This window comes from Vigna angularis, chromosome 7 (assembly GCF_016808095.1).
Source record: "Vigna angularis cultivar LongXiaoDou No.4 chromosome 7, ASM1680809v1, whole genome shotgun sequence".
In the NCBI taxonomy this organism is placed as follows: domain Eukaryota; kingdom Viridiplantae; phylum Streptophyta; class Magnoliopsida; order Fabales; family Fabaceae; genus Vigna; species Vigna angularis.
The window spans coordinates 29728177-29800265 of NC_068976.1; the positions used below are offsets into that span (position 1 = coordinate 29728177).

A 72089-nucleotide genomic window follows, 5' to 3' on the forward strand; every position below is an offset into this window, starting at 1 on the left:
TATATATATGTGTGTTTTTTTTACATTTAATATCTATAATTTTTAACATTATATTATGTTTTAACTTACCAACATGTTTGACTCAAATAACTTGAATAAAGTATTTAATTTATTAGATAAATAATATAAAAATATTATTAAATACTTAAAATATAAAAGAAAAGTTATTTGTTAAAGATTTGAAATTTATTTAGTTCTTTCATCATTATAAAGTTAGTATATAATAATAATAATGTATTATTTACTATTAATATTATTATGTTTATAATTTTGTATTTGCATCTAACTTTTAAGTTTATAAAATGGAAGTGTTAGAAGCACTAATATTGAAGTTTCCTGAATTTTATATTTTGCAATATATCAAGTTTAAATATAAGTCATATGAATGCTCCATTAATGCAGAGAGAGAAAGAGAAAGATTGTTGAGGATAATGTGGAGGTGTAGGGTATTTTTGGAATAAAAGAAAATAGTGGGGAGGTGTAGAGTATTTTTGGAATAAAAAAAAATAGTGGAGAGGTACAGAAGCACTTGGGGTGGTGGAGGGAGCAACACCCGAGAATGTGTTGTTGATTGAATTGAGCTGCAGACGCTCTTATTAGGTCGCTGGCCCAATAAGAATGTGACATAATCATGATCATGTGACTAGTGAATGATTACTGCACCACCACCTCATTGAGACCCTTCCGTGTTGTATACTGTGTGTGTCCCTCGGGCATGTGTCTCGGATAGTCACATATATGGCACTCTACGATAAGTACAAGACACTAACTTTCTGCATCTACACAATTATAAAAGATTTAAAATTTTATTATGTAAGTTTTTATTTCAACTTTATACTATTAATATTTATACTATTAATATATCAACCAAGAATTTGCATATATTTGTGTATTGGTGTTGTCTTTGTTGTACAGAAAAAGCTTCTAAAAGGAGTGTGTAGCCTCATTTTTAGGATTGTGTTTTGTTTTGATTAAGAGAGTAAAACTACATAAAATGAGTCTTGTATTATGTAAATCTTGACACTTGATAGTAGTGGATTTCCTTTCAATTCAGGTGTTTGGAAGAAAACCAGATGTAAATTCTTGAAGTGTTGAACCAGTATAAATCTTTTGTTGTTTTCTTTCATTAACTTGTTTATTATTATTCACAGCGGATTAAGCAAGGAGATATAAGATGAATAAACATATAACATAAAATAAGTCAAGGTTTAAAGTATCAAATATAAGAAGTTTGGAATCTTAAAACCGAATGATGAATTTTAATCGATTAGATCTTGATCTTAATCGATTTTTTGCTACAGAGTAATGTTGATTTTCCATCTTAGCTTAGTCAGCAAACTGTATTCCTAGATAACCCTTCAGGCTTATCTAGATCAAGCAACTTAGTATTTATGCAGTACAATAATCTTTATCAGAGTTAAAGTATGATTATGCAATGATGAGAATGTAATAATAATATGTTCAATTGCATACATACAAACTGATTAATCGATTTATCAATCAGACCAGGTTATCAATCACAAATTTAATCCATACATATTGATTTAAACCAAAATATAACTTTCAATTTAAATAGGAAAATATTACAACTGGTTAAAAACCAACAGATATGGCATATCATGCCAATCATTACAAAGCAAACACAAAACGATAATCCAAAACAGAGACAAAACAAACACATACTCCATATTAAGACACTAAGACCCTATTCTGAGTTAGACGTCTCTAACAACTTCTCATATGCACTATCAAATTCGTCTTCGGAGGAACCACCAAAAGCATTGATCATCAATGTATAGTCCATTTTTCTGTGTAGTTCAAAGAGGGATTGACGAAGTTTTGATATCTTGTTATCATGTCTTTCGAATTAGTCGACAACAAACTTCACAAAGTCTGTTTGAGGTCTGAACCGATGACTTGATGTATCAACATTAATGGGTTCATCTTCCTCAGTTTCAAGATTATACTCATCTTTGTAGGACCAACCATATACATTCCTTCTAAGTCCTATGTGATCTAGAAACAACTTCTCAATCACATTCCTTTTAGTGCAACCAATAGTTATTTCATTTGTGACATCCACACCATGAAACCTTAAGACTTGACTGATGAAAATAGTGTATGGAAGATGATATTCATTCTATCTTGAGATTTTTAACATGTGGTCACCTATTACAGAAGTCCAATTTGTTTGTATCTTGATCCTCAAAGCATGCAGTAGATAAACATCTTTCGTTGTTAATAGTGTTTGATCTTCACCTCTTGGAAGTAGAATCCAAGTAATGACAGATGCGCATAACCCTTCATCTTTACTCAGATAATCAATGCAAAATGAATCATAATCTTTTACCATATTTGGATTCCTTAAGTAGTCATTGTAGATGTTCACTTTGTTGAGACCAGGTATACCAAGATGTGACTTCAAGCCTCCTGATTGAAATCCAACAACTATTCCCCATATGGCCTCATCAATATTAATGGTTACACCCTTTACTCTGGACACAAGCAAATTTCTCTCTACCTTCAAGTTTGTGTAGAATACTTTTACCAAATTTGGATAATAATCCCCATCAAATTCTACAAATTTGGTTAGCCTAGAGTAGAATAGCCATTCTTGAAACAAAAATCCTTCAGTGCAAAAGAAAAAGTTGTTCATACACTTGTGTCGGATGACCTCTTTGAAACCCCATTCACATATGAAGTTAGTACGTTGATCATCATCTCTGAACCATCCAAATGGGTTTGCTTCTCTTATCACGAGAGCAGGATGTATTCCCCGTCGAGAAGATGAAGAGGCTATGACAGGTGTTGAAGTGTTTAAAGAGGTCATAACACAGATAATGGTTTTGTGTCGTGCAATATGAAGGCAAAACAATGTATACAAGATTTTCAAACATAACACATATAAGGGCGCGCAATGATATTCTTAGTATTAAGCCCATTTAAAAATTAAAACAATGGAAGCACATATAAGAGAATTTTTAATCGATTTCATTACTATTAGAATCGATTCCGTGTTTAATAGAATTTCACTCAAAATAGAGAAACACAAATAAGTCCTAATCGATTCCATTATTAACATAACCGATTAAAATTCGTAAAAATAGTTTTTCATACAATCACATGAATCAAATAGTCAATCAATGAGCAAGCACGCAACATGCATTCAAATACAACAATTCATGATGCATGGATGTATGAAAATGACTATTTTCGTTACCACATTGAGATACTCAAGAAATTATGATTTATTCCACTATAGTCCATCCTTGAACACTACTATGCTTCAGCAGCAACTTACTTTCCTGCAAAATAGTTGAACGGTTTTGAAGCAGGTACCCAACAAACTTGGGTCCTTTGTGGTTAGTTACAGTAGGTTGTTCCTTTGGAATCCACTTATATTTCCCTTTAGGAACTCCAACCTTTCTGTAGTAGCAGTTCTTGATAGTGTGCCCAATAGTATTGCAATAAAAACAAGCATTTGTAATAGGTTTACTTAGATCAATAAATTTCTTATGGTTAACTCAATTGCTCTTAGCTTTGTAACCTATGCCTTGTTTATTTATTGCTCTACCCTGAGATCTTAACACAACATCTAGATTATCTCTTCCTAAAGTAAAATTTGATAGAGTGCTTGTTAAGTAATCGATTTTCTCCATATGTACAGGGCAATTTTCACATTTCTTCTCTACAATCTTAACTTCATTTTTAACAGTTCTAGCAGATTGTAAAGTAGCTTATAATTCCCTTTTAAGCTTTTCATTATCTTCTCTACAAGGTTATCAATGGGATATTCATAATCTCTTCTTTTTGAATTTAATCGTACCTTGTACTGAAGTTTCATGGCTTCAGCATGTATCTCTTGAAAGGCATCCAACAACATACTATATTTCACTTCTAAAGGCTCATTTTCAAAGTCACTATCGTTGTCTTCTGAGTGCACGAATTCGGCCATGAAACACAGATTGGACTCTTCTTCCACACTGTAATCATCACTAGATGTATCGTCATCACTATCGCTATCTTCTGAGTGCACGAATCCGACCATGAAACACAGATTTGACTCTTCTTCCACACTATCATCATCACTAGATGTATCGTCATCAATGTTTTCCTAGACTATATAAGTTTTTCTCTGCTTACTCCTTCTCTTGTCCTGTGGATACTTGGTGCCAGCCTTCTGCTTGTTTTTCAACTCTGGACATTCCGGCTTTATATGATTATCCTTGCCGCATTCATAGCATATCACAGTGTTGTTCTTTGAGTTCTTCTTTCCTCCTTTAGAATAACCTGCATTGTTAGTTGCAGTAATTCTATTTCTCATGAATTTAGAAAACTTCCTTACCATCATGTTCATGATTTCCTTTTCTAGTATTTATGCATCAGACTCAGTCTTAGATTCTGCTTTCTTGGAGGATCTTTTTCTTGTAGCCTTGAGGGCAATCAATTGCTTTTGCTCAATCTCCTCTTCTTCCCTCAATCTACTAAGCTCTTTCTCATGTTCCCTAAGCTTACTAAATAAGGTTGCCATATTCATGTTAGTCAAATCTTTAGATTCAGATATAGCAGTTACCTTAGGCTGCCAGCTTCTGTTCAGGCTTTTCAAGATTTTGATATTGATCTCTTCTTTCTCAAATCCGTTGCTTAGAGCCGTCAAATGGTTGACAATGTGTGTGAACCTTTTCTGCACATCAAAGATGGTTTCTCTGGCTTTCATCCCGAACATTTTGTACTCTTGTACCAAAGAATTCTTTCTGGCACACTTTACTTCAGTAGTTCCCTCGTGTGTCACTTCAAGAACCTCCCACATTTCCTTTGCTTTCTTACATTGAGAGACCCTGAAAAACTCATCCTATACTGTGCTATTCGGTTTTCCTCTTGAGTCCACTCAGAAAAAATTTGCAAATTTTTTTTTCCATTTATAATGTGAGTGGGTTCAAATGGACCATTGAGTGTTGCATCCCATACACCTTTATCTACTGATTCAAGAAAAATTTGCATTCTTATTTTCCAGAAAGTATGAAATGTAATAGTATGCGTATTTGAATACAAATAATATGTAATAGATTAAATGCAGAGAGTTAGCGAGAAGAAGATTCAAACTCTGAGTTTTTATATTGGTTCGACCAAGCCTACATCCAGTGTCCTTCCGATCAACCTTAGACCGAAAGCCAATTACACTATAAGATCTGAGTTTTTACAAAACGTTTTTATAGTGACCTCACTTGTCAAAATGTAAGCAACCTCTCTAACTCACTAATCTAAAATAGCCAATTACAACAGACTAGCAGTAAGAACAATCCTCTCCTGCAGTCAACCCCTTTGAGATCCCCCTCAAAGTCAAGAACCACATGTTCTTCTTCATGTATACACCATAGTGAAACAACAACACTAAATTGTTTGCAAGAGCTTCCTGATCCAGCAGTATGCACCTCTGTTGTGCAGAATGATCAAACAATTTGAATCAATCAATCCAACTTCTCAAGCAACCTTCAAGATTTGAACACCAACAATTCTTGGTTCTTGGAGCGTTTTCCTCTTCTGTAAAACTTTAAAGCGTTTATCTGAAACATATACCAAAGTGTTAAAATCAATTGTCTTATAGAAATTCAAATCATGCGTCTATATATAGTTTTACTCAAATCAGAAGAGTCTTAATCGATTATGCTATTAATCTAATCGATTTCATCTCACAGTTATAACAGATTAATAATAGTCAAACTCATTAATTGAATGCACAATTAATGTAATTGATTTGCATTTAATGCTTGACCAACATATTTAAAAATATGACCATTGTGACTGTTATATAATGCAATGAAACAATTTTCAAATCTTTAACAAACTTATTTGAATACAATATGCATGTAATCGATTAAGTTTTAACACTTAGAATATTTTTGAAAACTTTTCTTCTCAAAATCCATCACAACACACTTAAAATTGTTTTTGAGCAAATACACGAGTTTTAATCGATTTAACCACTAATGTAATTGATTTAAAACTTGTTGTTTTGTCACAGTTTGAAGTTAAAGTTGTCTGATGACTTTAATTGATTATCACACCATTGTAATCGATTAAGTCATACATATATGCTTGGTGCATGTGGTTTTTCCATTTCAAAACTCATTATGCATACACATATATAATCATATTTCCAACACAGTAGTATGCAATAATCAACATGATATGTTCACAGTATGCTTGTAAAAATCTCATAGTAAGCATATAAGCACATAACACATATAACACAATGCATATACATGTGTTTTTATTAACTATGTGTTGCCATCATCAAAAACAGATATGACAGAGATTGTGGGTTCAGCTAAACCTGTGTTCCCCCTGTCAACAATCTCAACAATCTTGCTAAATATTTGAAGTGTTAAAAGATTCATTGAAAACAACGTTTTACACCATTTATTTTTAAAGAAAGTTAAAAAAAGTTCTCAAAACAATTCACCCTTCCCCCTTTTGGTTGAGATATATTATCTCACAATTTAACATCAGAGATGGTTAGTCAAGTATTAATTGTTTAAAATGATCTGGTATGGATAATATATCTCAAACATTTGCTGAAGGGGCATCCATAAACAGACCACCTCTGTTTGTTGGAGAAATTACCTGTTTTGGAAAATTAAAATGAAATATTTCTTAGAATCAGTGGACAAAGGTGTATGGGATGATGTAGTTAATGGATCCTTTCAACCTACAAAGACTGAGAAAGGAAAAACTATGCCTAAGGAGTTTGCACAATGGACTCCTAATGAAAACAAAAGAGCACATTATGATGTGAGGGCCAAAAATATAATATCTTCTACATTAACCCTTGATGAATTATGTTGAGATTGTTGATAGGAAAAACACTAGTTTAGCTGAACCTACAATCTCAAAGCTTCTAGTTTTTAATGATGACAACATAATTAATAACACATGTGATGTTTATGTGTTACATGTTCAATTGCTTACATGCTACTTGTTTTTAATCAATGTATAAATCTGTTTAAAGCTTGGAGAAATAATTGTGTTGATACATTGCATTTCACTGTGCTAAATAATTGATTTTATTAGTGAATGCATGTCTGATGTTTTATAGAAAGAAAACCTCAAGCACTTAAGTTGAACTTTTTATTGTGTGGCAAAACAACAGTTTTAAGTCGACTTCATTATGGGTGAATCGATTAAAACTCGTGGCTTTGCACAAACATGCTAAAAGTGTGTTGTGAGGATTTTCAAAGAAGAAGATTTTCAAAACTTTGTTTAACTGTGTTACATAGTCGATTATATGCAACTTGCATTCGACTAACTCTGTTACAGCTTTGAAATTATGTTAATGCTTGTGTTAAATGTTACAACGAGTATATTTTTATATTTGTTGACTAAGCATTTATTATGATTTAATTGCATTAATTGCACATTCAATTAACTGCATTAATTGCTCCTAACTGCTTTGACTGAACTGTTACATTCGATTGCGTTAGTAGCTAAGTCGATTAAAATGCGTTTGAATTGTGAAAATCTATAAATTGACGCGAACTTGATCTTTGTAAGAACTTTTGTGATTCTAACAGTTTTGTGATATTTTGCAGAGAGTGCATTCTTATAGAGAAAGGGAAAGAGCTCCAAGAAACAGGAAGTGACCGTGGTGATAATGTACTTGTGGATTCTTGAAGAGCAAGTTAACTGCACTTACAAAGGTTGATCATAATCTGCACAATTGGGTGTTACTGAAAGATCAGAGGCTACAATCTTGTAAAGATTGGTTTGAAGTTTCCCTGTTGTGATTACAAGAAGAAGAGCGTGTTGCGTTCTTGACTTTGAGGGTTGGACTGCAGGAGAGGGGATTCTTGCTGCTAGTCTATTTTGTATATGCCTATATTTTGATTAGAGGGTTAAAGAGGTGTTTTATATTTTTGACGAGAGGTCGCTATAAAAAACTTGTTGTAAAAACCTTGATCATTATAGTGCATTGGCTTCCTGTGGTTGGAAGGACACTGGATGTAAGCTTGGCCGAACTAGTATAAAAACTCATTATTTGATCTTTCTATCCCTAAAATTTTTATTCAGTCGACTGCATACTGCATTAAATCGATTACATTCCGCTGCATAAACAAATCTTTTTCCTTGAGTTTCAAGAAAGCTTTTAAAGGCATCCACTTTGCGAAAAAGATTTAAAGAAAACTCTGTTTTTACATTTCACCAATTCACCCCTCTCTTTGTGTGAGAAATCAAGCCATTCTATTTTCAACAAATTATATAGAGTTTTTGTGTGTGAATTAGCTAAGAAAATGTTGGATGTTCTTGAAGTCACACATAAAGGTATTGATGAAGTTACAAGGGTTAGAAAGAACACTTTGATTCAAGAATATGAAATGTTCAAGATGAAAGATGGAGATAGCATATATGATGTGCATAAAACAGTTACTCATATAGTCAATCATCAACTAGCTCTTGGAAAAACCTTTGACAAAGAGGAACTGAACATCTTGAAAAGCCTAAACATAACATGGTTTCCTAAAGTCACTGCAATATTAGAATTTGGAGATCTCACCACAATGAACATGACTACTGATAGGCTGTCGTTGAAGCTATCAAATTAATACTACTTTTCAAGGAAACTTCAGTATTGCCAAGTAGTATTCAAGAAGGTAGATAGGGCTAAAGTAACCCTGAGTCGTCTCCCAATGAACACAGAATTGCTTTTGAATATTTGACTCTTACGAATGTTATGCAATGCTTATGAATAAAAGTAATGTTTGGAGAATGTTTAAAGAACAAATAAGAAACTTAAAAACAGTTACGATGAAATAAGCTAATTCCACTGCTTTTCCAAGGTAGATTCGTCATCGGTTATTCACGGATAATTGTTCAATTGATTATTGTTTAAGTTTCAAATTAATTAAAGTACATTCTTAATTAATTTGAGGGCGATCATGCATTTAACCAAAGTAAATTCTCAATCAAATGAAAAACCTTTCTAGATTATTCACAATAAATGCAACCAAAGTACATTCTCAATCAAATTGTATTGTGTTTAATGATGTCTATTCTTAAATCTCCTAACCAAATTAAAAGCTAATCAATCAAAGTAAATTCTCAATTGATTATAGTTGAAATTATTACTAAACAATCAAAGTACATTCTCAATTGATAGTAAAAACCATTTAATCATATGAAAGTTCCTAAATTAAATCAAAGTAGATTCTCAATTTAAACCTAGAAACCCTAAAACTCATATAATCAATATGCATGTAGATTCAAACACATTATGATGCAAAAATCTTTGCTTTTAACAAGATAGAGAGATGAAAGACATAGAGAGAGAACAACTTAAATTAATAATCAAAATAAACAATTTCATTAACTGAACGTAACCTCAGAATCCATCATGGAATTACAGCAGAATAGCCCTAGATGCTTAGCTCTCCATGAATGGAGTTGAATACAAGATGAAAATAAGAGAGAGAGAAGTATGAGAGAATGAATGAATTAAGTGAAATCCTTGGGTCTCTTTATATAGGGCTTGATTGGGCTTGCACTCTAAGTATTCAGTTGACAAAATATTTTATCTTATATCTTCCAAATAACTAAAAGATTTAGATAATTATAACATTATTTGGAAGATATTTTCTGTTGATATTCCCAAATTAAATTAATTCAACAACTGAATTTTATGTTTTAGCTTTTTCTGACTTTTCAAAATTGCACAAATACCCTGAAATTGTCTCTATCTGCACTTTAGCCCCTTCAGAATTCTCCAAAATTGCACCAGAACCCCTGTTGACCAGCTTTGACCAGAGAAAGGAAGCGCCCAATGAATGCCCGCCACGTGTCAATCTCCTTCTCCACCCAAAATTAGGGTTTCAGCAAATTGGGGAAAAGGGCTTCGCCCTCCGCCTCTGCCTGCGCCGCGAATCGAAGAGTAGCGCGTTGAGGGTTTCGCTGTTTGGATTTTCTGAGTGCAGGTGGTGGCCTTTTTGGATGCTGGCTTGGAGGAGATGCTCGCGGACGATGGAAGCGTTGTGTTGGTGTTGATGGTTGCGTCAATGGAGGAGATAGCAGCGAATAGGTCTCGCGATGGTGGTGATGACGAGACCGAGGCGGTGCTGTGGAGATGGTGAGAAGCGTGAATCGTGGTGTGTTGAGGAGGATGGAACTCGTGGTAGAGCGGCGGCTAGGGATCCGCGATTTCTGTGGAGATGCGAAGACGAACTCGCGATTCTGGTAGAGCGAGGAAGATGGTGATGTGCGTTGTCGCGACGAGGATGAGGATGGTGGCCTCTCGCGGATGGCGGCTTCGCAATGAAGAAGGAGATGACGGCGAGGGAGAAACTGCCATGGTTGAGGCGCTGTGGTGGCCAGATTAGGGGGTTTCGAAGGCGGCGGCCATTTTGCGAATGGAGGAGGAGCTCGCGGGTTTGATGGCGGCGACCTTGGTGGTTGACGGCGGCACGGTAGTGGCGGCAGCTGTTGATGATGAGGGCGGCGACGGATCTCGCGAGGAAGATGAACGGTGGCCGTGGAGGTTGCGGTAGCGGCGGACGGTTTCATGGTGGCGGCTAGGGTTCGCTGGATTAGGGTTTCTGTGTTAGAGAAGACAATGCTGACGTGGCAAGAGGCATGAGGTGGCATGTTCTGGTTGGTTTATGTGGTGTGCAAAGGATTAATGACGTGGGAGCTTCTCAATGGTCAGATCTGTGTCTGGAGGATTTGGACACGTGGCAGAATCTGGTGAATGCTGATTTAGGAGGGGTAGGAATAGGAAACTTAGGGAGGTGTAGTAGAAAAGGCTTAGTGTTTGAGCTTGGTCTTTGGCCTGTTTCAGAAATAGGAGTGTATGTAGGAATTTTAGGGGATGCAAGGGTAAAGTCTGCCTGTTTGGCCCATCTGCATATTAGTTTTCCAAATAAAACCTGATTTTGGGCCTTGAATTGCCATTTGAACCAATAGAACTTATAATTTCAGCTGCACAAATAAACATAAGAATTTTCAAGAATAATTTATGCAATTAAAATCACTTTTTAAGCCCCTTTTAATTCCAAACAATATATCAAATCATCACAAATCCTCTTTAAATCAATCATTCAAGCACAATTATCCCATAAAAAATTTGAATTTTAAAGCATAAATGTGGGCATAAATATGCACTCATCAACTACCTTGTTTGGAAAGTTGAGAGAACATGAGTTGGATCTAGGAAGACTTAAAGAAGAAGAAGAAGAAGAAGGAGAGAAAAACACACCATTGCTTTGAGATTCGCTACCAAAACTGCTGCAAAATACAGCTCAAGGAAAACTGATTTTGGAGATGATCAAGTTGAAAACTCTAGTAGTGAAGCTCTAAATCTGATAGTAAAAAGGTTTTCAAAACTTTTGAAGTATAAAAATAAATTTAACAATGATTTCATAGGGAACCAAAGGTTATTTAGAAAAGAAGATAAGTTTATTGCCCCTACCTTCTTTGAATGTGGAAAAATACCACACATCAAGCTAGAGTTTTTTGTACTCAAAATGAAACAGAAATTAAGAGAAAAATGATGACAACAGACGTAAAAAAAGAAAGAAAGCATATATTACATTAAAGGATGATGCATTCAACTCCTTTAGTGAATCTAGAGAGAGCCTTGACGAGGAAACAAATTTTTGCTTGATGGTTGGATCTGCATCATCTAAAGTAGTGTAAGTAGTTTTGAAACAGAAAGCATTGAGAATAAGTACTGTGAACTACTTGATGCATTTCAAGAATTACGTGAGGAAGCTAGGAAACACTAGTACTCAAACAATAAATATAAAAGTGAAAGCAAGTGGTTGGAAAATAGAATAGAAGTGGATTGTGCAGGAATATGTCTCACATTTTGTGTACCTCTCTAGATTTTGTTAGGAGAAGACACGCTCGTCTATAATAGGAACCATGGATGATAAAACAAGCTCGTCTATAAGAATCCTAGTTTTGAAATTTAACTAAACAACATATTAATGTTTAATTAAACGAAGAAGTTCCATACAAGAATACTAAAACTCATAGGATAGAAAACCACGAAGAAGTTCCTCAAAAGAACTTATAGAAAAGAAATCCTTAAGTTAGAAAAGGAAACAATGAAGTTCCATAGAAGATTAGGAAAACTCATAGATTGAAAACCCTAAGTTAGAAAGAATATTAAAAGCTAGGATAGAAAACCTTAAGTTAGAAAAAACAGGTAACCACACAATAGAAAGCCTCATAGAATAGAAGAATAGAAAACAAACCCTAAACGATAGAATAGAAAACCCGAAAATTGGAAAGAACATGCATCCACACAACGTACCTTAAAACACTAAGAAGAAAAGAAATAGACGTTCCTCTGAAAAAAGTATAACACACCGAAAATAAAGAGAAAGTCAAACTAGGCTATCAAATTAAGAGAATAGGACAAAAAGGAAATTAAAACACTAACTGAATACAACATAGGAGAAATAGGATTAGACGAGCTAAAGAAAACAAAACAGGCCAAACCTTAGGAAAACACTTAGGATTTTAGGAAACAGAAAAACAACTAAGTTAAAACACTCAGTCGCAATGCTAAACGACTATCAAGTCAGAAGTGTCTAAGAGAGTTGAAGCTAAATGCGTAAAGCTTATCATACCTAACGGATATTCGATTTAGCTCTCGGGAAAACAAAACATGTCAAGACGATGTCATTGACAAAACACACTAAAAGATTAAAACTTAAAACATCAGAGAAAACACAAACAAAGATAAACACTGTTTATCTAAAAAGGCAAAATTACAAGAAACGTTTACTCTGTCTAAATGATACTACAAGATAAAACATTACTTCGTCAGACGATGAAGTCTTTAATCAAAGCTTGGTATCTTTAGAGGAAAAGCCTTATTGTCAAACGCTACCTCAACGGTAGAAAATCAAAAAACACTTTGTTGTTCTAAACAAGCATTAAATGACATTAAATGCTTAGCGTTCAAAAATAACAAAAGTGATATTTGATGAGTAGTCTACACAATCAGATCAGTAGTAGGTGTCAGTAACAAAAAAGACATTCATGGAATGTTCGCATCTTAGGAAATTGTGACACAATACCACACTTAGAACAAAACATGAAGACAATAGGTAAAACATCAACCAAGAAGAAGTATCTCATAGACTAAACGATATCAGTCAAACATACAAACAAAACAGTAGAAAAGAATAAAATTTTGTACCAACGATGAAAGCTTTTGAAAACACCAAACAAATATTCTCTATAGCCTTCATCCTAAACATCTCGTACTCCTGGATTAGAGAATTTTTTCTAGCTCTTTTTACCTCATCGGTCCCTTCATGAGTCACTTCTACGACTACCCACATTTCCTTTGCGCTTTTGCACGTTGATACCCTGAAAAACTCATCAATGGTAAGTGTAGAAGAAATAAAATTTCTAGCTTTTATATCATACTGAGCCCTTCAATTTTCCTGTTGATTCCACTCAGAAAAGTTTTTCAAAACAGGTTTTCCATCAACAAATTTTGTAGGCTTAAAAGGACCATTAATCACAGCATCCCATACGCCCTTATCTACAGATTTAAGAAAGATTCTCATTCTTATTTTCCAGAAAGGATAATTTTCTCCGCAAACAGAGGAGGTCTATTTGTAGAAGCACCTTCACCGAAGGTTTGAGAAACAGAGGCCATCAGGATCAATTAATCGATTTCACAGAAAATGTAATCAATTATTTTTTGAAAATCAACTCTGGTGCCAATTGTAAGAAAAGATATGGCTAGATTCTCTTACCAAGAGGGGGTGGTGAATTGGTGATCAATAAAAACAATTACTTTTTCAATCTTTTCACAAACTAAGAATGATCTTTAATCTATCTTGAAATCCAAGCAATAAAGCGCATGCAATGAAAGTAAAAGAGATAAGGAAAGAAATACAAACACATGGTTTATATTGGTTCGGCCCCAATGCCTACATCCAGTGTCCTTTCAATCAACCTGAGATTGAAAGCCAATTGCATTATAAAGATTTGAGTTTTCACAACAAGGCTTTACAAAGACCACCTCTCAAAAATAACCACCTCTCAAACTCACTAATCTAATATAGCCAACAACAAAACCCTGCAGCAAGAACAATCCTCTTTTCAAAGTACAAAGAACTCCTCGCTCTTCTTCCTGGCCGCACGCACAGGGTTTATACTGGTTCGACCTCAATGCCCACATCAAGTGTCCTTTCAATCAACATGAGATTGAAAGCCAATTGCACTATAAAGATCTAAGTTTTTACAACAAGGCTTTACAGAGACCACCTCTCAAATATAACCACCTCTCTAACTCACTAATCTAATATAGCCAACAACAAAACCCTGCAGCAAGAACAATCCTCTTTTGCAGTCACCCTTTGAGACACCTCTCAAAGTACAAAGAACTCCTCGCTCTTCTTCCTGGCCACACACACAAGGAATAACACAATTCAAGATTGCTAAAAAAGAAATTTGTTCAGTCATGAGTACACCTCAGTAGTGCAGTAGTTGATCAGCAGTGAAAAGCCAAATATGTTATTCAAGAAACCTTCAAGATAATCAACTTTTGTGTATCTTGTTTCTTGGAGTGCCTCAGCACACCTGTAACTCTTTTCTCAATTCACAAAATATCAGATATGAAAGTTTAAAATGATCAATTCTCTTTAGAGTAGTGTGCAATGCGTCAATTTATAGTATTCTCATAACAGACACAATCTAATCGAATACTATAATAATTTAATTTGTTACATTAGTAACAGAGTTACACCTGAAAAGCATTCAAACAAATTTAACATATTAAACACTTAATGTAATCAATTTACCATATCATGTAAGTCAAAACATATAAAAATATGATCGTTGAGACAGTTAAGACTTATCAACAAAGAATTTTCAAAGTATAACAAACTTAATTGATTACATAAAATGTGTAATCGATTAAGTATAACACTTAGGCATTTTGAAAACATTTTCACTTCAAAACTCATCACAACACATTTCAAAAATATGTTTGCAAAGACACGAGTTTTAATCGATTTTACACTTAATGTAATCGGTTAAAACTTGTTGTTTTGCCACAGTTTAAAACATAAGCTATCTGATGAACTTAGTTGATTACAACATCACTGTAATCGATTATTTCATACAGAGTTGCTTTGTGCTTGTTGTTTTATCACAGAAAATCATTTAGTATGCATACAGTAGATATAAACCCAATTATGATCATAAAAGTATGCAGACCAAACAACATATCATCATATGTATCAATCATAAAGAAACATTTACATACCAACATATATATCAATCACAAATACACATTTTTGTTGTTGTTATGAAAACATATATGTGTTGTTATAATCAATGTGTAGTCATCATAAAAAACCAAACACATTAGGGATTGAGTTTAACACTTATATTGCTACCCCTATCAACAACTTTGATCATGGCCTTAGGAAATTGAAATGGACTAACCTTGTATGGTAGCTTCGTTTCAGCCAGTAGGATTACCATTACAAGTGCACAGACTACCAATAGTTCAACATTCATACCTAATCTGGATGAGTCTTGTCTAGGTTATGGCATGTATAGGATGATTGGATTGTTATGGATTATTTTTGAATTAATGTTTGAATTTGTTAATAATATATATGAATTGTTTTGTTTATCTAGCTTACTTTCCTTGTTTGTGTTTTGTTGTATGTTCTTCTACTACTTTTTTTTTTTGCTATGATCATCTAATGGGTGTGAGCAGATGGCGATGAGATGTCTGTGGAGCAGGCCCTAGAGAATGTACCAGCAGATGCCTAGTTTTTAGTTTATGTGGATGTATATAGCTTTTGGTTTAGACTTTGGGTTGTATATAAAATTTATATTATGGTTATCATGGTGACTGTATTAACTTTATATTTCTTGTTTGTAGATTGTTCTTGCTTTATTGATTTTGTGATTACTCTATTATAGTATTTATACTATATTTGGGATGTTACATAAATCATGTGTTATTTTCTTTCATTCATCTTGCTTATTATCTTGCTAAATTTTTAAAGTGCTAAAAGATTAATTGAAAACTGCCTTATACACTAGAAATTTGTTTAAAGAAAGTTAAAAAGAGTTCTCAAACCAATTCACCTCCCCTTTTGGTTGAGATATATTGTCTCACAATTTAACACCTTAATCATCTTTGTTTCAATTAATATTGAAGGAGTGGAAGATGGTTGCATTAGCATGTCCTCTTTCAACAAAATTTATTTTTCATCTCTTTCTTTTCTCTCAATATACTCTTATTCCCTCTTCTATTTTGTCTCCCTTTCTATTTTCTTTTTCTCTTTATTATGTATTCTTTCATCATTATTTTTCTCGTTTTGTTCTTTCTCTCTTCGTACTTGCTCTAGACAACAAGAAATGATTTGAACATAAAAATATGATATGACCAAATAGAAAATATGAAGAAAAAACTCAAAAAAACCTAAGCACATGTAAACATGTTATCCAACACATTTAGGAAAATTTAGAAGCACAAAACAGTAGCCAAACCTACCAAAAACGTTGATGACAACATTCTGACAACTCTAACATTTGCTGACTATTTTGCTCATAACTTTTGTTCACAGAACTCCAAATGAGATGAATCTTTTTTTTTGTTGGAAACTAGACTCAAAGGACTTTCATTTGACTACAGACATGTGTCGGACAAGCTGATAGGATGGCTGAGATAGACCATGCTGTTTGGGATGGATAGAATGACGATATAGTTGATACGGATCGGGATGACCGAGATGGTTGGGCTGGTTGGGCTTTTCAAGATGGACAGGCTGACGAGATGATCAAGATGTATGTGTTGGCTGTATTGACACGATGACCAAGTTGAACATGATGGAGAGGTTGATGTGATGACCGGGATGACCAAAATTTATTGGAATATACTGAATACCAGAATGGATCGAACTGACAAGATTAAAGAGATGAACCAGACTGATAAATTGATTGAATTGATGCATGATGGTCAAGATAATTGAATTGGTTAGGCTAATCAAACTTACGAAACAACCACTATAGTAAACTAAACAGACTTAAAAATATTAAACCTATTTATACAAATATATTATATTAAAAAATAAATAAAAGAAAAACCCTTGCGTACGTAACACGAGTCAAGCGACTAGTTTTTCTCTAACAAATAACGATATAGGAATCAATGAGCGAGGTGTTTGGTAAGTTCGCCTTTTTTCTTTCGAACATGAAAATTTAGTTTCTTTGAAGTTTTAATCACGGTGAGGGGTTGCTCTCGTAAAATGTGATGGTTGGTTACTAAGATATTATGAATTTAGAGTAATCTTCACAATCGGCAATATTTTTCTCTGAAAGATCGTGGAAATCCACGCATGATAACGTAGTGGATGTAACTTGTAAGAATTTTTAGTTCAAATTCACTTTTTTCTCCTTTTAGTTTCTGAACATTGAAAATTTAGTTTTTACAAAGTTTTAATTACAAATATGATTTTCCATTTTACAAAAATATGTTTTATTTGACTATTAATATAAATTAAAATTTAATAGAATAAAAGTTGCACACTGGAAATATCATAATTAATTTAAATAAATTACAGACAATTCTCTTACCATTTGCAGCGTTAGAAAGGTCAAGAAGTTTGTTTGTTTTTCTTTTTTCGTTTTTCATTTAAAGGAGTACTTACGAGTGAGTTATCCGGCCATGAAGATGGCAATTTAGGTCAAGTATTTTTTTTTTTATTTGGATTCTTTTTAGGCCAAAAGATTAACATGACCCTCCTGGCAAAAAACTATATGTTACGTAAAAATAATATATATGTTACGTAAAAATATTGAACCAATAAATAGTGAACTAGTAAAAAAACAATATATATATGTTACGTAAAAATATTGTAGAAAAAATGTGTTAAAATGTTTTTTCTTGAGTAAACGGATGTCAATTCGTTTATACCTTTTTTTTCCACATACCTATCTTCTTCATACCTATCTTCTTCTTCTTTTTCCAGATGTCAATTATATATATCAAAATAATTATGAAGAGGGTGAACATTGAAATGGAGAGCCACCTCCAAACCTTCAGAGTTTAGAAGTACGAAAGTTCGTGGAAATTTCCACGTAACATATACGAATCAATGAGGGTGTAATTTAGCTTTATAAATTCTTTCATCATAGTGGGGATTTCTCTCATCGAAGGCTTTGTTACCAAAATAGGCAAAAATATATCATATATTACGAGAATAGGCAAATTCAATTAAAAATACTAAAATGGGGAAGTCGCGGGGGGCCAAAACGACTTCAAATGAAGAAGTCGTGCCCCCCTGCACGACTTCACACTGTGCATTTGACCAGTGGTGAAGTCGTGTACCCGAAAAACGACTTCTGGGTTCTGTAATTGATTAAAAGATAGTGGTAATCGATTACACAGTGTTGAAATCGTGACTCCCCTGCACGACTTCAGTGTAGTAGGCAAAAATGCTACTGGTAATCGATTACGACACTTCTGTAATCGATTACCAGTGTTTTAAGTGTGTAAGAACCACCCTGGTAAGCGATTACAAGCTTGTTGTAATCGATTACCAGTGTGTTTTGGTTGGTTTTTGAAAATTATTTTGCAGTTTACATATTTTATGTATTGTTTGTGTTATACGAGAAAAGAAATTGTGGTTATTATTTAATGAATGGAGACAAATTTGAAGAAAAGAGAAAAAAAATATTAATAAGAAATATTAATAGTAATATATTAATAATCGATTTGATTACAATTGGGTAAGATTAAGAAATAACTAATGACGAAATGGACAATTTCCCCTATTCACCTTCGTTGCGGCAGTAAAAGCATTTTTTTTTGGCTTATCTGGATTGGATTGATCCATTTCATTATGAATCCTATTTGTAGATGGTCTTCCGGATGCCTTGCGTCGCATTTTAGGATCTGGTATGAAGTTTGGACCTGTATACGCAGACCAATAATCTTGATTTTGGATTGGGTGAAATTGTACTTCATATGCCTTGAAAATGTTGTTAAGACTGTACACTGGATCGATTACTTAGGTTAGTGGGATATGCGAAAATGCACAAACAACAATGACATGATACATGGGAGACGAGTAGCCTGGAAGTGACCACAATCATACCACCATTCATTTAGGCTGACCTTATAGGAAAGTGGAACATGGCGGTATTGGTGAGGTGTTGAAATTTCCTGAACATCAAATTCAGAATTTTCACGGTTATAACGATGAACATGACAAAATGCGGATTGTTGTTGATTTTTCCTAATGATGTCGACGATTTGTTCAGGAAATTGGTGGCCTGCTTTTAGCATATAGTTTGCCTTTAATCCTCGTTCAACAAACCATGATTGTGTGCTCTCAAATGTTGTTCTGATGAGAGCACATATTGGTAATGAACGTGCTCCCTTTAAAATGGAGTTGGTGCACTCAGCAAGATTCGTGGTCATATATCCATATCTTCTCCCTCCATCAAAAGCCTGAGACCATTTTTTAATGGGATTTTATCTATCCAATCAACTTGTTGTGGGTATTGGTTTCTTAGTGCAGTAAGTTTTGCCGTGACAGTTGGTTGCTTGACCTCGTAAGCTGTAATGACGTAATAAATAAATAAATAAAGTTTAGAATAATGTTACAAAATTATAAAAGTAAAAGTGTATTAAAAATGTTTGTAGTAGTACCTAAATTGATGAATTGTTTTTGGAGGTCATGATTTTTGAATTTGTTGTTGAAGTTGGATGCTAGATGACGTATGCAATAAACAAAGTTCAAACCATCTTATTCCCAACCAACTTCTTTTGATCTTAAGGCCGATAGGATACCCTTTCCTCTGTCAGTGATGATGCAAATATTTTGTTGAGGGGAAACATGTTCTCGAAGTAGTTGAAAGAACCATATCATGGCCTCCTTTGTCTCACCTTCTACAATGGCAAAGGCCAATGGAAAAAGATTTCTATTGCCATCTTGAGCTATGGCAGTGAGCAAAGTTCCATGATATTTACCCGTTAGAAATGTACCATCAACTTGGAGAATGGGTTTACAGTATTTGAATCCTTGTATGCAAGGACCGAAAGACCAGAAAACTCTTTCCATAATATAGCAATTATTGTCGGGTTGTCCATCAATCTGCACTAGAGAACCAGTGCATTGTAAAATTGTACCTGGGTTTGCATCCTTCACGGCATGTAACCACCTCGGCATGTGGTTATAAGAGTCTTCCCAGTCTCCAAACTCCATAGCAAGAGCCTTTTGTTTAGCGATCCAAGCTTTTGTGTATGACACAGAATATCTGAATCGAGCTTTAATATCTGCAATCAAACTCTTGATTGGAATGGATGGGTTTGTCCGGACTGAATTTGATATGATCGCGGCAATGTGAGTACTATCAAGATTTGTATGATCTTGAGATAGTATGGTTAAGAAACACGAATGTTGTCCGTCGATATTCTTGATCTCCCAATATTTATGGACTTTGCTATAAGTTGCCCTCAAATGCCATTGACAACCGTTGTGGTATTCCACACAACGAATAACATAAATGTTGGGCTTCGATTCAACACCGATGTATTTGTAACCGTTGGTGATGTGATAATGTTTGATTGCAGCAATAGTTTCCTCCTTTGACTGGAACTGCATACGTTCATTCAACTCTGGAATGACATGTTCAGATGATTGTGTGATGTGGTCGTCATCATTGTTGTCATCTTGAAGTATGTTATCTAATTCGTCATCGGTACTGAATTCATCAACATTATCTAATATCAAAGGTTGTTCGTCAATGATTTGCGATGATGAAGATGGTGCAAAGTTCCCCGATGCCATCAGGAAATAGATGTGTGGGAGAAAAAATAAGATTGGAGTAGAATGAGATTTGTTGGTAGTGGAATTTGGATGAGAAGATGAATTGCTGAAAGATTCATATATATAATGAAATTTCAAGTGTGAAGGTTACTTTGTGCATTGTACGTGTTACGGTTTGAAGTAGGGAAGTACTTGGCAATATAGCAGTGTCATATATGTATAGGGTTGCATGCATTCAGTAACTTATAAGCTATGTATAGGATTACATTTATTTGATTCCGTATAAAGTAATAGGCAGTGGTATGATATATCATTTAATTTTCATGACACGTTTTTTGTATTAGTTATAGATGTTGAGAGACATTGTTTTTTTTGTTAAGAAATAAATAATTTACTATTTAGATGTATGAAAATAATTTAGTATTTCAATAATGTCAAATTTGTAAAAATAAAATTTTTGAAATATGATTTAAATTTAAAAAAAATGGAACAAGTGAAGTCGTGCAGGAGTACACGACTTCACCTAATGAAGTCGTGCAGGGGGTACACAACTTTACCTAATGAAGTCGTGCAGGGGGTACACAACTTCACCTGATGAAGTCGTGTAGGGGTACATGACTTCACCCAATGAAGTCATGTACCCTCCCCACAACTTCACTTTTCCCATTTTAATTTTTATTTACATCCTTTTTTTATTTACAAAAATTAGTTTTTAACTTTAAAAAATGCTTAAAAATTCAGAAATAATATTAGAAACTTAAATACATTTAATTTAAAAAAATATATTTTGGGCCATGTATATGGTCTTATAATAATTATAATGATAATAACGTAGTGTTTGGATTATTAATTGAAGTATTGCATATGTACTTCACCTTAGGCTTTGACCTTTGGTCTTAGGTGTGCTATTCATTATGCATGCTTTCCTATTCATTATACATGCCTATCTTCATCTCTGCAGATTTAAAGATTCCTTCACGTTGCACTATTCATTTGGATTTCGAACTGTGCATCCCATCTTGTCAACCACGTGAAGTTGTTCGTATGGGCATCAATGCTTCGTCAATAAATTGGTGGAGGGAACCTTACTACCATTGTATTCTGATTTCGAATTGTTTGTGCCATCACAAACCACTTAACCTTACTACCATTGGTTTTACATCCCAGTTTCAAACAAAATATTCGAAATGGCTTCTGCACGTCAACTTCCCGTTGATATGTCCCTTCTACGTCTTCAAGACAAACACATTGTGAAGGCAATTTGGGAAGGCAATGAACGAGTTATTTACCCTCGAAGACATGCAATCTGGATATCAAACCATGTTAACGAACTTGATGAAAGAATCATGAATCTTCTACAGGCAGCAGGGTTTACCTATATTTTGAAAGCGTCAAATATGGACATAAATCACCAGCTAGTGACTGCTTTGGTTGAGAGGTGGAGAATTGAGACTCATACTTTCCACTTCCCTCTTGGTGAAAGTACTATAACATTGGAAGACGTTGCATTGCAACTGGGGCTTCCAATTGAAGGTCATGCTGTCACTGGCATCACTAGTGGTCCTCTAACATGTTTTTGTCAACAACTACTAGAAGATGTTCCTCCTGAGAACAGTGTCAGAGGCAACAAAGTTAAGTTGTTTTGGCTGAATAACACATTTCGCCATTTGTCTCATGATGCCACATATCAGGTTATTCAACAATACGCTAGAGCGTATATGTTGATGATAATTGGCAGCATCATGATGCCAGATACATCTGCAAGCATGGTGCATTTGATGTATCTACCCCTTTTGGCTAACTTGCAGAACGTGTCAAAGTATAGCTGGGCATCCGCAATGCTTTTCTGCTTGTATCGTGCCCTTGATCATGGGACTAGGGCTGACCAAGACAATATCGGAGGGTGCATGATCTTGTTACAATGCTGGGCATGGGAAAGAATAACATGTATTTCCCCACAAATACTTGAAGTCACATAGGAAGATATTTCTTCTGGTGCAGTTTTTCCCTTGGCGAAAAGATGGTGTCGAACAACACAGTCAATATTCCATGACACGACAACTGTACAACAATTTCGTCAAAAGTTAGACAACCTATCACCTAGACAGGTATTTTTGACCTCTGACATATGTTAGTGTATTTATTTTGCACTAAATGTGGCTTAATTTGTTTTTAATCAAAAACTTCAATATGTCAGTTTATATGGACACCGTACATACGTGATCACATTTGCAAATCATTCCAATCGAAGTGCCCCCTACTTGCCGGGCAGTTGTGCCTTTGATATGTTTCTCTGTTGTAGAATACCAACAATCAGATTGTGTGATGCGTCAATTTGGATTTCGACAAAATGTCCCCCATCCACCAATGAATCTAAATGAGGAACATAAATAGGATATGAGAGGACGCGCAGATTGGAATTAGCAAGAACACCATGAACAATGGATTGCATTATGGAATGACCGTAATAATCGTGTATTTAACGGTATTCCATTCCAAAAAAATGGTCACTTGCGCGATGAATCCGAGTACATGCAATAGGATATAACTCATACAATCCGCGATATTTCTCCCATAGAAGATTCAACCGACGAAGAGGTACAACAATATCCCCATCTTTTAAATTATGAAAGCCTTATTATCTTGTGATCCTCAATCAAACATTGCATTAAGCAGTATGACATGGAGCACGAACAACAGTTCCAACCGCCATCTGCATACCGTGCATCACCACCATATCATGACCTACAAAGGTCTTCTTCTGACCATCTCAACTATCAACATCCATCTCCGTATTCAAGGTTCGAACAACACATCCCATCGACATCAACATATCCTCAGGTTGAGACCTCTTATTTCGCCTTTCCACTGACAACACCGTTCAGTGGAGGTCCATCATCTTTTAGTGGAGGTCCTTCCAATTATTTTGGAACCTCGACAATGACTCCACCATCTTCATACCAACACGCTTCTTCGTCACAAAACATGTATCGACCGACCATTGATTTCCAATACCTTCAATAGTCCATTGAAAGTCATCCCAGTGATGAAGACCAACACACGCATAGTCCCGCAACACAACAACAACAAAGGCGAGGCCAACGACAACGACGAAGACCAACATGTGGGACTGGAGGACATAGATAGATTCCGATTCAATTTATTTATAATTATGTACTTTCTCTATATTTTCTTAATTAATCACAAATATTTATGTCATAAGAAACTTTTATCCTTTTCATTTCTTATTGCACATCATGTAAAAACAAATATATATATATATATATATATATATATATATATATATATATATATATATATATATATATATAAATCAATTTTAATATATAATGCATTGAATTAAAACTAAACCAACAAATAAATCAAATTCTGAACCAACAGACACTGTTAATCGATTACAGTTTATACTGTAATCGATTACCAGATACACCCTTTAAGCGATTACAGGTTTTGCTATAATCCATTACCAGAGTGGCTGGTAATCGATTACGGGGTTTCTTTAATCGATTACTAGATCTGGTAATCGATTACAGAAACCCCGTAATCGATTACCAGCCAAACCCTACCCTATAAATTCAACTTTTTCTCTCTCCTCACGAACACACACCCATTCTCACTCTATCTGCAACGCCTCCCCACGGTTTCAGCAGCTCTTCAACCTCAAAAATCACTTCCTCTTCCACTAGTTTCACTTCTAAACAACATTTTTTCACTCTCCTTTCAATTCTCTTCAAATGGCGGAATCTTCAAAGAGGCAAAGAGTTAGGGGCTCATCTTCTACAGCTGCGGGACGTCGCCACCGTCAACCTTCACCCCCTGAAAGCTCACCCTCACCACCACCGTCACCGACTCCAGCAAACCAAAATCTTCAATTTTCCACTCCTGCACTAGCTGAAAGGTATTTCTCACTTTTTAATGACCATCAAATCATTGACCCAAAATACCTAAATGACCAATATTTCGAAGATCACAGTTTTGAATTTTTTGGCATGCTGAAAAATCTGGGATTGAATGATTTTGTCTGCGATGTTGCGCGTTATTATCCTAATTTGGTACGTGTCTTTTATAGTAACCTCAAATTTTCTGATAATGGAACAATGAAAATTGAGGTCAACAATGTCAAAATGATTATCAAACCCAACATTTTTGCTTCCATAGCCAACCTCCCCTTTGTTGGGTTGAACTTTGAAGGTAAATTATTTCAGGATTGGGCCGATGAATACAATATCGACGTAGTAAGACAATTGCTTTGTTTGCCACACAATCCTCCTACGAGTAGAATTCTAGCCGGCAATATGACAGCTAAGGCTAGAATATTATATTATGTTATATGTCGTGTTTTGTTTCCACGTGTTTCTAACTTTGCACAGGCAACCGAGGAAGATATTCTGTTAATGTGGATAATAATGATGGCAAAGCAGATAAACTGGACCCATCTCATCCGACATAGGATGAAGAAGGCTTTGAGGCCAGGTGCTCCTTTACCATATCCAATTTTGGTCGCCCGGATCCTAAAACATTTTCAAATTCAATTGGAGGATGAAATATCTTTCCCACCTAGTAGGCATACCACAATATCAGGAGGAGTGATACAGTCATTTGGATTGCCCAAAAATGCTGACAACAGATGGGTTCACAGAAATCCTCCTCCTCCACCTCATTGTCAAAATCAAGCACCACCTCAACTACAACCACCACCACCACTTGTTCAACAACAAACTACTTCATTTGATGACGTCATAAGAGGGATCAACGATCTCCGAACATTTGTTGGAGATAACTTCATTACACTCAATGAAAGCATGAATGCAAGATTTGAACAATTGAAGCTGAACATGGGTGACCGCTTTGATATTATTGATGCTGGAGTTAAGCGTGTGGAGATAAACATTGACTATTTGCGTCGTCATTTTGGTCCACATGGTGGATCATCTTCCTAGATGCCTTTCAATGTGTACTGTCGTTTTTTTTAGTTTAAGCTTCTTCCTTTTGTAATGCATTTTGAATTCAATAAAAGACTACAAGTTTGAGGTCGTTTTGGCCCCTACGACTTCATATTTGGTCAAAATTTGCCCATTTACGTAATATTCTAGGCAAATATGCCTAGTTTCGTGCAAAAGCCCTCATCGAAAGATGGAGGCTCTCAATTTGTGGTGGGTGAATGACCGAAAGCAAACCTTGCTCATGCTAAACCAGATTCGGAGATGGCTGAAAAAACCAAAGGTATTGAGAATCATATGCCTTGCTTCATCTGTTATTGGACTGATCTTTTGTGCACTCAGTTCCTCTTTCTACTATTTACTGGAAAATTGGAGGCGCTAGAAGATGCTTCTATATATGGTTTTCAGTTTCATCATTTTCCTTGTCGTCTTGTCCTCAAAGGCAAGGTCGAGTTCCATCTCTCTCCGGTTGGAATCTCGTTTAGTGTTTTTGGTTCTCATATTCACTTTAGTTTATTCCTTTTTTTATGATAACGTGGTGAAAGGTAAACCTGATGCATACAATCTCATTTCTTGTGCTGCTTTTGCTTCCATGTCGCTTGGCTTGTCAAATCTCACCCAATTTGGATTCCAAATTGATCTAGTGCATTTCTTCTGCACATTTCTAATAATACAACTCATGAAGATCAAATTGTGATTAGTCATTGTTGGAGCTGGTTTCACTTATTCCCTTCTCTTGTTCGAGACCATTCGCGTGACACATAAGAGGAGAATCTTCAGCTCCAGGAACAAAATCAAGTAACCATTCAAGTTGATGAGATAGAGAGTTATTATATCATGTCACAACTAGCTAATTCTGATGTTGATAGTACTCTAGATACCGCACTAGAAGATGGGGATGTTAGACAAAGCGATTCACATCCATAAGATGCTGGTATTATCATCCAACAACTCAAGAATTGTATAAAGAAGCTTGATAAGGAGAATCAGATTCTCGTTCCCATGGTTTGCAGTGAGGTGGACAAATACCTTAAAGCCGTGTCTGACTCCAAAGAAGAACCAAAGCATGCCGTCAACTTGGTGATGGATGTATTTCCACTAAGAACTAGGACACGCCTTAAGGAAACTGTGAAGCTGATGGTGGATGCAGGTTTGGGTGAGGAATGCAACGACATTTACAGTAAATGGCGCAGGGAGTTTCTAGAAGAGTGTCTGCGGGTACTAGGGTTGCAATTTCAAACGCCCAACACTGAGGATGTTCATATGTGGTTAAAAACATGCAAGGCAGTTGGGAAGATACTTTTTCGCATTGAAAGCAGGCTCTGTGATTACCTATTTTCAGGTCTATCTGTCGCGGATGTCTCCTTCAAGAAGGTTTGCAAGGAACTGACGATGTACTTTTCTATCTATATTATCTTGAAATCATACTTTTTCTCATAGTGACATGTAGTTTTTGCTAATGTTGCACGATTTGCTAGGAAAAGTAATGAAATTGAATTTTATGCAAGACCTTTTCATTAGTGTCTCTTATATTTTCTTGTGACTATGCTTCATAAAAATGAAATAATTGATTGATTAGGAAATTTGAGCTTTTGTTTTTAAGAAGATGTGGCTTGTTGTTTTAATTTATATGTATATATTAGAGTTCCTTTTCCTTTGTTTTGGATTATTTATCATGAACCTCTCGCCAAGTCAAGAACAAAGTGCCTCTAGTGTGTCATAGAAAAACAAGTCAAAGAAATTGTGGAAAACAAACTCTACAATAAGGAGCACTAGTGTAAAAAGAACTTTCTATGACAAGTAAAATGAACTTTTTATGACAAGTGTTCTGGTGTCATAGTTTTAGGATTCATACTTTGAAGTCATGTCTGACTCCAAAAAAGTACCACAACCGGATGTCAACTTGGTGATGGATTCACTTCCACCAGGAATTAGGACGCACCTTGAGGAAACCAAGAAGCTGATGGTGGATTAGGTTTGGATGAGAAATGCAGCGACATTTATAGTAAATGGAGAAGGGAGTTTTTAGAAGAATGTATGTGTGTACTTGGGTTGCAATTTCAAATGCCCAATACTAAGTATGTTCAGATGTGGTTAAAAACATGCAAGACAACTCAGAAGACTCTTTTTCCCATTGATTGGAGGCTCTACGATGACCTCTTTTTAGGGCTCTCTATTGCGGATGTCTCCTTTGAGAAGGTTTGCATGGAACTGATAATTGTTCTAGTGAGTTTTACCTATACCACCATAACAACTTGGATCTATTTACCAAATCTTTTATTAGAAGTCGTCCCTAAAATCTTTTACCAGTTGATCATTTCACAAAATTCGTTTCACGAATTGTTGTTCATAGATGCTCACGAAGACAACGTTCATTCAAGATTAATTATTTCAAACAACATGAAGAATAAAGAAAATGTGATAGGTGTTAAATCATGTGTAATAAAAGATTTGTTGAAGAGCTTAGGGACTCAGTTAGACAATCTTATGAAGGAAGTCATGTTAGAAAGTTTCATAAAGTAAACCTCATTAAAGAGTCTTTTGAAAGGGACCTTGTTAAAGAGTCTTATGAAGGATGTCTCGTTGAAGAGTCTCGTGAAGGAAACTCCGTTGAAGAGTCTCATGAAGGAAGTTCTATTGAAAAGTGATGAAGCCAATCTCGTTGAAGAGATTCATGAAGGAAGCCTCGTTAAAGAGATTCATGAAGGAAGTCTTAGTGAAGAGATTCATGAAGGAAGCCTCGTTGAAGAGATTCATGTAGGAAGCCTTGTTGAAGAGTCTCATGAGGGAAGCCTCGAGTCTAATGAAGGAATTCATGTTGAAGAGTTTCATAAAGAAAGCCATGTCAAAGAGTCTCGTGAATAGGGCCCCGTTGGAGAGTCTCATAAAGGAAGCCCCATCATAGAGCCTCATGAAGAGGGTTTCATTGAAGAGCCTCATGAAGAGGGTATCATTGAAGAGTCACTTGAATGTTGTCCTATTAAAGAGTCTCATGAACGAGGGCCATTGAAAAGTCTCGTAAACAATACTCATTGCAAGTTCTCATGAAGAAAGCTCACTTGAATATTAAAGCAAGAAGAGTAGGATGGTTGATGAAAAAGATTGTCTAGTGTTGAAATTAGTTAAATCTTCTAATGTTCAAACTAGTTCGACCATCTAAAATATGCTTGTATTAAATCATCTAGTGGATTATATTATCATTATCTTAACGATTTTATTTTCTTTCAATGATTTTATGTTATTCCCTTAATTTAGGTTATATATATATATATATATATATATATATATACCCTTCATTATAATTGGCTTAAACTCTCTCGATATAGAATTTTCTAGTCAATAAAAGTGTTTCCTTTCAATCTTGTTCTTGTATTTTCTTGCATTATTGTTATTAAGAATCAAGATGGAGGTCATCTCTATACAACAAGGTTGTGTTGATACTTTAAAGAGTGGTATGCCTTAGAAGAAAAAGGCTGACTTGATCAACAAGGTTAATGAAAAGGCATTGACAGAAGTGGTTAATGAAATGATTGCTAGATTGGTGTGGGTGAAACTTAGTTATTGTACATGACCAAGTCTTTGGCACTTAAATTTAGTTTAAAGTAACAACTTTACTCATTCAAGATGACTAAATCAAGAATGATCGTGGAGTAGCTAGTATCCTTGAACAAGATTTTGGACAACTTGAAGAACATTGAGATAAATATTAAGGATGAGGATTAAGCATTATGTTGGCAACAAGTTGTTTTAAGCCAAAATAATTTTGATGATGAAGTGCTTAAAGATAAGAAGAAACTGATGTTCATTGGATTGATCAAGAATAATGCTTTTGTAACACTTATTTTGTAATAGCTCAATAGTTAGAATAGCTATATTCACAAAAAAATGTAATGTAAAGCATTATTTCAACACTATAATAATTGATTATCACCTGAGATAATCGATTATCCCAATAAAAAGCATAAATAAAATGATTCCCAAATAATCGATTATCTTTAGGGATAATCGATTATCCTTAAAAATTATTTTTTGCATAAGCTCACAAATAATCAATTATCACTTGGGATAATCGACTATCATAGGAAAATTATCTTTTGAAATAGTTCACAGGTAATAGATTATTGTTGAAAGGGAGAGCAATATGAGTGCTAAACCCAATCTTTGTGCCTGTTTTTGATTATGACAACACATTGATTGTAACAACAGATAGATGTTGTCATGACACAACAGAAATGTGTATTTGTGATTAATACATATGTTGCTATGAAAATATTTCTTGATGAATACATATGTTGATATATTGTTTAGTTTGCATACTTTTGTAATCATAATGTGCTTATATCTCTACATGCATACTGAATGTTTTTGTGTGTTAAAACCACAAACACAAAGCAACTTTGTATGAAATAGTCGATTACAGTGATGTTGTAATCAATTAAGTTCATTATATAGCTTATGTTTTTAAATTGTGGCAAAACAACAAGTTTTAAATCGATTACATTAAGTGTAAAATTGATTAAAACTCGTGTCTTTGCAAACATATTGTTGAAATGTGCTGTGATGAGTTTTTGAAAAGAAAAAGTTTTCAAAATCTGCTTAAGTGAAAAGCTTAATCGATTACACTGGTTATGTAATCAATTAAGTTTGTTATAATTTGAAAATTGTTTTCAAGCTTAGTCATATCTACAATAACGATCATATTTTTAAATATGTTTGACTAGCATTTATTGCAAATTGATTACATTAATTATGCATTCAATTAGAAATGTGTTAGTTGTAATTATGTTACATCTACTACTAATGTAACCGATTACATTACTAACGTAATCGATTGTTTTGCGTCTGTCATGAGGAAAACTATAAATTGACGCATTACACATAACTCTATAACAGATTGATCATTCTAAACTTTCATATATGATATCTTTGATTTGAGAAAAGTGTTATAGGTGTTAAGACGCTCCAAGAAACAAGATTCATAGAGTTTGAAACATCTTGAAGGTTTCTTGAAGAACAAATCTGGATTTACATTGCTTATCAACTATTGCATGAGTGAGGTGTATTCTTACCTGGTCAGACTTCGTTTTCTGCAATCTTGGATTTTGTTGATTCCCTATGCGTGCGGCCATGAAGAAGAGCGAGGAGCTCTTGGTACTTTGAGAGGTGTTCTCAAAGGGTTCTACAGTGAAGACGCGTGGTTCTTTGTGCAGGTGTTATCTTTCTATATTTGATTGTTGAGTGCAAAAGGTGTTTACATTTGAGAGAGTCTCTGTAAAACCTTTGGTGTAAAACTCAAATCATTATAGTGAAAGATCCTTCAATCTAAGGCTGATTGGAACGGAAACTGGATGTAGGCATTGAGGTCGAACCAGTATAAATCCTCTGTTTGTATTGCTCTCCTTATCTCTTTTACTTTCTTTGCATACGCGTCTTACTTAGATTAGAAGAAAGATTAAAGATCATTCTAAGTTTGTGAAAAGATTTAAAAAACATTTGTTTTTAATGTTCACCAATTCACCCCCGTCTTGGTGTTGAGAAACAAGACACTTCATTTTTAACAATTGGCACCAGAGCTGGTTTTTCAAACGTTATTTGAAAAATAATCAATTACCTTTTCTGTGAAATCGATTAATTAATCCTGATGGCCTATATTTCTCAAACCTTTGGTGAATGTGCTTCTACAAACAAACCTCCTCTGTTTGCGGGAGAAAATTGTCCATTCTAGAAAATTAGAATGAGAATCTTTCTTGAATATGTAGATAAGGGCATATGGGATGCTGTTTTAAATGGTCCTTTTGAACTCACAAAATTAGTTGATGGAAAACTTGTTTTGAAAAACTTTACTGAGTGGAATCAAGAGGAAAATAGAAGAGCTTAATATGATATAAAAGCTAGAAATGTTATCTCTTCTACACTTACCATTGATGAGTTTTTCAAGGTGTCAACATGCAAGAGTGCAAAGGAAATGTGGGAAGTCCTAGAGGTGACTCATGAAGGGACTCAGGAAGTGAAAAGAGCTAGAAAGAACTCTTTAATCCAGGAATACGAAATGTTCAGGATGAAGGTTGGAGAGACTATCTATGACGTACAAAAAAGATTCACCCACATTGTCAACCATCTAATTGCACTTGGCAAAGTTTTTGAGATAGAAGAAATCAATATAAAGATCTTAAAAAGTCTCAACAGAAGCTGACAACCAAAGGTAACAACTATATTTGAATCAAGAGGGAGAGAAGTTGTGTATACCAAATGTGCATGAATAATTGTCCATGATAAATATGTTTATAGTTTTAACTTGTCTTCAATCAACTAGTACCTATAAGACAAAACATTCAATAATGAGCAATGAACACAAAAAAACATATCATAATAGGAAAAGCAAATGCATTATCATATTGGGTAGTTTGTAAAAGCATACATCTCATAGTTGTTTTTCTTTAAGGAAAGAAGTAGTAGTTCGATGCCTTCTATGTATGAAAATTAAAAACTCACGTGCAATTCAATGATCGCGCATCCAAAGGTTACACCAATTTCTACAAGAAAGTAAAATTGAACAAGACAAGGGAGGCTAACAACAACTCTATATATTGGAGGTTTAAGTCATGAGACTAAAGAAGTACAATAAAATTAGTATGATACATAAGAACATGCACATTAGAGTCTTGATATCCTAAATTCTTTATAAGTGTCACACCTTAGTTGCTGGTCGATTATAATCAATTGGGTCCCTTCCGGTGATTACTTTGAGGAGCAGCACCCCAAACTATAAAAATCACTCTTCTCAGCAACTAGGTGGTGGTGTTGAGGTCAGAGCAAGAAGCATACTAAGAACGCAACACATGCAAGTAGTGGCTAGTCTTCCCATTAGTAGAGTGCAAGTCAACAATCTGCAAGATCTATAATAGGAGACTAGAATCAACTTCTTAAAGAGTTGAGTTTATGCAAATTTGTTACAGGACGAAAACTCGACTATTATTGTTTTATTTGCAACATCTGATTGTCAAAATTCCCAACCCTAAATGGTGGAGTGTGAGTTCATTGAAGTTCAACCAACTAATCTCAAACACAAAATGTCAAAGATTTAAGTGGAGGGAAGAGAATAAACCTGATCGTCTAAACGGAAGCAAAGAACGTAATGTCTTAAGTCGAAGATGACAACTTCCGTCAAGAGGCAACCACGTGCCAAGGCGATGATGAGGAGAGGAAACCATGTGAGGAGGCAATGACGAGGAGCAATGGGTTGTGGAATGATGAGTGAACGAAGAAGAAGTCTGGAGGTGTGAACAAAGAGAAGAAGAGAGGATGATGCATGAACGAATAGAAGAAAAGTAATGGATAAATGAATTGGTAAAACTAGGGATTGAGACCTACTATGACAAGTGGTTCACTAACAGTCATAATAAAGAACTATTATGACAGGTATTACTAGACTTGTCATAATAGGTTTTTAATATAATTTTTTTTACCACATCCAATATATTATATAACTGGAGAATTAACAGTCATAATAGAAGTTACTATGACATATCTTCTTAAACATGTTATAATAAATTTTGATCATAATTTCAATTTTGTCACCATATCAACTTATTATGACAAGTCTCCTTTTACCTGTCATAATATGTGTTATTTTTATTAAGAAAATGTCACCGATAAACTTATTATGATAGGTAAATTACACCTATTATAATAAGTCATCACAAAAAGTCTTTTTTCTACCAGTAGAGTTAGAAGATAAAGACAACATCTTAACTCAAATGTAATCATCTCCTTCATCAACATATGAAATAACACTTCTCTAAGAACAACTCTTTTCTAACCTTGGTTTCTATCGAACTTGGCAAAAAGTAGAGGAGTATTTTTATGGAAACGAAAGAAACAAAAGAAGAAGAACTTGCTAGATATAAGGAAGCTTTTAAGTTGGAAGTTAAAGTTAGAAAGGTAGAGATCGAAGAATGTGAAAAAAAGCACTACAAGAGTTTTCAAAATTTTCAATGAAATTTTACCAATAAAAATAAATTTGTCGGTAAATCCAGTTTTTTTACAATGGTAGTGAAGACACATTGTAAAATGTTGTAGGATAATTAAGAACTATTTTTTCATCCCGATAGTGACATTTCCAAACATGTTTACTATGTGATACTTAGATGTTAAATTAAGGTATAATTACTTTATCTTTTTTTCTTTTAATATCTCATTGTTTAATGAGGTGGTTGTTTTGAAATAATTATATAAAATAGAGATTACTTTAGACATATTCAATGGAAAGTTAAGATGGAATGTTGCAATCATTACAACAACAACAAAGAAAAAATAATTGTCAGAAACAACAAAAAATTGTTAATAATGATTGTTTTCTAACAAATTTACATATGGATATCACCCATTATAATAATTATGAACAAATATATCATTTGATAATTATCGATGGTCATATCCGTTGATAATTATCAAAGGATATATAGGTTGGTATTTACCGATGAACATAGTTTGTCGGTAATTATCAAAAGATATATTTGTCAGCAAAGTTTGTGACCTAGTATGGGACATTATTGTCGACTTTATCATTCAACAAAGTATGTTGGTAAATGGCGTGATAGATTCAAGTGTAGAGAGGTATACTTGTTTTATCACACAATTAAACCTAGAAAACAACATAGACAGTGAAATCTAACATCACATTAATATCTAAACAAACATGTTTATAATGTAATTCACAAAACTATCATATGTAAAGTATATATGTTTATAAAGAGTATAATATTTGTATTCACATCTGATGTAGGGGCATCTAATCCCTCCATCCAAAGTATAATATTTATATTGTCAAGCCATCCAGACAAATTCTTCAACTCCTCTCACAAAATTTTCCATCAAACCTCTCACACTACTGTAAGAACGATCATACATCTAACCACCTCTCACACTAACGAGCATACATCTAACCACGGTAGTTGGAAACTTTGATCATGTTCTGTCACACAAAGGTGATTAGAAGTTCATCTAGAAAATAAGTTCTACAACTCAAAATAAATTCTACAATTAATTTCAGAGAAGTATAAATACTACACTATCGATAAATATACAAAACAAAAACATCATTATAAGAAATAAACTATAAAACCAACATCATTATAAGAAATAAACTATTTGTTCACAATAATTTTACATCATTTTTTTATATCTAAACACAAAGCTAAGATTGTAATTTTTATTTTATTTCTCTAGAAATAATACTTATTAAATGGACGCAATTTACTTTAACCATTAACTATGATTCAATTATGATAGAAAAACGAGACCAAATTAGATAAACACTATTAAAAATTGTACTTAAATAAATTATGTAATAAACAAACGTAAATAAGTTTTACCTTCTTCTAATTTACCAATTTTCTATTTTTATAAGTATAAGATTTGTTGGAACCAAACTTTTATATTTTAAGATTTTCATGACATTTCGTTTTTTTTTAGTTATAACTATAGCTTTTTCAACTATTTTAGTCATATGTTAAATATATTTTCCTATTTTAATCATCCATTAAATATGTTTTTTTTCTCTCTCCATATTATGAAAAATTATGTTTAGTTTCTAAACTAAATTATATCATATTTAGTCTTTATATCATGTGATAGTGAACGAATGTTTATAAAGAGTATAATATTTGTATTGTCACATCTGATGTAGGGGATCTAATCCCTCAATCCAAAGTATAATATTTATATTGTCAAGTAATCCAAATAAGTTCTTCAACTCCTCTACAAAATCTCGTATTATTGTAAGAACGATCATACATCTAATCACGATAGTTGAAAACTTTGTACATCTAACCACGGTAGTTGAAAACTTTGTACATCTAACCACGGTAGTTGGAAACTTTGATCATGTTCTGTGACAATCCAAAGAAAAAAAATGTTCCATCACACAAAGGTGATTGGAAGTTCATCTAGAAAATAAGTTCTACAACTCAAAATGAGTTCTACAATTAATTTCAAAGAAGTATAAATACTACACTATCGATGAATATACAAAACAAACATCATTATAAGAAATAAATTATTTGTTCTCAATAATTTGACATCATTTTTTTATAACTAAACACAAAGCTAAGATTGTAATTTTTATTTTATTTCTCTAGAAATAATACTTATTAAATGGGCACAATTTACTTTAACCATTATCTATGGATTCAATTATAATAGAAAAACGAGACAAAATTAGATAAAGATAATTAAAAATTGTACTTAAATCACTACAAAAAAAATATAATATAACAGGTTTTTTTTTCTGCGGTTTAAAAACACCTCTCCTAATTTTGGGTGGCTTTAATAAAATCCGCAATTATGTTTTTTTTTTATTTTTTTTAAAAACTTTTCGGCGGTTTCATCGAATCGCCTGTAAGTGTGTAAATAATTTCTCAGTTTTCTCTTCACTCCGTCCTCACTTTTGCATTTCTCCTCTCTGCCTCTCATTCTCCCATCCTAACTTTCCCTTCACCCCACCTTCCATTTGCCTTTTCATCTTCTTCACTTTGTCTCTCGTTCTTTCACCTTAACTTCTCCTCCCCATCGGCTTTCCTTTGCCTTTTGTATCTTCTCCACTCTGTCACTCATTCCCCAACCCTAATTTTCACCTCGCCGCGCGTTTTGCATTTTCTCCACCCTGACTCTTTCCTAACCCTAATGTCTCTCGGCTCCCGCAGCGACCGGAACTCCGCTGCAAGTTGCTCGAGCTTGGACGGAATGACAAGCTCCGAGGTGGAAATCACGAAGCAGGAAATCACAGGGTTTGTCTTGATCGAACTTAAACGACGTCAGAGGCGTTTGAAGAGCAAAGGTTTTCACACTGTTGGAAAGCCACTTCATTAGCTCAGATAAAGTAATAATGCAGATAAAAATTGCAGATTCAAGTTATGTTGTTAACGTGTGAAAATTTCTTATTTCACTTCGACTTGTCTGCATTCTAATTGGAATATATATTGGGAAAAAATTTGTTCTTTTTTCAGGATGGCGCAGATGCTGCTAAAAGTGCAAAGGTTAGTGTGATAGGACTGGACTCGGAGAAGGTCCAACAATTGTGTGATGTAACCAATCAGGAAGTTGAAGCCGAGAAGGTTCAAATTACCAATTACTTGTGTCTAGTAAGGCTCTTATGAGTCTACCTATTTACAACTTAGGAAGAAGTCCTTTTTCTAGATTTCTTAACCATTAGTTGTTTTGGTAAGGAAACTATGTTGTTCAGAGGATTAAAAGGAATAAAAGTGGTGGAATCCAAGGCAAAGTCTTTGAAGGCTCGAATGATAGTATGTCATTGCTCCTAATCTTTTTCTTTCCAGTGCCATATTTCCTCAAATGAATATTCATTGTCCTGATATTCAAAACTTCTTTGAGAGAGAACTTATTTCATTATAATATAACATTATAATATAACTGCTTGGTTTTCTTATTTTAGATCTTTATTAGTTGTAAAGAAAATAAGATTAGTGTTTACAACTTGTAGTACTTCTCTGTCAAATTATTGTCACAAAGCTTCTCCCTGAACATGTTTAAATTATTTTTCACCCAAATCTCTTCTGATTAACATTAAAAAAATACACAAAAACCTCTTATCACAAGTCATAAACCATGGATTTAGTGTAAAGGAAAATCAACAATGATAGGTTATAGTAGTAATACCTGATATGCTCCCACCAAATGAAGAATAATGCAAGCATTAGCAAAGGCAACAAGCCAATAAGGCTCATAAAACCCAAACCCTGTCGAGATGTTTCCTGGTGTACCATTTCCAAAAGCTCCATGTCTAAGGCATCCACAAGGTAGGTAGAAGAATGTTGTCACAATGGTTGCAACCATGGATATCTCAAATAACCTCCAATGCCATTCTCCATTTTAACCATCGTACTTATATTCGATATGTAATGTCTTCGTTAATCTCCTCATCATTTTGTAATACTGGTCTAAGGTATTTAAGTTTAGAAACTTGTAGTATGACACCTTCCATTTTTTACTTGCAATTGCAAAATTAATAATGTATATACTACACATATAGATAGTCAAAAACAAAAAGAAACTCAGACTAAAGAAACTTATGATAAATAATTATGTCAGTTTATGAACAAATCAGGATCAATCTAGAAGCAACACGAGCATGGCATTGAAGTCAAAATATGAAAGACTATGGTTGAATAAGTATAAAGAAAAAAGCTTGACAAATCTTAGTTAAATGTGAACTAGGAAGGCAGAATTTAAGCGATATTCAGGTGAGAAATTCCTTTCTTAAATTATATAGTTAGATACTTCGGCAACCGATAACTTTGGCAACACTTGGTTTCAGGGAACAAGATCAGTTGTTCTTGCAGGAGTAGTTTCAACTCTGAAATTGGTTGGGGGAAACTTGACCGATCACAGGTTCTTATTCCTTGGTGCTGGAGAGGTAAGTCATTATCCTTCTGGGATCATGTTTCCTTCTTCATTGTTTCCTACAGATAAGAAAGCCTAATCATTTCACAACAGAGAAAAAGGTGAAAAAAAGAGAGTACTGAACGTTATCAGATTACTTTGAATTGTTGTTCACTTGAATTGCATGGCTTGTGGTTGCAGGCTGACACTGGAATAGCAGAACTCCTAGCACTTGAAACTTCAAAATGGGTTAGATTTCTTACATGATTATTAAACTAACGAGTTAGATTTTTCCAGAAACTAACCATTGTCTTGGCAGACAAATGTCCCAGTAGAAGAATTGTGCAAGAACATTTGGTTGGTAGACTCACAGGTTTTACAAAAGCCAATTTAGCTCTTTCCTGTGGAAAGCAATTGTTTTTTTACCATTGTATCAATCTTTTATTCCTACTTTTGCAGGGTTTGATCGTGAGATCCCGCAAAGACTCACTTCAATCTTTCAAAGAGACCCTGGGCTCATGAACATGAACTTGTTAAGAAACTTGTAGATGCTATTAATTTATGGCTCTCCATCTCTCTTGCCTCTCACTCACAGAGAAGTAGTTTCAAATTTCTTACATTTCAATGTTTTCTTCTCAGAAAATTAAACCAACGGTTTTAATCGGAACATCAGGACAAGGGAAAGCTTTTACCAAGGAACTGATTGAAGCTATGGCTTCCATCAATGAGGTAACATGTTAATCAATCCACTTGCCAACCTACTGTGCATTTTGATGCCACAGAAGCTAATCTATCCATCATTTGTAATGCTTGCAGAAATCTATTATTCTTTCATGGTCAGGAAAGAAAATAATGTGTATAAATTTTCTACCAGAATTGGAGCATGTATGGGATAAGGATCCTGAGAGAATTATTAGCCTTCAACTGCTAAATGAAATGTGTGTTAAAGAATGTAAGAGTCTTAAAAATTTGTTTCCAGCATCGGTAATCAAAGATCTTACCGGACTTGAAGTGTTTGAAGTAACAAAGTGTGAAGAATTGGAAGAGATATTTATGAAGAATGAAACAAGTGGAGAAGAAGAAGGATCAACACAAGAGTTTGTGTTTCATCGTCTCACTACATTAACGCTACAACAAGTGTTTAGTTAAAGTAAGACTTTTAATAAAATACATTGTTGTTAAAATTGATTTTATGTAATGATAAATTGGCTTAATTAAATTTGAGATTCTATGCATGTTATTCATCAAGTACTTATTTACTTGTTATATTTGATTAAAATATAATTTACTTGTTATATTTTATGTACTTGATTTATTTTTATAACAGTTATTTACTCCTTAGAACTTTGCAGGTCTTGCACGCTGGTGGAAAATTTGGTGGTGCCAACAGTGGGTACTCTGTTTCAGGAGGTTTGCACGGTGTCTCAGTTGGATAACAATTATATTTTCAGAAGGTAAGAAAAGACGTTAATTTAATTTATAAAATATAAAAATACTGTGATTGCCTCTTTTAGTTGTCAATGGAGATTTCATGTTCTATTTATAATCATTGACTTTTTGTGATGGTTATAAACACAAAAATGCCTGAATATTAAAGCAATGTTTTATACTTCACTTTACTCACAATGACTTTATGTTGTGTTTAAATTAATTGTTGAGGGTCTTGATTCGATCGCGTTACTCTTAATCCTGAGGCTCTATACAGTCTAGACTCTAGCAATCCATCATTATACATTATTAGGAAATTTTTTTGTTGAGAAATTTTTTTGTGGCTGTTAAACTGATTGGCTGTTCTATATTGCTATCAAGTGCAGTCAAATGAAGATGCTCTTCATTCACTATCTCAAGTTGGAGAAAATTCTCATGTACAAGATGAAAATAAGGAAGTGTGCCACATGATAGATGTAACGAAGAAGAACCTGGGTTGAGATTGAATTGGAGCCGGGTTAGCCCCCTAGCCCCCATTTTTTTGTGCGACGACGACGGCAGCATTCGGCCCTTCTCTCAATCACAGTAGTCGACGGCAGCATCAACCTCAAAACTTGCAAGAACTGCAAAACCCAATTCGACCTTTCTCTCAATCACCTTCTTGCTTGTCGATTTCACACTGCTCATTTTGAAGGTACCCACTTCGTTTCTCACCTACTTCATGTTTATTTGTCTCTCTATGTTTATGAGTGTGAACCAGAAATAGTATCTTGAATGTGTTTGTTGGTGATATATGGTCGAAGTTAGGGTGAAGCACCCATTTATCCACATGTAAGTTTGTGGCTATGAGAAGTGATTTTGGTGTTTGTAAGATTGAGCCATTGTATAGAAGCAGAGTAGTCTCTTTGAGTCAGCTCAGTGTGAATTTAGTGAAGAATTTTTAGGTTATCGTGTTCATGCCAAAAGAAATCAAATCGATCCCATCAGAAGGAGGGTGAAAGGTTGGATTTTAATGAACTTTTGGGAATCTGAGTAGTGTGGTACTACTAGTGTTGAGTTACATAATACGCACTAACTATCGTCCTCCTAGTGTAGGGCGTTTGTCCTTGAGGTAAAGGACCTTCCACCTCATTTTTGGTTCAGTTTAGATCCCGTGAACAGCAAAATTGCTGATGATGAATAAGAATTTACTTTATATAGCTTCAAGATGATGTTTACTGGCAAACTTACAAAAGTCACCCTGTCTTTCCATCAACATATAATGCGTATTGGAAAGAAACTTATTCAGTCAATTCCCACTCTTAAAGAAAATATTGATCTCTATTTTTCTTCCTATCATTTATATCTTGTCATTTCTATCTCTCTAATTAACAATCCAACTAACTGACTAATAGGGACTAGGCCATCTTTAATTGGGATGTGCGAACGTAAAAGATTTTAAAGGTTGGCAACAAATTTAAGTTGCAATACTAAATTTGCATCACAATAATCCTATTTAAATTTAAACTTAAATAATATGTCATCACAGAAAAGGTAGAGGTTCTAAGGTATTGTTAGTAGGATATTGGGTGTACTACTAGAAACTGTTAGAAGATTTTAGTGATCTCTCTGTAATTATTACTATAGGGTTAGAGTTCTCTGTATACAGAGGTTGATATACTGTTTCAGAAAAATCAATTGAGTGAGAATCTTCTTTCTTTCAGATAAATAGTTAAGGTTATTTAAATGGGATTCAATCCAGAGAACCAGTTGGGTAACCAAGTGGAATGGGCTATCCCCTTTGTTTCTTTTTCTACCACTTTTTTCTCTGTCTTCTTAAAATAATCTTATCTTAATTAACATCAACTACTTTCTAATCTAATCTCATAGTATTTAGTAGTTTTCGATTCAAAGCAAGGAACCAAGAGTGTTTCTCCTGATCTTTCTGGTTCTCAATTTATATTTTTTAGATTATGCTTTAGTGGCTTCTATTTGCCAATTCACTGACAGGATCTGGTAAAGAACAATGATCAATAATAAGCATGAACAATGACAAGGGTAAGTGAGAAAACAAAATCTGGATATGCTTTTTATTCTCCAGATATGATGTTTTTTGTTTCAGCATTTAATCATAAAATAAACCTTCAATTGCTATATGTTTCTCTGCAGAGGTGTTTCTATTATGCAGTTTAAGTTGGGTTTGAGGTTGGGTTTGTTGTTGTAGAATTCACTATCTTTTGTTTCTACTTTTATTATTATATTTTTTTCATGGTAAAAAGGAAAAAGGAAAGTCTATAGACTAGCCCTGACCCACATGGCTTTAGGGATATTTGGTCCTGTGAGTTTGTTTTCGCCCCAACCCACATGGGCTAGGGTCAAATTTTATAAAATGGGTTGTTTTGACAGGTCTACTTAGGAGGTGGAGGTGGGTTGGTGGTGGTGGTAGTGGTTTAGGAGGTGGAGGTGGAGGTGAGCTTGGTGGTAGTATTCAATGTAATCTTCAAAACATTTGAAAATCAATAATAAGTAAATTTAATATTAAGAGCAATAGAGAGATAAAAGAGAGAAAAAGCGCATGCGAGAAAGAGCATAGGACAGAGAAAAAAAATTACAAATGTTTTTACCACATTACCATAAAGTTAACTCTGTTTTTGTCAATTTAATAAAAGGACTTGATTGGTGTAATTATATCAATGGTTGTTGACTTTTTTTTCTTAGATATTTTTTAATTATTTTTATTTTTTAAAATGTTTTAAAAAAAATAATTTATCATGTATCAAATTCAAATCGTGATACTTAACTATGACAATGTGATATGACCATGATATTATCATATGTCACTGTCATATCATATGTCACTGTCACGTTCTTTGTCATTATCTTAATTTCACTTTGATTCCGTATTTTTATTTTGTTTCAATTAAGTTTTTTTTTTTAAATTAAACAATTTTTGTTCATCTCCAAATTAAAACAAAATTTTATTTTTATATAAATATTTTTATTAAAATTGATATTTTTAATAAATCTTTTTAAAAAAATTAACTTTATTTATAATTATATTTTACATTGAATTTTATCTAAAATTATTTTAAAGTTATTAATAGAAAATAGGTTTAATCATTTTAGAGGTTCCTATGTGTGCAGATTCGTGTCAATTAGGTCCTCGTATTTTGAAATAGCTATATTGAATCCCTTTTATATAAAATTGAATCAATAATGTCTATGCCGTTAAATGTTGTGGACGACATTAAATTTTTTGCCTTGCGTGAGCTAGCATTTAATAACACGTGGCACAATAAATCTCGTTGCGTGGAAACCTTCTCCCCTTCCTTTTCCTCACCAACTCCAACCTCACCTCCATTCCCTGAAAACCTTCTTCTCACCCTCCCACACCCACTTCTTCAACATCTACATCCACGCCCATCCCCTAATCCAACCGTCCGACGCACTTCCCATGCCTTCCCATCTCTCATCATCGTCACTCTTCGTCTCATCGCTACCCCAGTCCTTGGTCGTCGATAAAAGATATGTTGGTAAATAAAATTTATTGACGGATATATATTTGTCAGTAAAAATCTGTCGATAATATTAATAATTATTGTAGTAAGTGGAGGAAGAAGAGGACTTTATTGTCCAACCAGAAGCCCAAGAACAACATGGTAGTATTATTGTGCCTGAAACACTTCTGGAATCTTCACCTGCAGTAGCACAACCTACGGAACATGCCGTATAGAAGTCGAACGGGAGCCCATACCACAACTTCAACCGGTAGCTGGTGCTAGTGCAACAATGTTAGTTGGTGGAGCCAACCCTGGTGTAGTAGAATCGTCCACTATAGCAGGAGTAACAAAATCTTTTGACATAGAATCGGCCACTACAGTAGGAGTAGCAGAATCGACCACTGCAATAGGAATAACAAAATGTCGACAAAACCATGAAAGACAAGAACTTTTTCGAAACTATATCACTCGATATACTTCATTAACTTCGGTTGATAGCATACTAAAAGGGGTCTGGATTAATACAATAACTGATACTGTTCTAGTACCAATAAACGAATTTTTAATATATAAGTTATTACATCGTAACATTGTAAGAGAAACGAGTCTGAGAAGATTAATAACTACAGTGATAACATCAACATGTGAATCTTTTCTAGCTGCCTTAACTTCTATGATATACTTCAGTGTTTTTCGTCATTTGGAATTTGGAGCAAGAATATCCGTTATTGCACTGAGTATAGTCTTTCTCCTAATTGTAGGAAGTTCGGAAACGACATTTAAAAGATATATGAAAGTTAATAAAGTAAATTCAGTGATATAGTTTCGAAAAAGTTCTTGTCTTACATGGTTTTGTCGACGTTCTGCTACTCCTGCTGCAGTGGTCGATTCTATTAATCCTGCTGTAGTGGCTGATTCTATGTCCAGAGATTCTGCTACTCCTGTTGCAGTCGGCGATTCTGCTGCACCAGGTTGGGCTCCACCAACTAACATAGTTGCACTAGGTACCGGTTGGACTTGTGGTATGGGCTCCTGTTCGACTTCCACTACGGTATGTTCCGAAGGTTTTGCTACTGTAGGTGAAGATTCCCGAAGTGTTCCAGGCACAATAATACTACCATGTTGTTCTTGGGCTTCTGGTTGGACAACAAATTCCTCCACTTACTATAAAAATTATTAATATTACCGACGGATATATATCCGTTAGTAAATTTTCATTACCGACGAATCTTTATTCTTTAACTGACGGTCAAAAGCTTTTGATAAATCCGTCGGTAATGTGTATGTCACTTATCGACGAATTTGCCAAAGGCTTTTGGCCTTCGGTAATGTGTATGTCACTTAAGTTTTGCAAAATATTTATTAAGAAAAAGCTAATTAACATTGCTATCCCAATCTCTCCTATAAGTACGAAAACGTTTCTAAAACCTCCTAGATTCTTTTAAATGTGGTTTCCGAATTTCCTACAATTAGGAGAAAGACTATACTCAGTGCAATAACATATATTCTTGCTCCAAGTTCCAAATGACGAAAAGCAGTGAAGTATATTATAGAAGTTAAAGAACCTAGAAAAAATCCACATGTTGATGCTATTACTGTAGTTATTAATCTTCTCAGACCCGTGTCTCTTACAATGTTACGATGTAGTAGTTTATATATTAAAAATTTGTTTATTGGTACTAGAACAGTACCAATTATTGTATTAATCCAGCTTATTCACGCTCGCCTCACCTTAATGCGAGTTGAGACGCCCCATTGGCTTCCTTCGGTTTCTGACCGAATATACTGCTACTCGTAGAGCTTTTGCTCCAGCTTCTATTTGCATCTGCATCATCAACAAAAGCACACTTCACTTTCTTCATTCTCTCCCATCATCTTCAACCCATGCACTTCGAGCCTTTGCTCTTTCTCTACGAATGCCGCTTAACCTTTGAATAACCGAACCCGTTGGAGCTCACCTCATCACTACGTTACGAAGTGGTCTTGCCAAAGCGGTTCGAGCTCTCTGCTATCTCTAGCAAGACCACCACTCCAACACCATAAACATGGCTTTGCTGTATCCCTTCACCCGAAAAGCAGAGAATCAAATACATCAACCACAAACTAAGTCAGACCATGAAACTATGCCTCTTTCCATCTCCAACCATCAAATGAATTTGAATCAGTAGAATGGTTACTCACCAAAAAATCATATAACAGAAAGAAAAAATAACCGAACAGTGGTTTCATCTTCACTGACTCATCCCCTCCTCCCTCGTTCCCTCCATCACCATAGCCGTATTCACACTCACGGCTATCACCACACCTCATTCCCAACCAAACAAACACAAAATATATTACAAAGACACGCAGAGGTAAAAGACGGTGGTTCGGTGGTTTTGGGAAAATCCTTAAGGCACGGAGAAGTCGATGGTAATTTGGGAATGGTTTAGGTTGTTTCTTATAGGTTTGGTGTGGTTCACGGTTGTCGGAGGCTGAGTTGCCTGGTAATGGGTGAATGTTGAAGGCGAAGAGGAGGGTCCGGTGGTTGAGGATGATGATGATGATGGGTGTCGTTGGACTCGAAGGAATCAGAGATGAAGGCGGAGGAAATCCTTCCTTGGGGTCGCCGTTTTCGAAAGGAGAAGGAGGCGGCCTGGTGTGTTAGCTCGGACGAAGGCTCCGGCGGCGTGCGTCCTTACTGGCGACGCCATGGACGGAGGTTCGCGATGTCGATTTGAAGAAGTGTTGGTGCGTGTGCGGCGGAGGAAGACCCTCCCTTGGGCTGCTGTCCTCGAAGCGAAAGGGAGAGGAGGCGGATCTGAGGCCAGTGACTAGCGGCGACCTGGGTGGCGTCGACAACGGAGAGTTGGACCGGATAGAGGGCCCTCCCGCGGTGGCTGTTTGGACGGTGGCTGGGGCGTGGCTGTTGAAGGGTGGAGGAGCATCTCTGGGTTTCCTGAGAAAGAGACCTTGGGGTCTCGTTTGAGTGAAGTTGTATGATGCACAGAGTGAGAGAACCCCTAAGGGTTTCTAAGCTGGAGAATGAAAAGGCCTTGGGCCTGTTGCTGACCCAGCCCCCTTTTGCGCAACCCCCATTCTTCACCCGCGCACCCCCATGCATCCTCGGGCCAGTGCTAGGCCAAGTCCAAGAAAAAAAAAACAAAAAAACCTTTCTCCTTCGCACAACCCTGTTTTTCACCCGCACACCCCCACACGTTTTCTTGGCTTGGGCTCAGGCCCATTCGTGGACCGTGTCTTATCATTTTATGGTTTTTCCGTAGTTTTCCAGAATAAACTATGGTGGCGACTCCAAATCTCTTTTTGAAAAACCTGTTCCTATTTTTGGATCGTCATCCCGTCGCGATTCCGGTTGCGACACCCATTATACCCAACATGTTGAATTTGCCATATGGCAAGGCCGAGTTAGTCATCAACCTAAATGTTAATTACTCATTAATTGTTAATTTATTTTTGTTATATAATTTTGTGTTTTTATGTAGGAACGAAGGGGGATCAAGGTGATCTCTAATGGCAAAAAGTTGAAGCATTTTGGAATGTACCATGAGGCTATTGAGCCTTATATCTCCATGTCGGGGTTGGGTTCCTTAGTGAACCTATCATACGAGTATGCCAATCATGGATTGATCGTTGCCCTTTCGGAGAGATGGCACCATGAGACGAATATTTTCCACCTCCCGATAGGTGAGATGAGCGTCACATTAGATGACGTTCTCAATCTACTCCACCTACCCATCATGGGTTAATTTTGTGAGGTCGAGGAGTTAGAATATGATGAGGCTCGATCTCATATTATGGAGCTGCTTGGCGTGGACCTGCCAAAGCTTTAGCTGAGATGAAACAGTTACGCGGTCTAAAAGTTAGGCTGAGCTGGCTGAGCTCTCAACTCAAAAAACAATCAACAATCAAACAATAAAAGTGAAGTGAACAAAATGCTACTGAGTGTGATGAAAGTGAAAAAATGGGAAGAAGGAAGGGAGTGCATGTAGGCTAGACATTTAGGGTTATTAGTAGTTGAGAGAATTGTTGATGGTTAAAAAATCATTAAGTCATCATTAATTTTATTTTAACTTTAATAAATGAATAACAAAACAGTAAAATTGGAGAGTGAAATAGGTAGGAGCCTGCTCCTTTTTTCTTTCAATTCAACACTCTTCATGATGTGACTAACATATGAATGAACTGATCCTTCTGACAACCTTCACAACCCGCAAGTATTTTTCTCCGAAAGTTCATGGAAACCTCTCACACAGATAACGTCTCGGGTCTATATGACTCGGTGGGCGTAATTGGGTTTAGGGTTTAGGGTTTAGGGTCTATATGACTCGGTGGGCGTAATTGGGTAAGAATTTTTAGTTTAAACTCACTTTTTCTCTCTTTAGTTTCTTGAACCTGAAATTTTTGTTTGTAAAGTTTTAATTACAAATATGACTTTCCGTTTTCGAAAATTGAACATATTTTATTTGACTGTTAATATAACATAAAATTTAACACAAGAAAAATTGCACACGGCAAAATCATAAGGATGGAAAATAGATTTAAGAGACGACTTCTAACATTTGCCGTATAAAGGAACCTATATTCTATTTGATTCACACATATTTTTTTTATAAATAAAAAAAATTATTTTTTTTAATGACTATGAATGATTAGGTGGTCGTATTGGGTTTCAAAAAAAATATAATTCCCATTTTATTTAGACTACGAGTTCTCCGAAGATGAAGTTGGCACTTTTAGGTCAACAAGTTGTTTTGTTTTTTGCTTGGATTCCTCTTAGACCAAAAATTAACCAGGATCACTTTAATCACGGTGAGGGGTTTCTCTCGACCAAAAACGGGGGCTCTCTGTTTGTGACTGGATGCAAACCTTGATCATGCTCAACCAAATTCTAAGATGGCTGAAGAGACCAAAGGTACTGAGACTTGTATGTCTTGCTTCATCTGTTGTTGGATTGCTCTGTTATGCACTCAGTTCCTCTTTCAAGTATTTACTAGGAAACTGGAGCTGGTGGAAGATGCTTATTTATATTGTTTTCAGTTTCATCATTTGCCTAGCCGTCTTGTTCACACCTGCAAGGTCGAGCTCCACCTCTCTCCGGTTGGAAGCTCATTTGGCATTTTTGGTTCTAATAATCACTTCTGTTTATTCCTTTTTCTTCGATAACGTGGTGAAGGGTAAACCTGATGCATACAGTCTCATCTCTTGTGCTGCTTTTGCTACCATGTCGCTTGGCTTGTCAAATCTCACTCAATTTGGATTCCAGATCGATCTGCTATATTTCTTCTGCGGAGGTTTAACAGTACAGCTCATGAAGATCAAATTGTGGTTAGTCACTGTTGGAGGTGGTTTCACTTATTCCCTCCTCCAGCTTCGTCACTATCCGAGCTACACACAAGGGGAGAATCTTCAGCTCCTGAACCAAAATCATGTGATCATTCAAGTCGATGATTCAGGAAGAATTAGTAGTAGCAGTCCTGTTATCATGGAACAACAAGCTAATGCTGATGTCGGTAGTACTCTAGGCACCTCACCAGAAGATGGGGATCTTATTCAAAGCAATTCAACTTCAGAAAATGGAAGCGTTGATGATGGTCTTTTCGTCCAACAACAGTTCATCAACTGTATAAAGGAGTTTGAAAAGGAGAATCAGATGCTTGTTCCCATGGTTTGTAGTCACGTGGAGAAATACCTTAAAGCCGTGTTTGACTCCAACGACAAAGACAAGGACCAGATTCAAATGTTGGAAGTACCGGTTCCAGACGTCAACTTGGTGATGGATGCACTTCCATTTGAAATTATAAGCCGCCTTAAAGAAATCGTGAAGCTGATTGTGGAAGGAGGTTTTACGGAGGAATGCAGCGACATTTACAGCAAATGGCGAAAGGAGTTTGCAGAACAGTGTCGGCGGGCACTTGGGTTGCAATTTCAGACGCCCAAGGATGAGGACGTTGAGAAGTGGTTAAAAACGTGTAAGGCAACTTCGAAGATACTGTTTCCCAATGAAAGGAGACTCTGCGATTACCTCTTTTCAGGGTTCTCTGTCGCTGCGGATGCCTTCTTCGACAAGGTTTGCAAGGAACTGACGATTGGACTAGTGAGTTTTGCCGATACCACCGTGACAACTGGGAATTTGCCGAATCTTCTGTTCAACATTGTCCCTAAAATGTCGGAGCCATTGGTCGAGTTGACACGGGAGTTCATCTCACCGATTTTGTTTGGCAAATTCTCGTTTGTAAATGATATTCAAGACGTTCGGCGAAGATTGACTGTGCTAAACAAGTTGAGGAAACTTACTTATCCCAATAATGTGCAGGCACCTGTTACTGATGGAGGGCTTCATCTGATTACTAAGAAAGCAATGGACCACATCCATACAATGTTTAAAGGTAAGATAAAGCAAAAGTTTGGCCAAGCTTACCGCTTCGTAAATTCTTCATTTTGGGTGGTGATAGGAAGGATGATTGAGTTGTTAGAGAGCGAATTGGAAGCCAAGTCTAAAGACTTCTACGCTGACCCCGCCCTGAGCTCTGTTTTTATGATCAATAATCTCAGCTACATAGAACAAAAGACGCATGATTTGCAATTCGACGATGATTGGTTTCGAACAAACACAGCAAAGGTGGAAGAAAACTACAACCTGTATCTAAGAAGTTCGTGGAATAAGATGGTGGACTTTTTGAAGGTTGAGACGAATGAGTTGGCGGAGGCTGATGTGGTAGCGGAGTTAATGAAAGAAAAGCTCAATTTGTTCAACCTGCACTTTGAGGAGACATGCACAATTCAATCTACATGGACTGTCTCTGATAAGCGACTGAAGGAACGAATAGTAAAGTCCATAGAGGAGATTTTGTTACCAGAATATGGAAAGTTTTGTGACAGGTTTCGAGTTGTTTTTGGTAATCAAGCTTATCACTATATTAAGTTTGGATTTCTAGACATTCAAAATTGTCTCAGCCATTTGTTTCTTCTAGATGATGAGATGACTCTCGAAGACAAGAAAACTGTATGAAGTTTGCAATAATTTAAAATACAAAATTTCATTGTTATACGTGATGTTTATAAAATGTGTTTTACTGTTTTTCTTTAATTTTTAGTTAGTATATTTCCTTTAAACCATCTAATTTCTAACATATTATGTGGTTGATCTTTTATATTTGTCAATAGTCCCTTGTCGTCCATAGAAAATACTGTAATTAACTCGTAATAATTATATGTGGTAACAATGAAACTTTTCTTATCTTTCGTCTCTTTGTCTTTTTCTTGATATCGATATTTATCTCTGCAAATGTTTTTTGAGAATATATATATATTAAAAAGCTAGCTTTAACAATGTATTTCCACCACACTTAAAAACAAATTACAATTGTAAAAGACACGTTAAATGTTTTTGTAAATAATAAAAACTGTACAATGATAGTTGTCTTTTGAATCATCATTGAGTGGAAAACAATAATAGTTTTCCATTGAATTGTTATTAAAATGATGTTTTTAACAATTATTTGGGAAAAGATGAACATCTTATGATTTTAATTAATTGTTAAAAAATAACTAAGTGTAAAACAAAAGTATGTTTCGTCCGATTGATAATATTTAATCTCCACAACAAATAATAAAAGAAGCATAAAGGATATAACACTATACTGTCTTAATTTTTGTACAATAGAACATTCTCAGATGATAAAATACATAGAAGTAAATAACATCGTATAACATAGAAAATATATTAATACGTATTCTATGCATTGTAGAGAAAGTTTTTCACTTTCATTTGTCAAAAATATTTGTTGGCTAAAAGACAATATATCATAAGATTTCTCTAGCAAAGAGATAAAAGATGTTTTTTTTCCAACCAAATTCCTGAATAAAAAATTATCTAACTATGGAATAACTATCAATATAAATTGTATTTTAAGATTAAACAAAAAAATGTACACTCTCCAATAAAATAATAAAAATAAATACATTAAGCTATTGAAATATTGTTAAAATAAACATTTATTTTTGTATGGTGTGCATTATCACAATCAAGCTCCTCAAGAAAAAAACATTTTAAAAGTTAATGTTACTCAATAATTAGTGTTTCTAGTATGGGTTGAGAATTATAATTAACACTCTTTTATATTTTTTTGTCAATCATTTAATATCTTCTCAAGTCTGCATTATAAAGTTAACCTCAATCCTTTCTCTTCAATCCCTTAAGTCAGTGGTGAATACTTATTAAAGGTAATCCAATCCTTAAGTTAGTTATATATGTCTAATCGCTTAATACAGTAAAATCTCAAATTCCTAATAAATACAATCATTTATCAACTTATATTATTTTTGTATTTATAGGTTTCGAGATGAACTTTTAATTAGAACTAATCTAATCATGACCTAAAGGTCAATAAATATGTTTTACCTATAAATGTATTGAATTTGTACTATTGGTGTTTGAAAATGATTACACCCATCAACTTACCAATAAACTGTCCGGTTCACATAAACTTAAAAGTTAAGAACGTTCTTTCAATATTTTTAAAAACATTGACCAAAGGTCACATTAACTACCTTCTTCAAGTCTATATAAGGAAAATAAAAAAAATAAACAAAGAGACCATGTTACATAATGTTAATAGATACTTTTCCTAATAACTATTTTGATCATTTAAATATTCAAATTTATTTATTCTAGATGATTCTTTAAATTATATTTGTAAACAATAAAACAAATTAATTTGATATTATTAAAATACACATAAAAAAGTATGTGAAAAATATAATATAAAAAATTACATTAAAAAACTAATGAGTTTAAGCAAAGTATCAATATATTGTGAAAATCATTAGTATACTTTTAAAACACATAATATATACCCATAAATAAATTTCAATATTGTATTATCATATAAATAAGCAATACACCTACTAGTTTATAAAATGAAATACTGAAATATAAAAAATAATTATAAATTTGTAAGAGATGTAACATGTAACATCCCAAAAATACAGTAAACACCATATAATAGAATTAATTACATTTAATGATAAATAAAAGCAGTCTTAATTTAACAACGGCAAAGGTTCGGGCCGAACGGCCTTACAAGCAGCGAATTACAATTAACGACGTTCGACCTAAGCATACATGACCGAAACGGTTTACAAAACAGAAATACCGAATGGTCAATTAAATCAAAAAGGGGAGGGGTCGTTCTAATACGGTACTCTAATCTAACTAAACTAAACAATTAACCGAACGTACTACTGTTCGGCCTTCACTTCAACCTCGACGAGATTTTCTTCCTCTAAGATTTCATCTTCAAGCGTCTCCTCAAGCAACGCCTCTCCATCTGCTCACATCCACACGAATGATCATTGCAAGACAAGAACGGACGTACAAGGACGAGACAACACAAGGAAAAACGAAAGGTAAGCTTATTGAATTTAATTCAAGTAATAACATGCATTTCATAACACATCAAACGTATTAAATACATTCCAACATATAATTCAATAAATTCTTTAACTCAACCAATTCCTGATACTAGACTGACTGTCCGGACCGTATGAATTCTGTGTAGCTACGACGTTCGTGCACCTAGGTGGTATAGCTGGAATTCTCATCAGCTACCACCCGAGGTTAGTCCGTTCCGTCCAAATTACATTTATGGACTAAAACCTCCTGCCATTCCCACACATGACATACTCCCCTCTACTTGAGGACGAGCACTCACGGAACATCAGGATGAATCGCCAGCTAAGCTTTGTCCACATTCATACTTTACCAATTCCAACTTTCATCCAAGAGTCGTTCCTTCCTGGAACGCTCGTTCAAAATCCACAACCATCATTTCCTTTCATATACTGTTCATTCTTTATAATTTTTCACTTTAATATCATTTTCATCATCCGTTCCAATTACTTAAAATGACGAGCGTTCAACCCTCTTCATAACGAGGACGAACGTTAAAACTGAGACCGAGAAATCCTCGTTTCAGAACAGAATAAAACCGACACATATCAGGTGACGAATGTCATTACCACTCGAATCAATTGAATGAACTGACTCTAGAACGATCCGATCAATACTCAGAATAAGTTAAGTACCAAGGCTCTAGGCCGAATCCAAATGGATAAAGATACCTCAAGACGATTGAATGACCATACCAAGAATAATTCAATTATATAAACCGACTACCAGTCAATGACCAGACGTGGTACACAGAGTTACTGAAATTTGGACGAACGCTATTTCCACCCGTTTGGTAATTAAATACAAGGACGAGCGTTCGGTATAAGACCGAGCGCCACTCATAACGTACGCTTTGGGTCGAGACCCATCGTTGATTCGAACTGATAATAGAAATAGAAATTAATATAATGATAAGAGATGGGGAAGTTAGGTTTTTAAGAATGACTAAGTGTACGAATGTATATTTACAAGCTTCTCAATTTCTCACATAACACTCAGGGCATCTACGTTTGGCCAAACGCTCAAACGTAGCACTTAATACAAGAGGGCGTTCGTCCTCAACTAGAAATCTTTCCAAATGAAAGAATTCAATTCAAAGAAGTTTACTAACAGCACCGAACGGTCAAGGACCGTTCAATGACGAACGTTCATTATCATAGGAAATTCATATTCAAAGTTTCATTTACATTAAACTCATTTCTCAGCATAAACTTTCATACTTTCAAATACTCATATCATAGTCCATTTCATTTTTCTCATACATCAACTCATAATCATAATCATATACCAAAATCAAATATCACCATTTCATGCTTCATACAACTCACATAACGTTCATACAGCACAACACATACACAAGAATTAAACTGAATAAGCTTCCCTTACCTGGATCAGTGGTGAACGTTCTAAGAGTATAATTTTTTGGTTGTCCGTGTACAGCTTTCTACTCCAACGATTTCTTAATTCTTCCAACTAAGTCTAACCAGAAATATAAAGAAGAATTTAGATGGTACCCCTGCATGCAACCAAAACTTGGTTTTGCATGTAACCCAAGAACGAACGATTAGAGATGAGAACTTACCAGCTTCAGACTCTGAAACTGTTCGGTCCAAACTAAAGCTTACGGCGCCGGGAGTACTTCTATGGTTTCTGAGTGATGAACGGAGAAGAAAAAGGATGAGTTTCAGTAGAGAGAAGGAAGAGTTTTCTAGAGAGAAGGAGGAGGAAATGAAAAGTCTGAGTTTGGGAAGAAGAAGGTGCATGCAGAAGAGTGACGCGGATTTCAGAAAGTTCAGTTTTGTTTAAAAATGAACGTCCGTTCTCCTGCTGACACCTGTATCCCACTAACTGATTTTCTGATCCTCTTTTATTGACACCTGACGTCCGCTCAGTGGGTTTTCTAAGTGCGTTTTTAATGTTTCTGAGCAGGGTTTTGAATACATTAATTGTGATTAAACAGGTGGGGTTTTGGGTGTTTTTAACGAGGCCTGACATAACATGATTCCGATCTACCTTAGAAATAATATTTAATATTTTTTAATTATTTTTTAAAATACAATACAAAAAAGTTAAATTTTATTTTTTAAAAATATTTTTTACACTATATGTATATCAATTAAAAATAATTATTCATAAAATCAAAATAACAATAATAACTGATTCTTACTAAACATACTAAATAACACAGTTGACTAAAATTCATTTAGTCTCCTCATTCTAAAATCATTTAACACTACGTCTATTTAAGTAATATTCACATATTATAATTGACAATTTAGTATTATAATTATTATCAATAATGATTTATCCTATAAAAGTTAACTAATATTATTTCCTCTAAAAGTTAACTAATATTATTTAAAGAATACTCATTTTATAATAATGAAAACGTTCATAAATATTTTAAACTTTTTCAATTATTCCGAGAGTCCAGATGGATCACCCTTTTTCAGCTACGAAAAATCTCGTTCAAACTAACAAAGAGTTTTCAATCCCAATAATATGAATAATAATAGGTAAAATAAATTATAAAAGAATATCAATAATATTATAAACATAATTCAAATATTTATCAATTTAATAAATTAATATAAAAAAACGTGCCAACATACGAATTTCAAACTAGTTGACAAAATTAGGATACCAGCGTAATTCGAAAAAGAACGTGAGTATTTAACCTTTTCCATTTCCAGTTTCTCTTCTTAGACTTTGTCCTTCCATACACAATCTTCTTCATTTTTTCTTTCAAATCAACACGCTTTATGAGTGTCTAACATGTGAACTGAGGACTCTCACACCCTTCAGAGTCCACAAGTACTACAAGTTCGTGGAATCTCCCCACAGATATAACGTGTGGGGTCTTGATGGATTAGCAGCAAGAGTGGTTTAGTAAATTCACTGTTACAATATATAACCATATATATTAACATTTTAAATTAAAAATTAGAAAAAAATTATTAAAATATTATTTCATGAAATTATCATGTAGAAGTATTTTTTATTGAAAGTGTCAATGATCAGTCCACAAATCATCTCTATTTTTTTAAAGTGGTGATATGGTAATATCATTAAAAAAAAACATTTGCATTAAAATCTAAAATAATAAAATTTTAATTATATTTATTAATATTTAAAAAAATTGTTAAATGAGTATTTTTTTTTTAGAAATGTCAAAAGAGATGTCAAAATCCCTCCCAGAACCTGCCCCAGCCATCGACCCCACCGCCGCCCCGTTCTAGATATGCGTGTGGGGTCTATATGACTCGACCAATATGACTCAGTCAGTGATCTTTTTTTTCTTAAATTCACCACAAGGAGGCTATCTGTTTGTGGTCGATGAATGGTTGGATGAATACGATGGCCATGTTCAGCCAAATTCTGAGATGGATGAAAAAACCAAAGGTACTGAGATTACTATGTCTCGCTTCAACTGTTGTTGGACTGATCTGTTATGGACTCAGTTCGTTTCTAAACCATTTGCTCGGAAACTGGAGCTGCTGGAAGATGTTTCTTTATATTGTTTTCAGTTTCATTGTTTGCCTTGCCGTATTGTTCGCACCGGCAAGGTCGAGCTCCACCTCTCTCCGGTTGGAAGCTCATTTGGCATTTTTGGTTCTAATGCTCACTTCTGTTTATTCCTTTTTCATTGATAACGTGGTGAAGGGTAAACCTGATGCATACAGTCTCATCTCTTGTGCTGCTTTTGCTACCATGTCACTTAGCTTGTCAAATCTCAGTCAATTTGGATTCCAAATTGATCTACTCTATTTCTTCTGCGGAGCTCTAACAATACAACTCATGAAGATCAGATTGTGGTTAGTCATTGTTGGAGCAGGTTTCACTTATTCCCTCCTCCAGCTTCGTGACTATCCGAGTGACACACCAGAGGAGAATCTTCAGCCCGACGAAGAAAATCAACTCTTAATCATTGAAGTTGATGACACAGAGAGTGATGCACAACAAGCTAATTTTGATGTTGATAGTACTCTAGGTAGTTCACCAGAAGATGAGGATCTTAGATTTCGAGACCATCTACTCACTCAAAGCGATTCACATCCGGAAGATGCTGGTCTTATCATTCAACAAGAATTCATGAATTGTATAAAAGAGCTTGAAAAGGAGAATCAGAGGCTTGTTCCCATAGTTGGTAGCCACGTCGAAAACTACATTAAAGCCGTGTTTGACTCCAAAGAAGTATCGGATCCTAACGTCAACTTGGTGATGGATGTACTTCCATTGGGAATTATGAGGCGCCTTAAGGAAAACGGGAAGCTGATGGTGGATGCAGGTTTCATGGACGAATGCATCGACATTTACAGCAAATCGCGAAAAGCGTTTGTAGAACAGTGTCTACGGCCACTTGGGTTGCAATTTCAAACGCCCAACAAGGACGTTGAAAAGTGGTCAAAAACGTGGAAGGCTGTTGGGAAGATACTGTTTCCCAATGAAATGAGACTCTGCAGTTACATCTTTTCAGGGATACATGATGCTGCGGGTGTCTCCGCAGTCGAGAAAGTTTGCAAGAAAATTTCGACTGATCTACTAAGTTTTACCGATACCACCATAACAGCTGATAACTATTTGCCGAATCTTTTGTCTTACATCGTTCCTAAAGTGTCGGAGTCATTGGGCGAGCTGACACCAGAGTTAATCTCACCGACTTCGGTTCACGAATCGTCTATTGTTGATGATATTAAAGATGTTCGGCAAAGTTTGGGTATGCTAAACCAGTCGAGGGATAGTATTCACCCTAATAATAATGATATTAAAGACGTTCGGCAAATATTGGCTATGCTAAACAAGATTGGGGGGAATATTCTTTACCCCAATAAGGAGAAGACAGGTCTGATAGATGGAGGGTTCCATTTAGTTACTGATTTGCTGAAGAAGAAGATACGGAAATTATAGTATTTTTTTTGGACATTTAATAATTACTATTGAATTGTATTTGAATTTTTTTTTAAATCAAACTAATAAAATAAAGTTATTAGTGGAATGACTATTAATTATGGAATAATTACTTAGAATTTAATTTTATGTATTTATTTTTGTATTTAGACTAATGAAGTTGAACTTATTTTTAAAAAATTAATTAATCCTTTTTAAATTCATATTTTAGCACAGTTCTTTTAATTTACTTTTTTGAAATATTAAATTTATTTGCATTAATATTATAGTGTAATTTTATTTGAATTTTAATTTAAAATTAACATTCTTTTAATATTATAGAGTAAAAAAAATACATAACTTGGATTGAGTAACTACATTCAATCTTTAATCAACATTGGAGATTAGAATCTTATAATGAAAAAAAAATACGATGAGGAAAGAAATATATTATTAAAAATATCCATAAAATCTTAGATCCAATCAATAATAAAATCGAAAATACCTTGTATTTAATAATATCATTTTGTTTATTATGCTTTAATTCAACACTGATTTTATTTACTGATGTTTAGATGTGTTTTGCTTATTATATATATATATATATATATATATATATATATATATATATATGAGATTATATTTAGGTATGTTAATCTAATCAAGATTCCAAATTTTCATAATGGTGTGACATTATAATGTTAAAAAATATTAATACTAAATTGATAACAAACTAATTTATTTCAAATAAAAGAAATAGAGATACTAGTACTGTATCTTTTGAAAATAACACCAATAATTATAATGTGAAATTTAAATAGAAAAATGTTACTAAACAAACATAGTTGAAATTGAAAACAAGTGCCTAAATGATCTACCACGTGTTTACTGCATTATTTTGTTTATATGCATTAAATCTCTACGAAAGGCATCTAAATGAGTAACGGCTGAGCCACCATTTGTAATTGCACGAAGACATATCCGCTGAAGAGTTTTGGATCTTTCCCTGATTCCCCTTCCAAGCTGTGTCCAAATCCATAAACTTTTGCAGTAGCGATACAATTTCACCCTTTTCCACCAAACTATTCACATTAACGTCTTCCTTCATCCTCCAACCAACCTTCCAATCCTCTACTATCATCTTACTGTCCAATGGTTGGTCCATAATTATTGGAAAGGTCAAAAACGGAACCCCAGCAAGCACACCTTCTTTTGTGGAATTCCAGCCACAATGAGACCAAAACCCTCCAATACGAGGATGACACAACACTCTCAATTGGTCACACCATGTCCCCACTAATCCACTGTCCCCACATGAGTTACTCACATTGAAAGTCTCGTATCAACTAGAGATAGGACCAATTCACAGTATATAAGTGAATGTAAACTTTACTTTACAAACCAGTTTTGTAGAGTTTAGTTAAGTTTAAAGTTCACTTCTTAATATAATATTCGATATAATATCAGAGTCGACATATTCAGACTTAAATGCACTCCTTAACAATCCACAGTAACAGAATGCCACTTTCTCGCAAAGCAAATGCAATCTCATCAATTTGAGCCCTTGAAACCGAGAAATGGCTCCCTTGTGAGATGTAAAGAACAGAACCAACAGGTTGTGCATCTAGCCACTCCATGTAGCCATGGCTACTCCCGTTGTTAGTGCTCAAAGTGGGAGTGTTTTGAAGGCTAAAATAAGGTATGGCAGGACCAATAGTGTATACGGGAAAGGGCAGCTATTCTTTTAGGACATCGATGGCTTCAGGTTCGGGCTCGTAAATGGAAGCGCATAAAAGATATTGTGCTCTGGAAACCCATTTGAAACCTTTTAGGCACAACTGCATCATTTGTGTACTTCTACAACTTCCATCGTTTAGCGGAAAATCTGTTAGGCGCATTGTGGAAATCCCAGGAATATAATCCACACGCTTCCCACCAAAAGAAATCCGTAAATTCAATGTTTCCACATATCAGATATGGAATTTCGTGAACTTCAAATAATCTTTTGAAGCAGAAACCAGGACGAGTAGGGATAGTCTTAGAAGTTCGTATTTTTTCTGTAAATTATATCAACTGATGTATAATTATACATTATAATGACTATTTATGCTAAATACAATAAACTTTAAAAAAGAATGAGAATATGATTAAATAATCCTGAACATTATGTACTTTGAAAATACACATTACATTAATAAGATAAATATTAATGTAAAGTCATAAGCATTAATAAGATATAACTTGTAGTCTTTATAATATAATATAACATCAAATTTCTAGGTTTTTTTTTCTTGTTTTGATCTTTCGTTTATTTCACTTTCGTCTCTAACGGTATTGATTCAATGTCCGTAAATTTATAAATCACTGGCACATTATTTAAGATTAACATGTTTTCTTAAAAAGTTTCGAATTTTGATTATCGTCTCTCACTTTAAAAGTTAATGACTTCCTCCTCGTATTTTTTAAAGCACATTGGATCCTATCTAAAATAAGCACATGTTCCTCTTTGTAAAAGGAAAGCATTTAAAAGTAGGTTTAATGTTTCGGTAGGTCTCCATTTTCGTCAAGAATCTCAAATAGGTGTTCTACTTATTTGGTGTGTTAATTGAGTCCTTATTTTGTGAAAATTGTAACAATTAGACCATTGTCGTTAAATTGGACACCCAACGACATTAGTCTTTTGTTGACATGGCATAGTGGACTATGTTTTAATTGAGGTGGACTCTATTACTTGATGTATGTGATTCTGACGTTGATATTTTATTTTTTTTAAAAAAAAGAAATTGGAAAGAATGAATGAAATATTGAGAATGAATTAGGGATTTAAATTATTCAAATTAGGGATTGGGATTGGGAAAACTTCGTTATAAAATTGTAGGGGTTCATGGAAATTGGAAATCAATTACACAGATTGGAGATTCAATTTGAAAAATTAGGGTTCATTCACAGCTAACATTGATACAATCGCGAAGTATGCATCACGATTTATGCAGGCTGAGTTGACATCCTTGCTGGTTAAAAAGGTGTTTCTAGTGACTTGGAGATTGTTCTCAATGGTGCTTCTACCTTCCGCTCGGCTTCTTGTGATGTTGGTTCAAACAAGATCAGTTTTTTCTTTTCTTCTTCAGAGATGCCACTGCCATCCCCAGTCACCGTGACCCATGGCCGCACCCATCAACGTCTCCATTGACACCACCACCATCAACCACCACTAAGAACACCCAAATATCAATTTGAAAACCTACCCCCAAATGCAAGATCAAATTACAAGAACAAAGAAACCCAAATTAAAACCCTAGCCCAAATCACGAAATCAAAAATCTACAAAGAATATTCAAGAAACCTAAATAAAAACCCTTGTCGCGACGTCGCCAGAAAATCAATCTCGTCGCTACAACACTCACTACGAAATGAGAAGGGAAGACGCGTCAGCGTCACGTCACCGTAGCGCCAGCGCAACGCCGTTGCCGTCAGAGCTTGCCTCCCTCCCGCGAAACCCAGTCCCAAAGAAGAAGGAAGGAGAAATTTCTTCCTACGTCGCAAGCTGAACCAAAAGGAATAGGAACAAGAAAGTTCTCCCTTAAGTCCAAAACTTGCAGTAGACCAACCAAAAGAGAAATGACCCTTCAAAGGTGGGTCCATTTACGAAAAAAAAACTCAAAGAAGGAAAGAATAAATTATCTAAATATGGTACTGTGAAAGTGATTAAAAACATACATCACCATGCCACATCAACCTTCCATTAACACTGTTAGGTCCAATTTAATGGCAAGGATCTAATTGTTACAGTTTTTAAAAAATAAGGACTCAATTGAGACATCAAAGAAGTAGGAAACCTATTTACGATTCTGGAAGAAAATAAGGACTGAAAAATTAAAATTTAAATATATCATACAGATAAAAAGAGTAGAGTAAAATATATTATGACAAAAGTAACATTTTAAAAAAAAATAAAAACGAAAACCACATATTTAAAAGCACAATTTCAAACTAATAAAAAATTTATAATAATCAAACTTAATGAGTTGAAGATAAATAATTTGTGATGTTGATTACCTGACAAATTGACAGGGTAATGTCCATTTTGATCTAGAAGGTGATGGTGGTAGAGCACAAAGAACATAGACGCGGACATGGTCCAAAATGACGCCACCGGAATATTCCTTCGGATTCCAACCACCACTGCCCAATACAAAAGGGTGTCAGCTACGATGGCCGTTGGCGGCAGCTGAAGGCAACGGAGCAACTCCTCAAAGGGGGCTTCCATTTTGGTCATGACAGGTTCCAAGAAACCGAGGTGTTCGTTTGTGCGAGTGAGTTCGGATGGTACCACATTGGGGATTGAACGGAGTTCGATGCTGTCGGGTTTTGGGTCGGAGGCGATGAGGGCAAGCCATTCCTCGGTGACCATGAAGGTTACGACGATTCCAGTGTTGTTGGAGAGAAGCAACTTGCAGAAGTTCATAAAGGGGTTGATGTGGCCCCTTGCAGGTAGGGCATGGCCACGAGGTGACAGGGACAAGTTGATGGAGCTGAAGGAGCTTCCATGGTGGACTTAGGGGTTGCAGAAACAATTAAGTCTTGGAAGATGAAAGTTCAAAGCTACAGAACAAGAACACGTGCTTTCATATGTTTGTGTTTAGAAAAGGACCCGATACTTTAACAACTTTTTTTAACACTGTTTTGACAACACCACGCGTCACATTTGGATTGGAGGAATTTGAAATTTTTAATTTTTTGAAAACGTGGAGTTTGAACTACGTAGGGTTTGTTTTAAGTGAGCTTCCAAAAATACCCCTGGTCTGTTTCATTGGAAATCAACGATTGGTGTCCCTAGGTCTTCATTTTGCGTTCTCGTTGTTGGTTCTCTGTGTCTCCCTCCATTTTCGTCAAGTTGGTGTTTTTCGTGGAGGTTGTAGTGCGAAATGGAAACGTCCGGTGAGCATGGTCCGACGACAAAGGTAAATGCTTTCTCGTTCCATTTCCTTCGATGCGTTTTGGGTTTGGGTTTGGGATTGTGTTGTTTTGGTTATTGGGTTTAGTTGTTTTGGTTATTTTGTTTTGGTTGATGCAGTTGACCGTTCGTCACTCATTTTTGACAAAGTATATATGTAGTTTGAATGAATGCTTGACAGACGAGCATCGGTCAGTGATTGCGAACACTCCATTTGCGTGGTTTTTAGATTTGGGTGTTAATGTTAAACTAGGTAGGAATATATTGAGTGAGTTATTGGTTAAGTGGGACTATGGTGAGAGTGTTTTGTATAGAAAGCTCAATTGAAGTGGTCAACTATGGTGACCTGGGTGATCATTTGCAAAAACTGTTAGTTTCAGGCACAAGTTCAGTTCTATTTTGTTCCTTTTTGTGATTCAATGGTGGTAGAGGGTGGGAGGTGATGTTTGGTGACCCCAAGAAGTGGGGAAGAAGCCATTCTTACTGAGGTGAACAACTTGGATAAGTTTTGCGTTGATCACCTGGAAAAATAATGTGGTAACCGTTTACGGGGGCCTGGTAAACGATTACGCGAGAGAAATCAGTGTTTTGTACAGAAAGCTCTACTGAAGTAGTCAACTGTGGTGACTTGGTGATCATTGGCAAAAACGGTTAGATTAAGGCACAAGTTCACTTCTATTTTGTTCCTTTTGGTGTTTCAATGGTGGTAGAGGGTGAGAGGTGATGTTTGGTGACCCCAAGAAGTGGGGAAGAAGCCATTCTTAGTGAGGTGAACAACTTGGACAAGTTTTGGGTTCATGTCCTGAAAAAACACTGTGGTAATCGTTGACGGGGGCCTGATAAACGATTACGCGAGAGAAATCAATGTTTTATACAAAAAGCTCAACTGAAGTAGTCAGTTGTGGTGACTTGGGTGATCATTGGCAAAAACTGTTAGTTTCAGGCGCAAGTTCAGTTTTATTTAGTTCCTTTTGGTGATTCAGTGGTGGTAGAGGGTGGGATGTGATGTTTGGTGACCCCAAGAAGTGGGGAAGAAGCCATTCTTATTAAGGTGAACAACTTGGACAAGTTTTGGGTTGATCACCTGGAAAAAGACTGTGGGAATCGTTTACGGAAGCCTGGTAAACGATTACGCGAGGGAAATTAGTGTTTTGTACAGAAAGCTCTACTGAGGTAGTGAGCTGTGGTGACCTGGGTGATCATTAGCAAAAACTGTTGGTTTCAAGCACAAGTTCACTTCTATTTAGTTCCTTTTGGATATTCAGTGGTGGTAGCGAGTGGGAGGTGATGTATGGTGATCCCAAGAAGTGGGGAAGAAGCCATTCTTACTGAGGTGAACAACTTGGACAAGTTTTGGGTTGATCTCCTAAAAAAACACTGTGGTAATCGTTTACGAGGGCTTGGTAAACGATTACGCAAGAGAAGTGAGTGTTTTGTACAGAAAGCTCAACGTAAGTAGTCAGTTGTGGTGTCCTGGTGATCATTGGCAAAAACAGTTAGATTAAGGCACAAGTTCACTTCTATTTAGTTCCTTTTGGTGATTCAATGGTGGTAGAGGGTGAGAGGTGATGTATGGTGACCCCAAGAAGTGGGGAAGAAGTCATTCTTATTAAGGTGACCAACTTGGACAAGTTTTGGGTTGATCAACTGAAAAACACTATGGTAAGATCACCTTGATCCCCCTTCGATCCTACATAAAAACACAAAATTATATAACAAAAATAAATTAACAATTAATGAGCAATTAACATTTAGGTTGATGACTAACTCGACCTTGCCATATGGCAAATGCAACATGTTGGGTATAATGGGTAAGTAAGGAGGTGTCATGTGGAACTCCTGGGAATCCACCATCTTCATCTTAATTTTCATATTCTTCCTCACTAAAGTCATCCTGCTGCTGAACATCCTCCTACTCAACATAATCATCCTCACCATGTCCTTGATGTATAAACTCTTCCTACTTCTCATGATCATGCTCATCAATAACGTCCATGCGATATTCTTCTACATGTCTTCTACGAGCAGATGTCGTAGGTCGTCTCCTTTCATCATGTGATGAAGATGATGGCTCACCACGAGAAGATGAAGCCTCAACATGATAAGATGATGCACCTCTAGCTCTAATCATTTTTATTAACCATTTGTATTATTAACCAATTATATTATTAATTAATTATATAAAAAAAATAATTATAAAATAATAAATATTGAAACAAATAATAAATATTCGAAAAGTAAAGAATTAATAACAAAATAATAAATAAATAAATAAAATAACAAAAAAATTACTTAAATAATTACAAATTATAACAAAAACATTAGAAATTATAAAATAAATTAAGAAAATAAATAATATGTAAGAAAATAAAATTTACGATTAATAATTATTATTTAACTAAATCATTAATTTAATAAAAATTACAAATTCAGAAACAAAAATAAAAAAATTAAATAAAATTATATACATAATAAATAATATATAAAAATTTTAAAATGAAAAAAAAACAAATTCAAAAAAAATTAACAAACAAATAAAAAAAAATAAAAATATACTCAGAAAATATATTAAATTTTATTTAACATTAAAACATAACATAAAAATTAAAATTAAAGAATATATAAATATTAAATTTTACAAAAAAAAATATAAATTTAAAAAAAAAAATTAATATACTGACATAAAAATGTTTAATCATTTCGTAGGTTCCTATTTGTGCATATTCGTATCAATTAGGTACTCGTATTCTAGAAGAGCTCAATCGATTTTTTTTATGTAAAATTGAGTCAATAATGCCTTGTGGATGACGTTAAATGTGTTGCTTGGTGTCATGGTGAGGTAACATTTAATAACCACATGGCACATAAAAAGGTCATTACATGGAGTTAAATGATTTTAAATTTTAAAAAACTTTCTTTGGATTATTTAATAAAAACATAGAAAGTTAAATTTAGGTTTAATAACCTATTTTGTCCCTAGTTCTACTGAATAATTTAAATTCAGTCTCTTATTTTAAAAGTGTTTCAAATTGGTCTTCACTTATTAAATTTTGCGTCAACATCGTCCCTTTTGTTAAATACGTAGAAATGACGTAAACTCTATTTTCTTTATCATCTGCTACTTTGTGCAACGCAACAGTTTTGTCAATGCTATTTGAGTTTTTTTATTCTTCATAACCACGTGTGAGAAGCCATGTTGGTAAGAAGCGACCAAGTAACACCAAAATGTTAGAAGGTGTTCCCTTTGCTGAAAGTGTCAGTTGCAGAACCGATAATGCTGAAGTTCCAACATTGTCAGAAAGAAGAAACCGAACAAATTCGGGATCAGGGTAAGATAAAAAAAAGTTTCAAACTTTTTCTTGTCTTTCTTTCTTTGGCTTTCTGGAAATTACAGGAAAGAGAAGAAGACTGAAGAGGAATTTATAGAACACAAACATACAAACATAAAGCCAAATAAGTTGGTATGATCTTCTTGTCTCCAAAGTAGCCACACCAACACACTATACTATGCTAGCTATGATATTCTCTCTTGAGCCTTCTCATTTTCATCTTGTTTTTTCTTTCTTCCTCTATAAGTGGAAGCAGTAGATGCATATCTTGAGGTTGAGTGGAGTCAAAGCATGTTTAGTTTAAATTGGGATAATTTTTTAAGCATGTTTAGTTTGAGTCAAATATGTTTTTGCCTCTGATCATTCATAAATTTTAGGTCAATTTGATTTTGAAAATAATAATTATACTTTGTAGAGGGGATAATTCATAAATTTTAGGTAAATTTGATTTTGAAAATAATAATTATACTTTGTAGAGGGGATGCAGTGTTGGGAGAGTAGGGCGAAGTAGAGGTTGAAGGGTTGTGGAGGCCTGGATTAATACAATAATTGGTACTGTTCTAGTACCAATAAACAAATTTTTAATATTGTCAACACCTAATTTCGTCCGAATGACTAGATAACAAGATAATAATGTTTTTATTATTATTTTATTATGTTTGATCTTATTATATATTTTTTTTTATTTTTATATTATTCTATTTTACTTTATTACTTTAATTCTATTTCATGTATTATTATTATTATTATTTTCTATTATTTTTATTATATTTCATTATTATTACATTAGTTTATTTCGTTTCTTATTTTATGTTAATTATACGTTATTTTATTTTATTTCGTATCTAATTTTATTTCATTTTCATTTTATATTATTTTATTTTAATTCTTTTTATTTTACGTTATCGTATTTCATTTCTTTTTCATTTTGTTCCCCTTTACTTTATTATTTTAATTCTACTTTTTATCATATTATACTATATAATTATTTTATTTCATTTTATGTTATTATTCTGATTTTATTTAATATTATTTTATTTTATTGTATTTTATTTAATCTCTTTTAAAAAAATAAAAAAAAACAAAAAAAAGTGATCACTTGCACTTAACGTTCATCTCTGTTTTCAATGCTAACTTTTTTTCTTTTTTTTGGTCTTAAATCATTGCGCATCTATCATTTTTTTGGTGAATTTTTTTGGCTCAGACCTATGTTGCAGCAAGAAGCAATAGCTTTAGCCAGTTGCAGTAAGAAGAAAGGCTGGCAATAGGGTGGCATGAAGTCCTCACACAAGGAAAAAGACAAAAAAAGAAAAGTCAATAAAAAAAAAGAATGATCCTGGGAGCAATATTCCCTGAGTCTGGTACTCACCCTTCACAGACTATTCATGTGGGAACCATCAAGAACCACGGGGCACAGACAAAAAAAAAACGGATTCTGAGTTTCTCTTCATATCTCGGTCTTCCCAAAGAAGCTAAAAGAAACCCCTGGCCATTCGTTGAACAAATTCATCTTGCATTCCAATAACCATTGCCAAGGCCTCAACACAGAGAAGCAGATATGTGAACTTCTGATGAACCCACTTTCTCCTCCATTACATCCATCATTCACCTCTCACCCTCTTCTCTATTTCCTCATCACGCACATCACAGGAAACCACTATTCCCTCAACCCACACCATTAACTGCAAAAACAAAATCCTCCTCCTTTCACTCGTTGGATATCACCATCAACTGGAGTTCACTCTCATGACCATTCTCCCTGGTACTTATGAAGCAGAAAAATAGTGTTTCTTTAAAGTGCCTCCCTGTGTCTAACGCTGAGGGGACTGAAGAAAAGAAGTGAAGTTGAATCACAAGAAAAAGGATTACAAGGACTTACGAGAGAAAAACGCAAACATAGAAGGTAAGTCCTCCTTCGCTTCATCTCTCGCAAAAGTTATGAATGTTAGATGATTACAATCTACTCTTAATTGGGTTTCTGCTTCCGTTTTTACTTGATAACGCCTGGCTTTGTCTGCTCGTATTGAACTTGCAATTATATTGAGTATACATGATTTGCTTCTGCACATTGTTTGTTATTCATTCATCCCAACAAACAGAAACCCAAATTTGCTTCAGCTGATTCCTCCATTCTCTGTCAACGCCCACGGCCCATATCCATCCACCAACCACCAAGAATCCCAAGAGCCAAACCAGATATTGATACTAAGCCTTCATGCCTCCTTTCATCTCCAATCACCAACGAAGGAGTTGAATCCTTGAGCAAGAAACACATACACAACAGGAACCAGAAAACCCATCACATAGAATTCCCAAACATCGTCTTGGCAAGCCTCAGTGGCCGTTTTGTATGATATACGAACCGTGGGACCACACTAGTGGTGGCCTCGGTGGCGGCAGTTTCCGCCTCTGTGGTGGCGGCGACCACGGTAGGAGAAGAGGGAGAAAAGAGTTACGCGCGCCGGCAGCGAGTTGCGTCACCGACGTGACCCTGGTTCGCGATTCGGAGGCGGCGGCGACCGGTTTCAGTGGAGGCGATGTCCGGCGGCAACCTTGGCCGTGACGTGCGACGCCGGTGCTGTCTTGGTTCGAGACGTCTGGGCTCGCTCAGGCGGTGTTCGACGGAGAAGGGAGAGAACTTCCCGCGCGTGAAGAGGAAGGGGGAAAGAGTTGGCGGCGGCTCCGGTGGCGCCCGGTCGCCGGTGACGCCTTGGACTGAGCGGGGGTCCGTCACGGTGGCCGGCCGTTTGAACGGAGGCTGAGGCAGAGTGAGTGGTGAGTGCCTCTAGGGTTTCTCGTCCATGGGAAGAAGCTTAAGTCTCTGGAGTGCATCAGCGTCTGAAATGAGTTAGGATGCGAGAACCCCCAGGGGTTTTCCAGAACTGAGAAGCGAAAAGGGCCTTGGGCCTTCTGATCCAGCTTAAAAAAAAAAAGAAATAAAACCTTTTCTCTCTTACGCGTACCCCCCGTTTCTCACACGCGCACCCCTACATCCATTCCCTGCCTTGGGCTCAGGCCCGTTCTGTTCCTAAAAAACAAGAAAACGAATTTTTTCCCTGCGTCCCCTTATTCTATTTTCGCACCCCTCTCCGCCTGGGCTTTGGCCCAGTTCGTTTTTTTTGTTTAGGCACCCTTGTTTCTTATTTAGTACCTCTGTACCCTTTTTTTTATTTACTTATTATTTTACTTTTATTTCATTTTATCTTTTACTTTTTACTTTATTTTCATTATTTATTTATTTATCCTTTTATTTTATTTTTATGTTTTTTTTTCTTTTTTCTCTTTTGTTTCCATCTTAAATATTTATCTACTTTTTTAAATGCACTTATATAAGAAATGATAAAAAATATGTTTTAAAGGTTAAGTACATGTGTGATCGATTGCTTCGTTCTTGTACTAAAAATATTTTCTCTTTCTTAAATAAAAATTACAAAAATATGTTACAAAAGGTTAAATGCATGTGTGATCGCTCACATTGTCCTTGTGCTAAAAATTTTTTCTCTTTTTTAAATAAAAAAAATACAAAAATATATTTTAAAGGCTAAGCACATGTGTGATCGCTCGCATCGTCCTTGTGCTGAAAACATTTTTCCTTTCTTTCATAAAAATACCAAAAAAATATTTTAAAGGATAAGCACATGTGTGGTCGCTCACGTCGTCCTTGTGCTAAAATCCTTTTCTCTTTCTTTTATAAAAATACCAAAAAATATAAAATCTTCAAAAACTAAAAACATTAACACTTTCAAGCAAATAAACAATCTTTACTCCAAAACTACGTGATCCTTGATTCTTTATCAAAAGTGGAGATACGTAGAAGCAAGGCTAGTCCTTGTCAGGTTCACTTCCTCAAAAATCCAAATCTATCTAAAATCATTTCAAAACAAATTTTCAAAAAGAACTACGTAACCCGGATTTCTCATTCTGAATGAGAATACGTAGGAGCAAGGTCAATCCTTGTCGGGCCCAAAAAACTAAAAAATATATTTTGTTCATTTAGAATTTTATTTTAGGGGATAGTTAAACATTTTGAAAACCACATGATATTCGTGCATTTAGTTAAAGGTACTGCCTTAGGGCAAGCGTTGTAGGGTGCTAACACCTTTCCTATGCGTAACCGACTCCTGAACCCAGAATATGATTTTCGTGGACCGTATCTTATTATTTTATGGTTTTTCCGTAGTTTTCCATAATAAACTATGGTGGCGACTCCAAAATCTCTTTTCAAAACCCGTTCCTTTTTTTGGATCGTCGTTCCGTCGCGATTCTGATTGCGACAAATATATAAGCTACTACATCGTAACATTGTAAGAGACATGGGTCTGAGAAGATTAATAACTACAGTAATAACATCAACATGTTGATTTTTTTCTAGGTTCTTTAACTTCTATAATATACTTCACTGTTTTTCGTCATTTGAAACTTGGAGCAAGAATATCTGTTATTGCACTGAGTATAGTCCTTCTTTTATTTGTAGGAAATTCGAAAACGACATTTAAAAGATATCTAGGAGGTTTTAGGAATGGTTTCGTACTTATAGTAGAGATTCAGATAGTAATGTTAATTAGCTTTTTCTTAATAAATATTTTGCAAAACTTAAGTGACATACACATTACCGAAGGCTTTTGGCCTTCGGTAAATCCGTCGATAAGTGACATACACATTATCAACGAATTTATCAAAAGCTTTTGACCGTCAGTAAAAAAATAAAGATTCGTCGGTAATGAAAATTTACTAATGGATATATATCCGTCGGTAATATTAAAATTTTTTGTAGTAAGTGGAGGAATTTGTTGTCCAACCAGAAGCCTAAGAACAACATGATAGTATTATTGTTCTTGGAACACTTCGAGAATCTTCACCTACATTAGCACAACCTGCAGAACATACCATAGTGGAAGTCGAACCGGAGCCCATACCACAAGTTCAACCGGTAGCTAGTGCAAGTGCAACTATGTTAGTTGGTGGAGCCCAACCTGGTGCAGCAGAATCGGTCACTACAACAGGAGTAGCAGAATCTCTGGACATAGAATTAGCCACTACAACAGGAGTAGCAGAATCGACCACTGCAGCAGGACTAGCAGAACGTCGGCAAAACCATGTAAGACAAGAACTTTTTCGAGACTATATCACTAAATTTACTTTATTAACTTTTGGATTTATATCCGAAATTTCGGTTGATAGCATACTAAAAGAGGTCTGGATTAATACATTAACGGGTACTGTTCTAGTACCAATAAATGAATTTTTAATATATAAGTTATTACGTCGTAACATTTTAAGAGAAATGGGTATGAGAAGATTAATAACTATAGTGATAACATTAATATGTTGATTTTTTCTGGGTGCCTTAACTGCAATAATATACTTCACTGCTTTTCGTCATTTAGAATTTGGAGCAAGAATATTCGTCATTACACTGAGTATAGTCCTTCTTTTAATTGTAGAAAATTTGGAAACGACATTTAAAAGATGTCTAGGAGGTTTTAGGAATGATTTCATACTTAAAGTAGGGATTGGGATAACAATGTTAATTAGCTTTTTTCTTAATAAATATTTTACAACACTTAAGTGACATACACATTACCAAAGGCCAAAAGCCTTCAGTAAATTCGTTGGTAAGTGACATACACATTACCAACGAATTTACCAAAGGCTTTTGGCCGTTTGTAAAAAATAATAAAGATCTGTCGGTAATAAAAATTTACAGACGGATATATATCCGTCGGTAAAAATCCGTCGATAATATTAATTTTTGTAGTAAGTGGCAAGAAGCCCAAGAACAACCAGAAGAAGAATTTGGTATCCAACCAGAAGGCCAAGAACAACATGGTAGTATTATTGTGCTTGGAACACTTCTGAAATCTTCACCTGTAGTGGCACAACCTGCAGAACATGCCATAGATTTACCGACAAATCTTTATTTTTTTTATCGACGGCCAAAAGTCTTTGGTAAATCCATCAATAATGTGTAAGTCACTTATCGACGGATTTACCAAAGGCTTTTGTATGTCACTTAAGTTTTACCAAAGGCTTTTCGCCTTTGGTAATGGTTATGTCACTTAAGTTTTGCAAAAAATTTATTAAAAAAAAAAGCTAATTAACATTGTTATCCCAATCCCTACTATAAGTACGAAACCATTCCTAAAACCTCCTAGATATCTTTTAAATGTTGTTTTCGAACTTCCTACAATTAAGAGAAAGACTATACTCAGTGTAATAACAGATTTTCTTGCTCCAAATTCCAAATGACAAAAAGCATTGAAGTATATCATAGAAGTTAAGGCATCTAGAAAAAATCCACATGTTGATCTTATCACTATAGTTATTAATCTTCTCATACGTGTTTCTCTTACAATGTTACGATGTAATAGCTTATATATTAAAAATT

General features: G+C 34.9%; 4 protein-coding genes, 1 long non-coding RNA gene and 2 pseudogenes across 12 annotated transcripts; 4 read left to right on the forward strand and 3 right to left on the reverse strand.

The window, feature by feature from the left end:
* Positions 1 to 9855: 9855 nt before the first annotated feature.
* On the reverse strand, positions 9856 to 10551 carry LOC108336676 (proline-rich receptor-like protein kinase PERK10). The gene has a single exon (XM_017573144.2). The coding sequence runs from the start codon at positions 10549 to 10551 to the stop codon at positions 9856 to 9858; it is 696 nt and encodes a 231-aa protein (XP_017428633.2).
* Positions 10552 to 19458: 8907 nt separating this feature from the next.
* LOC108336677 (uncharacterized) lies at positions 19459 to 20834 on the reverse strand (annotated as a pseudogene).
* A 1166-nt stretch (positions 20835 to 22000) lies between these two features.
* LOC108336678 (protein MAIN-LIKE 1-like) lies at positions 22001 to 22792 on the forward strand. The gene has a single exon (XM_017573146.2). It carries the CDS (start codon positions 22001 to 22003, stop codon positions 22790 to 22792), a length of 792 nt encoding a protein of 263 aa, XP_017428635.2.
* Positions 22793 to 36192: 13400 nt separating this feature from the next.
* Positions 36193 to 37072, forward strand: LOC128197689 (uncharacterized). The gene is made up of 2 exons (XR_008250321.1): positions 36193 to 36653; positions 36781 to 37072. It is a non-coding gene; the product is annotated as an uncharacterized LOC128197689 (long non-coding RNA).
* A 74-nt stretch (positions 37073 to 37146) lies between these two features.
* Positions 37147 to 50128, forward strand: LOC108338008 (exocyst complex component EXO70B1-like). Of its 8 annotated transcripts, XM_052879980.1 has the most exons (11): positions 37148 to 38034; positions 38109 to 38207; positions 38375 to 38422; positions 38493 to 38530; positions 38633 to 38705; positions 38813 to 38902; positions 38990 to 39323; positions 39526 to 39627; positions 39988 to 40295; positions 47874 to 47992; positions 48075 to 50128. In XM_052879980.1, exons 10-11 carry the CDS (start codon positions 47974 to 47976, stop codon positions 50087 to 50089), a joined length of 2034 nt encoding a protein of 677 aa, XP_052735940.1. In that variant the 5' UTR covers positions 37148 to 38034; positions 38109 to 38207; positions 38375 to 38422; positions 38493 to 38530; positions 38633 to 38705; positions 38813 to 38902; positions 38990 to 39323; positions 39526 to 39627; positions 39988 to 40295; positions 47874 to 47973; the 3' UTR covers positions 50090 to 50128. The 8 variants fall into 8 exon arrangements, with proteins under 8 accessions (XP_052735938.1, XP_052735939.1, XP_052735940.1 ...); XM_052879978.1 differs by having other exon boundaries at positions 37147 to 38034; positions 39516 to 39627; positions 47874 to 50128; XM_052879979.1 differs by having other exon boundaries at positions 37147 to 38034; positions 39048 to 39323; positions 39516 to 39627; positions 47874 to 50128.
* Positions 50129 to 55836: 5708 nt separating this feature from the next.
* LOC108337679 (uncharacterized) lies at positions 55837 to 57537 on the forward strand. Its single transcript, XM_017574253.2, has one exon. The coding sequence runs from the start codon at positions 55868 to 55870 to the stop codon at positions 57437 to 57439; it is 1572 nt and encodes a 523-aa protein (XP_017429742.1). The 5' UTR covers positions 55837 to 55867; the 3' UTR covers positions 57440 to 57537.
* Positions 57538 to 58303: 766 nt separating this feature from the next.
* On the reverse strand, positions 58304 to 61966 carry LOC108336679 (UDP-glycosyltransferase 87A1-like; annotated as a pseudogene).
* Positions 61967 to 72089: the final 10123 nt, after the last annotated feature.

Excerpts from the sequence above, each read along its gene's own strand:
- LOC108337679 (XM_017574253.2), top strand. The coding sequence starts at position 55,868 with ATGAATGGTTGGATGAATACGATGGCCATGTTCAGCCAAATTCTGAGA.
- LOC108336678 (XM_017573146.2), top strand. The coding sequence starts at position 22,001 with ATGGCTTCTGCACGTCAACTTCCCGTTGATATGTCCCTTCTACGTCTT.
- LOC108338008 (XM_052879978.1), top strand. The coding sequence starts at position 47,939 with ATGCAAACCTTGATCATGCTCAACCAAATTCTAAGATGGCTGAAGAGA.
- LOC108336676 (XM_017573144.2), bottom strand. The coding sequence starts at position 10,551 with ATGAAACCGTCCGCCGCTACCGCAACCTCCACGGCCACCGTTCATCTT.